This window comes from Sciurus carolinensis, chromosome 3 (assembly GCF_902686445.1).
Source record: "Sciurus carolinensis chromosome 3, mSciCar1.2, whole genome shotgun sequence".
Classification (NCBI taxonomy): domain Eukaryota; kingdom Metazoa; phylum Chordata; class Mammalia; order Rodentia; family Sciuridae; genus Sciurus; species Sciurus carolinensis.
Window position 1 is genome coordinate 26,415,649 of NC_062215.1, and position 71,548 is coordinate 26,487,196.

Consider the following 71,548-nt stretch of genomic DNA (forward strand, 5'->3'; position numbering starts at 1 on the left):
AGGCAGGGTCTCTAACATAAAGCCTGCTTACAGAAACAGATAAGAAGAAATGGCTTTTTTCACAGGCATCTGTTAAATCTCCAGCCTTGAAAGCCTGCCGCAGGGGTGTTTGCATTTCAAGAGGAGATAGTCAGACTCCTAGGACTGACTACCAGGCATTTACAAGCAAAAGGCAGGGACCCGCGGTTAATTAGGCTTGCTGAAGCTGAAGAAAAGCTGAGAGAGGGCAGGGGAACTGACCCTTACTCCAGGCATTGGTTTCTTACCATAATGTTTTTATAATTTCATTTCACAACCACATCTGGTTTTGCCATCACAATAGAACATTACCTAGTATGTGTGAGGCCGAGTTCAATCCCCGGGACTGCAAGAAAATAAGATTAATAGTGACTACACCCCAAAATCTATGAGTGCTTTCTTTCTGGGGAGGGGGGTCCTGGGAATTGAACCCAGGGGCACTCTACCACTGAGCTGCAGCCCCTATTCTTATTTATTTATTTATTTATTTGATATCAAAGATTGAACCCAAGGGCGCTCATCCACTGAGTCACATCCCCAGCCCTTTTTATTATTATTTTTTTTATTTTGAAACAGGGTCTCACTAGATTGCTTACAGCCTCCACTAAATTGCTGAGGTTAGCTTCAAATCTGCAATCCTCCTGCCTCAGCCTCCTGAGCTGCTAGGATTACAGGTGTGCACTACCACACTTGGTCTAACCCTGCTTACTTTGAAACAGAGTCTCCCTAAATTGCTGAGGTTCTAAGCTCCTGACACTGATCTTGATTTTGTGATCTTCCTGACCCAGTCTCCTATGTCTCTAGGCTTACAGGCATGGGCCACTGTGCCCAGCCTATGAGTTCTTTTGTAAGTTTCATATCCCCAAGTCCCCAGTCTTTTTTATTCTTTATTTTGAAACAGGGTCTTGCTAAATTGCTGAGGATCTTGTTAAATTGCTAAGGCTGAGCTGGGTGCAGTGGTACACACCTGTAATACCAGTGGCTAGGGGAGGCTGAGGCAGGAGGATTGCAAATTCAAGGCCTCAGCAATTTAGTGAGGCCCTAAGCAATTTAGTGAGACCCTGTCTCAAAATAAAAAATGAAAAAGGACTGGGGATGTGGCTCAGTGTAAATTACCCCCAGGTTAAATCCCCCGTACTCCCCAAAATAAAAAAATTTAAAAATTTGCTAAGGCTGGCTTTGAATTTATGATCCTTCTGTCTCAGCTTCCCAAACTGCTGGGATTACAGGTGTGTACCACCTGACCTGGCTTATTAAATTTTCTTTCCTTAAAAGGATAATAGCATAGGCCCAGTGCAGTGGCACACACCTATTGTCCCAAGTTGAGGCTGGAGAATTCCAAGTTTGAGGCCAGCCTCAGCAATTTAGAGAGACCCTGTCTCAAAATTAAAAATAAAAGGGGCTGGGGATGTTACTCAGTGGTTGAGTGCCTCTGGATTTGATCCACACTACGAAAATAAAAATAAAGGATAATAGCATGGGATTACAGGCATGCATCATCAATGAGTCTGGTCAGACTATCAGTTTTTTAAACTGCTTTAAAAAAAAAAAAGAAAAGAGGCTCCTAGCTCTTCCCATGTCACTCAAGTTGTGTTAAAGAATAAAGGACCTAATTCCATTGCCATAGTATGAGTCAGTAAAAACTTTAATATTCTTTCTTTTTTCAGTTATAGAGGACCAGAGGGCTCGTACATGCTAGGTAAGTGCTCTTCCACTGAACTATGCCTCAAGCTCATCAATACCTCCTTTTTTGTTGTTACCAGGGATTGAAACCAGGGGGCACTTAACCACTGAGCTACATCCCCAGCCCTTTTGATGTTTTATTTTGAGACAGAGCCTCCCTAAGTTGCTTAGGGTTTTGCTAAATTGCTGAGGTTGGCTTTGAATTTGCGATCTTCCTGCCTCAGCCTCCTAAAGTGCTGGGATTACAGGTTGTGCCACTGTACCCAGCAGTACCTCCTTAAACTCAACCTCAATTGAATCCAGAGGCGCTTTACCACTGAGTTACATCTCTGGTCCTTTTATAAAATTTTTATTTTTATTTTTTTAATACAGGATCTTGCTAAATTGTTGAGGGCCTTACTAAATTGCTGAGGCTGGCCTCAAAGTACCATCCTCCTGCCTCAGCCTCCCTAATCCCTGGGAATATAGGTGTGCACCCCACCCCAACTCTCACTTCAATTTTCTGTTTGTTAATCCTCAGACCAAAAATAAATAAATAAATAAATAAAACAAACTTTTGACCTGGCCTGTTGCCTACACCTGTAATACTAGCAACTTGGTAGGCTGAGGCAGAAGGATTGCAAGTTGGAGGTCAGCCTCAGCAATTTAGCGGATACCCTATCTCAAAATAAAAAATAAAAAAAGTACTGGAGATGTAGCTCACTGGTAAAGCACCCCTGGGTTAAATCCTCAGTAAAAAAGAAAACCCAAACAAAACAACTTTCAGTGCTGGGGATATAACTCAGTTGCAGAGTACTTGCCTAGCATGTGTTAGGCCCTGAGCTTGATCCTAGTACCACAAAAAGAATACCAAAACAAAAACAAACCGGTAAATCATAGCTATAAGTGAATGTAACTGGTGTCTGTTTCTTCCATATATCTATATTTTTGTGTTGTCTCTTGATGCTTACCTAATTCATTGGGTGTATCACTCTGCACTGTTCTAGTTACTGAGGATGCTACTGTGAACAAATCAGAGTTCCTGATTTCAAAGAACATACAGCCTTGTGGTGGGAGAGGGGACAAGGAAAACAAGAATGCGATAGCACTTACTATAGAAGCGGCACGGCAGAGGCATGGTGGTCATGAGTATGGACACTCACGTGTCACGTGTCACTGGTACTACATTCAGAAAAGAGATCTGCCTGGTGATTTGAATTTGGTAGTCATCAGCAAAAGGTGGCAGCAGAGGTCATGGGAACAGAAGAGACAGCTTCAAGAGAGTCAGTGAGTGCTGCGAGAAGGTAACCAGACAGAACCCTGGAGAACACTCAACATTTTAATGATTAACAGAAGGAAAATTCTCAAATGAGCTTAAAGAGGAATAACTTGAATCACAGGAGGAAAAGCAGAAGGAGAGGAGGTATTGGCAACAATGGAGCAACTCTCACAGGGTCAAATGCTGCAAAAAAAAAAAAAAAGAAAGGGACTGAAGAATGTAGAAGGGTTTGACCTTCAGGAGATTGCTGGTGAACTTGGAGAGGAAAGTTGCAGTGGAGTGTTGTGGGTGGCAGTCAGACTACCTTAGTCCACTTAGGTCATATAGCAAAATGTCATAACCCGTGTGACTTATAAACAGCAGAGCCAGGCATGGGGCTGCATACCTGTAATCCCAGTGGCTTGGGAGGCTGAGGCAAGAGGATCACAAGTTCAAGGCCAGCCTCAGCAGCTAAAGCAAGATCCGGTCTCAAAATAAAATATGAAAAGGCTGGGGATGTTACTTGGTGGTAGAGCACCTCTGGGCTCACTCCTTAGTACATTAAAAAAAAGAAATAGCAAGGATGTTTAAGGTAAAATGGTGGCATAAAGAAGAATGTGATCCTCCTCAGTTTACACCCAAAGGACCTAAAATCAGCATACTACAGTGATGCAGCTATATCAATGTTTATAGCAGCTCAACTCACAATAGCTGCTAAACTATGGAATCAACCTAGGTGCCCTTCAACAGATGAATGGATAAAGAAAATGTGGTACGTATACACAATGGAATATTACTCAACCTTAAAGAAGAATGAAACTATGGCATTTGTAGGCAAATGGATGGAACTAGAAAATATCATGCTAAGAGAAATAGCCAGTCCCAAACAACCAAAGGCCGAATATTTTCTCTGATAAGCGAATGCTCATCCATAGTGGGGGCAAGTAGGGAAGAATGAAGGAATTTTGGATTGTGTAGAGGGGAGCGAGGGGAGGGATGGGGCAGTGGGGATGGGAAGGATGGTAGAATGAGATAGACATATTACCCTGTATACATGTATGATTACAGTACGGGTGTGACTCAGCACCATGTATAGCCAGAGGGATGAGAAGTTATGCTCCATTTGTGTACAATGTGGCAAATTGCATTCTACTGTCCTGCATAATCAAATAAGATAGATAGATAGATAGATAGATAGATAGATAGATAGATAGAAGGATAGATAGAAGGATGTGATGCATTCTGTGTGGCACATCGAGGATTCAGGTCCAGGTTGGCATCCTGGAGCTAATGGAGGTAGGGTGGTGAGCTGGAAGACAGGTAGGAGATGAATTGCTGGGGGTGGGGAAACAGCCCTGGGAGACTGGAACCAATAAATGGTGTAACATGGAAAACGAAAGTGTTTGGGGTGAAGGAGCCAGAGCAAATGAGGCTGGAGAAGCAGGTCAGATCCAGGGCTACCTTGTGGTGTTTGAACCTTAGAGAAGATGGGGAACCATTGAAGGGTTCTGAGCAAGGAAAAGGTGTGACCAGACTTATATGTAGAAGGATGGCTGCGGCAGCAAGACAGATGGACGAGGGGCATGGGGCATGCCAGAGCCTGGGAAGCGGTCAGAAGACCTGCAGTAGTAACTGTGCCTCCTTTAATAAGCGCTCACTAGGGTTTGGGGATGTGGCTCAGTGGCAGGGCGCTCGCTTGCAGAGCACGCACAGGATCTGGGTTTCATCCCCAGCACTGCCTAAAAAAGAAAAAAGGTCCCTGGACCTTCCATAAGAAGATACCACAGGCTGCGTGACTTCAACAGAGATATATTTTCTCAAGTTCTGGAGGCCACCTTCTTCATCCTCGCTTGGCCTTTCCCCTGGTGTGTCCTTGTGTATCTAAATTTCCTGTTCTTATAAGGATACTAGTCAGGTTGGATTACAGCTCACTCTGATGGTCTCATTTTAATGGGATCAACTCTTCAAAGGCCCTATCTCCAAACACAGCCACATTCTGAAGTGCCGGAGGAGGTCTGCAAAGTATGAACTCGGGTGGGAGACACAACTCAAGCCCTTAATGTTTCCTTTTTCTTTTTCTTCTTTTTTCCTTCTTCTGTTTTGTGGTCCTGGAGACTGAGTCCTAGAACACTCTATCACTGAGCTACATCTCCAGGCCTTTTTATTTATTTATTTTTTATGACACCTTTTAATGACCCACAGACTGATCCTAGCTCAGGAAGCCTCTCTTCCTTCTTCTTTTTTTTTTTTTTTACCTTTATTTTATTTATTTATTTTTATGTGGTGCTCAGGATCGAACCCAGTGCCTCACACGTGCTAGAGACGGGGGTCTCACTAAGCTGCTTAGGGCCTCGCTAATTTGCTGAGGCTGGCTTTGAACTCATGATCTTCCTGCCTCAGCCTCCCCAGTTGCTGGGATTACAGGCATGCACCAGTACACCTGGCATTTTATTTTTTCTTATGAGTTAGGCTCCCCCTAAATTGCCTAGACTGGCTTTGAACTTGCAATCTTTCTGCCTCAGCCTCCCTAGTCACTGGGATTACAGGCATGCACCAGTACGCCTGGCATTTTATTTTTTCTTATGAGTTAGGCTCCCCCTAAATTGCCTAGACTGGCTTTGAACTTGCAATCTTTCTGCCTCAGCCTCCCTAGTCACTGGGATTACAAATGTGTGCCCCTGGGTGGGTACGGTGCGCATGCCTATAATCACGGCCACTGGGGAGGCTGAAGCAGGAAGATCGTGAGTTCAAAGCAGCCTCAGCAATTTAGTGAGGCCCTAAGCAACTTAGTGAGATGCTATGTCAAAATAAAAATAAAAAAGGGCTAGGGATGTGGTTCACTGGTAAAACTCCCTGGGTTGGAAGGAAGGAAGGAAGGAAGGAAAGAAGGAAGAAAGGAACCCAAGTGTTGCCATCACACATGGCAGCATTTTCTGTTAACAACAGTAACAGGTATGGAATGGGATCTGGAGACCACTGGTTAATAAGATTAAATTGCCCATTTCATCATTAGGAAACAATTAACTGATATAACCCATAAAAATTATAGTCTGGATATTGTGATATATTAATAATGATTACATTTACCTTTGGATCCTTGAGGCTCAGCAGAGTCTGATACAAGTAATGCTGGAGCTGGATGAATTAATAAAGGATTAAAGAAGGAATTTGCTCTCTATAGTGGTAACACACACTGGACTGTGGCTGCCTTAGACTAGCAAAAGACTTGTAAAATAAGACTTGTCTAGTGTGTGACTGTGTAAGGAGTTCCTGCCTCTATGATCCAAATGCACTGGTATTCTGGGTTCAAGACTGAATTGTCATTGTTGTGACAATTTTGTCTCCTACAGGTCAGGTCAGGTCAGGAACTCCCTGAAAACCAGGAATTATTATTTGGGGTTGAGGGGTACTGGAGATTGAACCCAGGGATGCTTAACCACTGAGCCACATCCGCAGTCCCTTTTAATATTTTATTTAGAGATGAGGTCTCCATAAGTTGCTTAGAGACTTGTTAAATTGCTAAGGCTGGCTTTAAACTCATGATCCTCCTGCCTCAGCCTCCTGAGTCACTGAGATTAAAGGTGAGTGCCATCAGGCCCAGTGAGAACCGGGTTTTAAACACCTATTTGTAATCCCAGCTAGTAGTCTAGTTCCCAGCACAGAGCACATGCACCATTTAACTTTGTGGACTAAATGAGAGCATTAGATTAAATTTTTTTTTAGCTGGGCTTGGCAGCACCTACCTCTAATCCCAGCTACTCAGGAGGTTGAGGTAGGATTGCAAGTTCAAGAACAACCTTGGCAATTTAGCAAGAACCTGTCCCAAAATACAAAATGAAAAGGGTCCAAATGCATACAAATAAAAAGCAAGTGAAAATAAAATCAGTTCAACCAAAGATAAACCATTTAAAGATGTCAGTAAATGGGGGAAATGATGTGGGACATATGGCAACTCTGTCTTCAAAATTTTACTGCAAATCTTAAACTATTGTTAAAAAAATAAAATATCTTTAAAACATTAGTGAAACAAGAAAAATGAAAGACTATAATATGATGCACAGCATACATTAAATATAGTACAATGAACTTTATGAAGATAAAAGTGGGGCAGACATGGCGGCACACATCTATAATCCCAGAAACTCAGGAGGCTGAGGCAGAAGGACGGCAAGTTCTAGGCCAGACTCAGCAACTCAGCGAGATCCTCTCTCAATAAATAAATAGGACTGGGAATGTAGTTCAATGGTAAAGTGCCCAGGTTCAACCCCCACTACCCCAAAAAAGATAAAAAAAAAAACCCTGAAGGATGATAAGGAGTCAGTTGAGCAAAGTGGGCAGAAAGGAACGCAGGGGAGAGATATTGCATGAACTAAGGCCATCTCATTTTATGAAGTAATGTTCATCATTATTGAAAATATACCTAAAGCTGATGCTCTGATTATAAGGACTCATTAAGTGAACCAAGGGTGCCAGACATTTGAGAGGTGCAGATGTAGACTTGGGTAGAGAAGGAACTTGTAAAGAATCCTGTGATGTAGCTACAGAGGTAAAAAGAAAATCTGAAGAGTCTAAGAGACTAGGAAGTAGAAAAAGGAAGTGTTTCAAGAAGGTGAAAGCAATTAACATTGTGGAAAACTGCGACAGGTCTGGGAGAAGCCTGAAGAGTGTCCATTGGACCTTGTGGTGGGGAGCCACTGGAATAGGTTGAGGAAGAGGGGAAATGAAAAAGTGAAATGGCATTGGCAATACCATTGGAAAACAGGGTGTGAAGCAAGGGCACATACCTGTAATCCCAGCTACTTGGGAGGCTAAGGCAGGAGGATGCCAAGTTCAAGGCCGGTCCGAGAATTTAATAAGATTTTTTAGTTTGGGGTCAAAATAAGAAAATAAAAAGTGGGAGGATGTGTCAGTGGTAGAGTGCCTCCAGGTTCAATTCCAGTACCAAAAAAAAAAAAAAGAAAAAAGTAAGCAAAATGGTGTTATTTCCTCTTCGCTTAAAAGGCTTTTTTTTTTTTTTTCTTCCTCCCAGACCTGGGGATCTACCCAGGGCAATCTACCACTGAGCTACACTAAGCTACAACACTGGTCCTTTTTTATTTCTTATTTTGAGACAGGGTCACACTAAGTTGCCCAGGCCATCCTCAAATTTGTGATCCTCCTGCCTAAACCTCCTGAATAGCAAGTAACTGGGATTAGAGGTATGTGCCACCATAACCCCCCCTTTTTTTGATGCCAGGGATTGAACCCGGGGGACTTAACCACTGGGCCACATCCCCAGTCCCTTGTATTTTATTAGAGACAGGGTCTCGCTGAGTTGCTTAGGGCCTGCCTAAATTGTTGAGGCTGTCTTTGAACTCGAGATCCTCCTGCCTCACCCTCCTGAACTGCTGTGATTTTAATTTTAGTTTTTTTATTTTGAATTTTGATACAGGGTCTTGCTAAATTGCTTAGGGCCTGGCCAAGTACTGAGGATGGTCTTGAAGTTGTGATCCTGGGTCAGATGACACAAACCTGTGACTCCCTGAGGCAGGGGATCACAAATCTGAGGTCAGCCTGGGTAATTCAGTGAGACCTTGTCTCAAAATAAATAAAAAGGGTTTGGGATGTAGCTCAGTGGTAGAGGGCTACCTCCCTGCCTTAAAGAAACAAACCAACCCCCCCCCCAAATCATCTGTTAGGCCTGTTTTATCAATGTGGGGGGTCTTACATTGTATCAATTCATTTCATTTTCACAGTAACACTGTGAGTGGGGGACAGTATCATCTGCATTTACAGATGAGGGTACTAGAACACAGAGGAATGAAACTGGGATTATATTCCCAGATAATTTGGCTTTAAGAGTCCATACCCTTAACTGTACTGGAGTACTGGCATATATATATATATATATATATATATATATACACACATATATATATATGTATGATATATATATGTATATATAAAATATATATAATATATATTATATAATATATAAAACGTGTATTATACAATATATAAAATATATTATATATAAAATATCATATATCATATAATATATAATATATTATATGTATATCATATAATATATAAAATATATTATATATAATATATAATATATATATTATATATATTAATTTTTTTTCCCCTTTGCAGTGCTAGGATCAAACCCAGGGCCTCAGGAGTGCTAAGCAAGTGCTCTAACACTGAGCTACACCGCCAGCCCCTACTATCCCAATTTGTATTGCTATCTTTGTGTCTTAGGGAATCTCTCCCACACTGATATACAAGGTCCACTGAAGCAAGGATTGTGTCTGAAAGATTCCGAGTATAGCTTCAAGCACAGTGCCTGATACATGATAAATACTCAGCTATTTGTTGAACAAATGAATCACCAAAATAATTTTTTATGTGTGTTTTGGACAGTACAGGTGATTGAACCCAGCGCCTCGCACTTGCTAGGCAAGTGCGCTACCACTGAACTACACTGCCAGCACTTTAAAATTTTGAGACAGGGTCTCCTTAGGTTTCCCAAAGAAGCCTCGAAATTGAAGCTGGCCTTGAGCTTGCGATCCTCCTGCTTCAGCCCCCCGGACAGCTGGGTTTACAGGCCTGCGCCACCCAGCTGAATCAATAATATTAAAGAAATTCCAGACAGGTGTCAGGACTGAACGCCCATACTCCCTGTCCCATGATTTCCCACCCTATCAATCAGGGGAAATCGGGACAAGCCTGACAGAGGAGGCGGGTAGCACTGCCACTAGGCGAATGGAGTAGGAACAAGAAATCCGAGTGCAGATTTTGTTTCCCTGGCTGAAAAGATGGCACCGTGGGCACCACGTGGACAAAGGAAAACACTCCCTCTTTTCCATTTCGGGGGCGGTGTCCAAGTTTCAAGACGCAGGCCCGAGTTTCTCACCGTGAAAAATCCCGGGAAGTCCCGGCGCGCCGGCAGGCAGCGCCCAGGCGCAGCCGGGGGCAGGGGCGGGGTCCGGGCCGAGACGGCGTCTCGGCGGGCCCCGCCCCCGCGCCGCGGAAGTCGCGCCGCCCTGGCCGCCAGGCTTGGGCGTGTCCGCGGGCGCACGGCATGCTGGGAAGGCGCCCGCGCGGCGGCCATTTTGTGTTATCGGCTCCTCTGTGGAGGAGGCTGTTCGGCCTGAGAGCGGGCCGAGGGGGTTGGCGACCGTGTCGCCGGTGTTTTCGTTGGCGGGTGCCAGGGCTGGTGGGAGCAGCCGCCCGAAGGAAGCACCATGATTTCGGCCGCGCAATTGTTGGATGAGTTAATGGGCCGGGACCGAAACCTCGCCCCGGACGAGAAGCGCAGCAACGTGCGGTGGGACCACGAGAGCGTAAGTCCCGCGGGTCTTGGGCCTGTGCCCGGGCGCCGTGGGGGAGGGGAGCGGCGCGGGCCCCGGCTGGGGCTGCGGCGCGATTTGGGACCAGGGCCGCTGGTGGTCGCGCATCCGACTCGATGGCCCATGGGCGCCGAGAGGGTGTCCCCGGAGGGAAGATTGCGCCCGTCCCCCAGGATGGGGGTGATTTGTTGTTGTTTTACTCTCGAGGAAGTCCGGTACAGCCATTGGCAAGGTTGAAAAGCACCTTGATGAGGCGGGGAAACGCGGGAAAGGAAGGATGGGCGCATCTTATTCCGTCTGAAGGGTTCGAATTTCCACCTCATGAAATCGGGAGAAGGGCACATTCTTCCGTTATGTGGGTTGAGCGTTATATTTGGCTGAGATTTCTGACCAAGAGTAGCGGTAAAAAAAAAAAAAAAAAAAAAAAAAAAAAAATCCTGGCAGTGTCTTGTTTATGAATGGTTCAATTTCGAAGCAGCTTTGGGAAAGTAGAAATTTAAAGGTGGTAATAACTTGGTAGGTGACAGCCGTGATGATTTACAAATATTGTGTGATAGCAGTTCTTGTGAGTCCCTCAGATAGGCGGTTGTCAAGGCTTTTTCTTCCACACAAAGCTCATTCGATCCTCTTATCCCTGTGAGTAAGTGTAGACTTTCTAACCCTAGGTTCACGGGTGAGACTTGAGTCTCTCCCCAGTCTCTTGGCAGGTGTTTGGCGAAACTGAACCTAATCGTTGTAGTTCTGTTCACTTTCCACAATTCTATGAAACTGGCTCCCTGCAAGTACTGTCCTGTGCTTTAATCTAGTTTTGAACATGCAGTGTAGCTTTTATTTTAGGTACGTGAAGAATACAGGTAGAACTTAATTTTTCTTTGCGATTATAATAAACCATGGTAATTTTAAAGCAGTTTGTTATCAAACCCGGCGCGGTGGCGCACGCCTGTAATCCCAGCGACTCCTGAGGCTGAGGCAGGAATATCGCAGGTTCGAGGCCAACCTCAGCAATTTAGCGAGACACTGGAGATGTGGCTCAGTAGTTCCTCTTACCCCTGTCTCCCCCATGCAGTGGCTATCAGACTATAAGGAATAGTTAAAGAAATGGACTTCTTTGTTGCTGTTGTTATTATTATCATATTTCTAAATAGAGTTTTATAGTTACACATACTAATTGGGTTCATCCCTGCAAACTCATACATGCATGCATAGAAATCGATTTTGGTTCATGATCTCCCCACTTCCCCTCTCCCTTACAGACTTTTTAAGAAAATTGGTTGCTTGCTTTTTTTTTTAGTTGTAGATGGACCCAATACCTCTATTTATTTATTTTTATGGGTGCTAAGGATTGAACTCAGTGCTTCACACATGCTAGGTGAGTGCTCTACCACTGAGCCAAGATCCCAGCCCTATTGCTTGCTTTTTTGGAACAGGCTTTGGATAAAGTAAAATTTCTCTTTTGCAATGCAAGAAAACAGGTTGGTGTTGGATGAGTCCTTTAAATAACTTTTTAAAAAGTGTGTTTGTCTAAAGTTGTTCTTAATAGAATCCATCCAGTAAGATATTTGTCATTTATGCATTTGTCATTGTTCTAGATGGGACTGTGAATCCTGCAGATTTTTTTCTTTTTAAATATTATGGTCTCCTCCTCTCTTGTTACCATACCTGTATAAGGGTAACTGTTACTTATCTTGAGTCTCTTTACTCCTCTTTGTCACAGTGAAGTAACTTTAAAAAAATTTTTTTTTTTCTTAACCACCCAACTCCAAATGCTCCTCAGTCCCCCCAGAGCTGGGAAATGAATTCAGGGCCTTGAGTGTGCTAGGCAAGCACTCTACCATGGAGCTACATCCCCTTAAAAACTTCTATTTTTACTTTTTTGGTACCTGGGATTGAACCCAGGGGTGCTTAACCACTGAGCCAAGTCCTTGGCCCTTTTTATTTTGAGACAGGGTCTTGCTAGATTGCTTAGGGCCTGCTAAGTTGCTGAGACTGGCCTTGAACTTGGTGATCCTCCTGTCTCAGTCTCCCATGTCACTGGGATTACAGGTGTGGGCACTGCATCCAACTCAGAAAAAATTTTGACCACTTAACTGAACCTTTTTATTTGCTGTGCTGAGTATTGAATTCAGGACCTCCTGCCTTCAAGGCAAGCCCTTAACCACATACCCAGCCCCTAACTCAGCTTTTCACTCTAAACTTTACAAAGGGAAGCAAAAAAACTTTAATGATTCAAACTGGGGTATAAATAGGACATTTATATAGTTAAAGAAAATAAATATTTTTGACTAAATTACTCGTGAACTGGATCAACCTTATGTCTCTGCTCTCAGTTTTGAATGCATGTTGTGAAGAAATTTTTCAAATGGCAGGTTATGTGATGTTTATGACATTGCAATGAGGAGACTCTAAATAAGAATAGCAATTTAGGTTTTATGTCATCTTAGCAGTAATCTGTTTCTCAGTTTTAGTATCTTTCATTGATTTTAACTTCATGCCTTTAATGCCAGGTTGCACTTTATTCTAGGTTTAAGGACCCAAGTCAGTCACTTGCATTTCAGATTCATGTCTGTAGGGGAAAGAGTAGTGGTGAAAACCAAGCACAAAAGCTCATGGCCTTTTCTAGGGCTGAAGATATAACTCAGTTGGTAGAATGCTTGCCTTGCAGGCACAAGGCCCTGGGTTCAATCCCTAGCACTGCAAAAGGGGGGGCGGGGAAGCACATGGCGTTTTCTAAATAGTGGAATTACTGTAGGGTATGATCAAGCTAGGGAAGTGCTTGATTTCACTTCCGGGTCATTTGCTTATCCTTATGCTGCTGGTTGTTAATTTTAGTTCTGGAACAATGAACAGACTCATCATGTCCTGTAAAGGATTCACCATTACAGTAGCCTGATGTTTTAGAATATTTTTGCATTCCTATTCTGTCTGAAAAATCTTTCCACACTTGTATTAGATGGGAAAAATCACTTCAGTTGGGCAGGGTCCTTTTGTTTTGATTCTTTCTCAATAGTGATAGGTAAATACCAAAAGAAGGAAGCAGCCCTATATTAAAAGTCCCGTTGCTGCGGCAGCTATAGATTCTTAACAGTCAACATGAAAACTTTACTTTTAAAAATAGTCCCTGTAAGGGCCAGGGATATGTGTCAGCAGTAGAGGGATTGCCTACCATTCTCAAGGCACTGGGTTCCACCCTCAGCACTGCACAAAGAAAAAACAAAAACAAGTTGTCCCTAGAACCCCCACAGCTCAGAAGGCTGAGGCAGGCAGAAGAATTGCAGTTCCACGCCTACCTCAGTGACTGAGACCCTGTCTCTAAAATAAAAAAATAAAAAAAAAAAGAGGGCAGGTACTGAGGATGTAGCTCAATGGTTCAATTTCCAGTACAATAAAATAGATATATAATTGAGTCCATAGGTTGCTGTGTTTAACTGACCTGTGTAATTCATTTTAAATGCAGATTTCTGTCCCTCAGCTCCCAGGGTGTCTGATTGTGTAGTAGGTCTGAGGGGAAGATGTGTACAACTAGGTTTTATTCTATTTTATTTGTTTGGTACTGGGGATGAATGCAGTACCCCTGAGATAATGTCCCCAACCCTTTTTTTTTTTTTTTTTTTTTTTTTTTTTTTTTTTTTTTTTGAGATAAGGTCTCACTAAGTTGCTTAGAGTCTTGCTGAGTTACTGAGGCTGGCTTTGAACTTGTGATTCTCCTGCTTCAGTTTCCTGAGCCCCTGCAATTACAGGCATGCATCACTGCTTGCAGCATTTTACTTGTTATTTGAGATAGGGACAGGGTCTTTCTAAGCTACTGTGGCTGCCGTCCAACTTGCCATCTTCCTGCCTCAACCTCCCAAGTCACTGGGATTACAAGGGTGCACCACTGTGCCCAACTGATTATTGGTATTTTTGTGTTAAGCAGTTTGTGTCTGCTTTGATTGGTATTCCTAAATGACCACAGTAATGAAGAAAGCATATTATTGCAACTGTCTAGGATGAGCAGCTTTTAATTAGGTTCCATATGGGAAGATTTTCAGTGTTTGCCAGAGAAAGCATTTGGAGTCATATTAGAAACTTGTAGGGAATTGTAAAATCTGGTGTGGAAGCCAGGTGCATTGGTGCATACCTGTAATCCTGATGACTAGGAGACTGAGGCAGGAGGATAGAAAGTTTGAAACTAACATGGGCAATTTAGTGAGACTGTCTCAAAATCTAAAAAAAAAAGGTAGGGGGATCTAGGTCAGTGTGGAGTGCCCTGGGTTCAGTCCCCAGAACGGGGGAAAGGGACAGTTTGTAACTTTTAGTAGCTTGTATGTAATATAACAGGAATTTTATACTTCAGATTGAGTTTTTCACATTCTAAATCTTAACCTGAAAGTGAAATTACTTAACTATTGACTTAACTCTGATTCTAATAATACTTGAAGTGAAATTTCCTTTCTAATTTATCAAATTCAAGCATAATCTCTCTTCAGTGAAGGTTTAATAATTTATGAAGGTAATTGAACTAAATGTTCTTTTCTAAAATCTCTCACTGGGTATAGTGGTACATGCCTGTATTCTTGCTACTTGGGAGGCTGAGGCAGGAAAATGGTAAGTTCTAGGCTAGTCTGGGCAATTTATTTAGTAAGACACGGACTCAAAATTAAAAATAAAACTAAAAGGACTGAGGGTCCTTTTAACCTAGTAGTAGAGCTCTCCTGGGTTCAACCCCCAGTTATTTGCCACCCGCCAAAATTTTTGGAATGTAAGCAGATACTGTCATTGACACTGACACTGAAGAGCTTAGAAAACTTTAAGCTAAGCCTTCTATCCATATTTTTACTTGGGAATATTTTTTCCTTAATTCATCTTAAAAAGGAATTCAGAATTTGGGAGGGATAATTGGAGATACAAAATTAGTAATTACAGTGTATGACATCTACCATAAGCATTTTACTAGATAATTTTGATTCAGAGGATTACCAGAATGTTCTGTCAGAAACTTAGGTAATTTCTGCCTTATCCTATAGTACATGGTAGGTTGTGGCTTCTCCAAGCTTGCTAGCAGTTCATGTGTTACATAACTGCTGATTACTTTCCTCTCCCTAAAATAATGCAGAATTAGAGTGAATATTATGAATTCTCCATGTATTTTGAGCCAGTTTGACAATATCAACACATGACTAAGTTATTTTCTCTATATATTCGACCCTCTCCATTATTTTGAAGCAATTCTGTCATTTTAGTCTTTAAGATGTCATTATTTCTAAAACATAAAGACTTTTATTTGTTTCATTTGTTTGTTGTTCCCGCAATCCCACAGTGCTGGGGATTCGAACCCGGATGCAAGGCAAGCACTTTACGTGACGGGCTATATCGTCAGCACATAAAGACTTTTAAAAGTATTAAAATCTTTGAAGAAACAACCATAATACTGTTAATGAAAGTATTAAAATATTAAAATATTTCCTAAGTATTTGTTTTGTGGCTTTAGGAAGAATGTGTGTTTTTATATATAGTTCATTATTTGTCTTGATTTCCTTACGAAAGGGGAAGGCAACTTGAGTTGTGGAAATTTCTGTACTTGTTTATTCAACAAAAAATGTATGACTCTTAGGGCAGATAATAGAATAGTATAAATACAGCACTTCACCCTAGGAAGCCATCACTATTGCCATAGATATGAAGGAGTGCATAAATTCCTGTCAGTACCACAATGGGGCTAGGGTGTAGCTAATTAGTAGAGCATTTGCTCTACTGTGAGTGAGGCCCTGGTTTTGATTCCCTATGTGGCAAAATAATGATAGTAATAAGTACCACACTAGGGAAAAGAAAGCCCACTGTAAAGGGCATGAAACCAGATTCCTATGAATACTCAGGAGGGGCCTCTACATGTAGTGACCCTTGCTTACTGGGACCAAAAGGATTAGTGGGAATTAGCCTGAGCTAGAGAGAAGGCAGATGTTATTAGCCTTAAGAAAGGGTTGAGGAAGTTCAGTGAATTTGGGTGATTACAGATAATGTAGGTAACTGGAACCTCTGTTTTGTTTTTTATTTTGTTTTTGGTACCATGATTTGAACTTAGAGGCCCTCAACCACTGAGCCACATCCCCAGCCCTATTTTGTATTTTATTTAGAGACAGAGTCTCACTGAGGTGCTTATTAGTGCCTCACTGTTGCTGAGGCTGTCTTGGAACTCTGAATCCTCCTGATTCAACTTCCAGAGCTGCTGGGATATAGGCCTGCGCCACTGCACCTGTTTTTGTTGGCTGGGGAAGTATGGATACAGATGGGAATCTGTAATGGTTGTTTTGTTTTGTTTTGTTTTTGTACCAAAGGTTGATCCCTGGAGTCCTTAACCACTGAGCGGTATTCCAGCCCTTTTTATTTTTTTGATACAGGGTCTCACTAACTTGCTTAGGGCCTCTCTTTAAGTTGCTGAGGCTGGTCTTGAACTTGTGATCCTCTTGTCTCTGCCTCTGGAGTTACTACTATTATATGCAGATTACATGCTTGCATGCATATTACAGGCTTGTGCTGCTATGCACAGCAGAAATCTCGTTTTGAATGATTTTTTAAAATATAAGGCTTGTTAAAAGTTTGAACTTTTACTTTGGGAAACAATTGAATGCCTCTAAGCAGTCAGAGATGTTTACTATCTAAAATTGAAATTTTAACCAAAAATTTCTTGGGCAATAAAGAGAGTGAACCATAACTGCCAAGGAATATGTAATAAAATACCTGAAAATGAACAACTAGAAAGCTTGATCATGGTGTAGCAGAAACGGAAACATAAAAGTTCGTGCCATTGGGGACTTTGTTACAGATTCATTTATTAAAAACTTCGTTGGTGGTTTGTTTGTTTTAGAAGTTTTAGAAAAACTTGAATTCAACTCCTTTAGCTGTAAAGAAAATATCTACTTCTAGAGTGTTGTAGTCAGAATTAAATCATTAATGGTAGATGAAAGGCAGTGGCTAGAAGGTGTTCATTTTTATTTCACCAGTAAAATTTCCAGTTATTTTAAGTTAAGCACATGGCAATTGACGTATTACAGTAATACTTTGTAACTGTCTTAAAATATATAGTAATTGAGATTGGTTACTTAGAATTTGTTTAGTTCTTTATTTTGGGTACTGGAGATTAAACCCAGGTGCATATTACCACTGAGCTACAACCCCAACCCTTATTTTTTATTTTGAGGCAAGGTCTCTTAGTTGCTGAGACTGACCTTGAACTTGAGGCACTCTTGCCTCAACCTCTCGAGTCTCTGGGACTATCAGTATCACCATGCCCATTATCTAAAATTTTTTTTTTTTTTTTTTTTTATCAAGGTTCCTGTCATTAGATATTAGATTGATTGTTGCCAACATGAATTGTTTTGCCAGTATTTAGATTATCAGAAATAAATGTTGAATAAATTCATTATCTTTATTATTTTCAAGATGGAACTTTAGGGAGGGTATAGTCCATTCTGGGGAGAGTGGGGTGGAACTTGATATTTGATGGATTCCTACCTATCCAAGGTCAGTAGTAACTTAAAATACCAAAAGAAGTTCCTTGAAGCTTCCCATAGAATTTTAGTTAGAAATCTAAATTTGAAGATGTCTGTAAGGAAATTTACATATGATTTAATTATTTGAAGCACTTATTATTAGTACATAACTTAGATGACCTGACCATTAGGGTTAGAAAAGCACTGAGGTCTACTGATTCTGGTGTGGACATGCTGGGGTTTGAGCACAGAGACGCTTTATCACTGAGCCATATTTCCAGCTCATTTTATTTTTTATTTTGAGACAAGGCCTTGCTAAGTTGCACAGGCTATCCTCAAACTGGTGATTCTCCTGCCTTATCCTCTGAGGTTACTGAGATTACAGGCATCCACACCCAGCAGCTGATTTTGGGAAAGCAGTGTAACAAGAATAATGCCAGTAGTGTTAAATATTTGATTAGCACAAGGGAGAATTTATGTTGCTTACTGTTGAATTCAAGTAGATATAGAGAGAGACAAAAATCATTAAAATGCTCTTAGTATACTTTTGTGATTGGAAGAAATTGAAGTGGAAACAATTAATGATACCTTTGTTTGAAGTAAATACTGAGAGGGGAGTGAAAAGTACTGTTTTGTTAAAGTATATGACTTAGCCAGTATTTCCCCGGTTTATATTTATACTTAAATTTCCCTCAAACATTCTTACATTAAATGATTTTTTTTTTTTTTTCATTTAAATATTGATTCCATGGCCAGGTGCACATGCCTTTGATCCCATATGTTTAGAAGACTGTGGTAGGAGGGTTGCAAGTTCAAGTTCAGCCTGGGCAACTTACAAGACCCTGTCTCAAAATTATAAAAAAAGGGTGGTGATTTAACTTAGTATTAGAGTGTCTCTGAGTTTGATCCCCAGTACTGGGCGCAGTGTGGAACAGTGGCAACTAATTTATTAGATTGATTCCATGAATGTAATAGGGAATTGTTTTCACCTTTTTTTTTTTTTTTTGGTATTGTAATTGAACCTGGGGTGCACTGTACCACTGAGCTATACCCCTAGTTCTTAAGTTCTTATTTTTTAGAGACAGAGTCTGGCTAAGCTGCTTAGACTGGCCTGGAATTTGGGATTCTTTTGCTTCAGTCTCCTGAGTTGCTGGGTGTCTGTAGCACCCAACTTATTTAACTGTTTTTATGTTTTCCTTGAATTTTTACAAAAATATACATGCTTGCTGTAAAGTATGCAAACATAACAAAGAAAATAGCAAATAGTGCCCAACTATTTGGCACATTCCTGCAATCCTAGTTGCTACAGAGGCTAACTTGAGAGGATTACAAGTTAGAGGCCAGTCTAATCAACTTAGCCCGACCCTGTCTCAAAATCAAAAAATAAAAAGGGCTGGAGATGTGGGAATGTAGCTCAGTGGTAGAGTGCCCTTGGGTTCATTCCCTATTACTGCCAGAAAAAGTTTAGTGAAGTATATCTTTGTTCCTGTCCCCATTGCCAAATTCTCCCCCATAATAATTTAAAAATTGGTATGTATGTTTCCAGACTTCCCCTAATTATTTGGACAGTGTTGTTGGTACTTGTGAATCTAACTTAATTCAACTATTTGTTTCCTGTTGGACAGATAATCTGATCTTTTGCCAATACCAGTCAAGCTGCAATGAACATTGTAGTATATGTTATTGTGTGTGTGTGTGTGTGTGCGCGCACGCGCGCTCTTGCACTACAGTAGGATAATTTTCTAGAAAGAGAATGACTAAGTTAGAAATGTACATTTTATATTTTAGTGGATGCCAACAAATTGCCCCTCAGCTCTCTACTATTGTTTGGACTCTTTCACATTTTATTTTGAGGCAGGGTCTCTCCAAGTTCCTTAGCGCCTTGCTAAATTGCTGAGACTGGCAGTCTTCCTACTTCAGCCTTCTGAGTTACTGGGATTACAGCTGTGCATCTTCACACCTGACTGGACTCTCATTTTCTCATCTTTGTAATGCCAGAAAATCTTTTATCTGGATTTGCATTACTAGAGATTGAACCCAGAAGTGCTCTATCACTGAGCTATACATCCTCAGACCGTTTTATATTTTATTTAGAGACAGTCTAACTAAGATGCTGAGACTGGCCTTGAATTTGCAATCCTGCCTCATGCTCCCAAGAAACTAATATTACAAATTGTGTGCTGCTGCAACCTGCTCAGATACTGTTTTAGTTTTTTCAAAAACATTTTGACTTTAAGTGACAAAATCTTGCCATTAAAATGTCTCCAAGATTAGTTGGATTTCTGCCTTCTCTTAGCTGCTAGTTAAAACTGTTGATGAGATTGAACTCTTCGGGTCACTGGTGTTGCCTTATATGTATTGAGAGGATCAATCGAAATTTATGTTAAAAAGCCAGGCATGGTGGTGCATGCCTTTAATTCAGTAGGCTGGGTCAGGAGGATCACAAGTTCAAGGCCAGCCTCAGCCCTAGCAAGGACCTAAACAGGTTAGTGAAACCAAAATAAATTTTTTTAAAAAGAGACTGTGGATGTGACTCTGCTTAAATGCCCCTGGGTTCAATCCCTGGTACCAAAAAATTTGTATTGAGAGTTCTTTATGTGTGTGTTATGTATATCCCATCCATGGTCTGTCCTTTTGCTTCCCACCTTTGGTTATCAGGTTGCTAGGTCCATGATAAACATTTAATAGAGTTATTGGATGAAAGATTTGGTGATCTTTGCCACTCACACTTCAGATAGAGCACTAATTTCCAGAATATATAAAGAACTCAAAAAACTCTACGCGAAGAATACAAATAACCCAGTCAACAAATGGGCTAAGGATATGAACAGACACTTCACAGAAGAAGATCTACAAGCAATCAACAAACATATGAAAAAATGTTCACCATCTTTAGTAATAAGAGAAATGCAAATCAAAACTACACTAAGATTCCATCTCACCCAATTAGAATGGCGATTATCAAGAATACAAGCAACAATAGGTGTTGGAGAGGATGTGGGGAAAAGGTACACTCATACGTTGCTGGTGGGGCTGCAAATTAGTGCAGCCACTCTGGAAAGCAGTGTGGAGATTCCTTAGAAAACTTGGAATGGACCTACCATTTGACCCAGCTATCCCACTCCTCGGCCTATACCCAGAGGACTTAAAATCAGCATAATACAGAGATACAGCTACATCAATGTTCATAGCTGCTCAATTCACAATAGCCAGAGTGTGGAACCAACCTAGATGCCCTTCAATTGATGAATGGATAAAGAAACTGTGGTATATATATATATATATATATACAATGGAATATTACTCAGCTATAAAGAATAATAAAATTATGGCATTTGCAGGCAAATGGATGAAATTGGAGAATATCATGTTAAGTGAGATAAGCCAATCTCAAAAATCCAAAAGACAAATGATCTCACTGATAAGCGGATGATGACACATAATGGGGGGTGGGAGGGGGGCAAGAATGGAGGAAGGAGGGACTGTGTAGAGGGAATAGAGAGGTGGGAGGGGTGGGGGGAAGGAAAAATAACAGAATGAATCAAACATCATTACCCTATGTAAATGTATGATTATGCAAATGGTATGCTGTTAATCCATGTACAAACAGAAACAACATGTATCCCATTTGTTTACAATAAAAATAAATTTTAAAAATATGAAAAAAAAAGATGAGGTGAATTAGTAGGTATTTAAAGAGCTTGCACGGATATTAATTGTAAAATATTTTTAGTTAAAATATCTCATCTCCCAGTTCCTGGGGAGATTTTATTGGATAGAATAATGAATAATATTGATGTACCATTAAATGGTAAAGCACTATCTTAAAGAGTTGAAGAATGGAAAGAGCATGTGGAACTGGACTGGGAAAATGGAATCTAGTCAGGATTTTCTAAGTAGCTGGATACTTTCAGGGCAGGTCGTGTGGTTGATCTCTACTTCTTCAAAATGAAATAATTGGACTCTAAAATTAGGTAGCTCCTGGTTGACTGACAGTCATGTCTTATTTGGTCTACATAGCGATTAAAAACGCTTTAAAAATTAACCAGTAGTAGTTTTCAAATCAGGTGAATATATGCCCCTTTATCTCAGTGTAACAAACACACTAATTTCTTAAAAATTTTCTGTCTAGCTACCTATTCATTTATTATAATACTGGGATTATACATACAGCACCTTGCACATGCTAGGCAAATGTTCCACCTGTTTTTTGTTTGTTTGGTTGGTTTTCTGCTTTGTTTTTTAGGACTGGAGATTGAACCCAGGAAATACCAAGGAAATGAGCTACCTCACCAAGTTACCCCAGGCTGGTCTTAAATTTGAAATTTTCCTGCCTCAGGCTCCTAAGTAGCTGGGATTGCATGTTGCTACCACCCCTGGTATTGATAGTTGTACACAGATATTGAGACATGAGGCTAAGGCTGGGTGTGTGGCTCAGTGGTGAAGCGCTTGCCTAACTTGCATTAGGCCCTGGGTTCAGTCCTTAGAAACACACACACAGTCGATACCAAGATAATGTTCACATAAAACTAAACCGTTGTTTAAACATGACATGAATATTTTGATGTGTTTTATGACTTTGATTCTTCTGAACATAGATTATGGAACTACACTACTGTGAATGGATGTAAAGCCTTTGAGGCAGAAAATCTATTTCAGATGTAGCATACAATCCTAAGTGTTAGAAATAACTCACTCAAGTTTGCTTTTGTGGTGCGGGGAATTGGGGGCCTTGTGCATGCCAGACAAGTGCTCCATCACTAACTATGTCCCATTCTCACTTAAGCACTCAAGTTTAAATTTTCCTCTAATTGCTGCCTTGCCGCTCCACAGCCAAGAACTGAACTTAGGGCTTTTTTTTTTTTTTTTTGCGGTCCTGGGGATTGAACCCGGGGCCTTGTGCTTACAAGGCAAGCACTCTACCAACTGAGCTATCTCCCCAGCCCGAACTCAGGACTTTGTGTGTGCTAGGCAAGCACTCTACTCCTGAGCTAAATCCCCAACCTCTCAAGTTTAAATATAATACTACCTTTTCTTTCACATGTCATAGTTCATCACAAGTTTTATATGGATGAATGGTGATAATTTTGGAATTTTGATTACTATGGTTTGTTTTGCAAGGTTATTTAAGTTGGTTTCATGTTAATAGTTTTCCCCATAATTTAAGAATCCACCAAGAGTAATTCATTGGGTGTTGACATGTGAAAATGTCTAGTACCTTTTTTTTTGATATTGTTGTTACTAGGGATTGAACCCAGGGGTGCTTTACCACTGAGCCACATCCCCAGACCTTTTTATTATTTCGAGACAGGGTCTCACTAAATTGCTTAGGGCCTCACTAAGTTGCTAAGGCTGCCCTAACACTGTTATCCTTCTGCCTCAACCTTCCTAGTCACTGTGATTACAGGTATGTGCCACCACCATGCCCAGCTGCTAATATATTATGGACAGTTGGAGGATCTTCTGAGCAAAAAAGATGAAGCCAGATTGCTTTAAATGAGAGTTACTTCTCATTTAGACATAATTCCCAGTTCCTAATTGATTAAGTAGCCAGGCATGGACATGTATGCCTGTAATTTCAGTGAATTGGGAGGCTGAGGCAGGAGGATTTCAAGTTCCCGCCTCAGCAATTTAGCAAGGCCCTGTCTCAAAATTTAAAAGAAGTCTGGGGATGTCACTTAGTGGTAAAGCATCCTGGGTTCCATCTCTAGTATGGGGAAAAAAAAAAAAAAGTGAGATTATTACATATTATATATGTGTATTGAAATGTCACACTGTACTTCCAATAAATATGTACAATTACCAAAAAAGTTAGAATGATTAAAAGCAGTAGGGTTTTTTATTTATTAAAAAAAAATTATCTTTATTCTAGCCTGTCTTTCGTGTATTTGTTATTGGGGGGCCTGGAATCAGAGTACTTTTTTTTTTTTTTTTTTGTGCTGGGGATTGAACCCAGGGCCTTGTGCTTGGAAGGCAAGCACTCTACCAGTTGAGCTATGTCCCCAGCCCGGAGGGCCTGGAATCAGTGATTCAAACGGAAAATACTGATAATTCTGTCATTCCTGCACATTTTTCTTTCATTGAAATTTAGAAGTAAGAAAGTAATTACTTTAATAGTTTAACAAATGAAATTATTCTTAAAAGATGAATGACACATTCAGAAATGAGAATATTGTTTGGTACCCTTCTATAATATAATTTTAAAACTAAGCAATTTTAAATAGTTAAGTACCTTTGATTTTTTTTTTTCCCCCACTAGGTTTGTAAATACTATCTCTGTGGTTTTTGTCCTGCGGAGTTATTCACAAATACTCGTTCTGATCTTGGTAAGTTAATTATCTGTGTAATGTCTATCAAATGTATGATTTTATAAAAACTTTCTTTGTAATTCTTGAGAATTGCTGATAAGTAATTTCTTACTTGGCTAAATATGTGAATATGTTAATAAATGCCTGTGTGATTAAATATGGCTTAGCTGGATACAGTGTTACAAGCCTATAAATCCCAGTTACTGAGGAGACTAAGGCAGGACGATATCAATTTTGAGGCCAACCCAGGCAATTAGTGAGACCCTGTCTCAAAATTTTAGAAAAGGGTTGGGAGTGTGTCTCTGTGTTAGAGCACTCTGGGTTCAATCCCCACTACAGGGGAAGGGAGATGACTTAATTAAACATACATGTCTATTTCTATTCTGTCCTAAAATCCCACTAAAATGAAAAATTTTTAAAGAAAAACAAAACAACAGTGAAAAGAGATAACATTAGAGATGTCAGCACGTTCATAGAAGACAACAGATATCAACAGAGCAGAGAAACTTCTACTCCTAAAAGCCTACAGAAGAGAATCCTAAGTAGAAGTGAGTAAGTGATCAGCAGAACCCTGGGCAGGCTCAGGAAATGGTTACCACAGAAGACAGGACTGAGTCACGGGACTAAAATTGAAAGATTAGTGTAAGTTAGGGAGTTTTCAACTGCGACACTGTTAATTTTTTAGTCAGTTTTGGGGGGTTGTCTCATGCATTGTAGGATGTTTAGCAGCATACCTATCCTATACCCATTTATATGTCGGTAGCACCCTCCAGTTGTGACAGCCAGAATTGTCTTCAGACATTGCCAAATGTTCCCTGAGGGGCCAAATTACTCTTGGTGGAGAGCCATTAGTTTAGGTGGTCTTGTGCATCTGTTGATTATTACCTCTCTCACCCCAGTGCCCCAGGAGGATAAAGGGCTTACATTCTGCACTGAACTAGAGAGATTAGTTCATCTGAACTACAAAATACAAAAATTTTTGTCAGTTGACAAAAGTCAATTATTTCAAGTGTGGTACATAATTAATATTCTAGGTCCTTAAAAGAAAAGTTAATTATTCAACATTTTGCTTATGTGTGTTAAGAACATATTAGGGCTGGAGGAATCTAGCTCTTGAAATTCTAGACAGAACTGAACAATGGTGAGTGAAAAATGAGACTGTACAATAGATTAAATGAGTCTGTATTCTTTTTTGGTACTGGGGATGGAACCTGGGGTGCTTAACCACTGAACCACATATCCAGCCCTTTTATTTTATTTAATACTGGGGATTAAACCACTGAACCACATCCCCAGCCCTTTTTATTTTTTATTTTGAGAAAGAGTCTCATTAGGTTGTTTAGGGCCTTGCTAAGTTGCTGAGGCTAGCCTCAAACTTGTGATTCTCCTGCCTCGGCCTCCTGAATTAAATGAGTCTATAGTCTTAATAGTGGGGTCTTACTCTTCCTTGTTTGCAGAAGAATAAAGCTAAATTTTTTCCCTAGATGAAAAGAAGAGACTCCTTCTCCAGAGAAAGTAGTTTCAGAGATGAGATCTCTTTGAATACTGACCCTTTGGGAATCTCCTAAAAGAAAATCTCAATACCTGATTTTCCTTTGGCAAAGCCCTTAGTGACAAACTGCCTATCCATTACCAGCTTCTAGGCAGATTTTGAAAATATCTTTTAAAAATCAGTTGTTTGTCAAGTAACACCAACTTGGTACTTGAAGAAAATCTTCAACTTGAGAGTCTGACAGAACCAATAGTGGGGTGGGAGTGTCAGTGGAATTAGGTAATGGGAAAACTGTTTCAAATTAGGAGGAAATTATTTTAAAAGATAGGTAGATTGATATATACTGAGGAATTGAACCCAGGGTCTCATTGCATGCTAGGCAAGCACTCTACCTCTACCACTGAGATATATCTCCCCAACACTTTTTTTTAATTTTTTTTTTTTTTTTTTTTTTTTTTTTTTTGAGACAGGGTCTTGCTATGTTGCTCAGGCTGGCTTTGAACTTGGGATCCTCCTGCCTCAGCCTCCTGATTAGTTGGGATTACAGGTGTGTGCCATCATGCTCAGCAAAAACTTTAGTATCATCAGAGAAAAAAGATGTGCACTCATCAGAAAGAATAGGATGGTGTACGCCAGAACTTTTGAAAAATTAAGAGCTGTTAGAAATTAGGACAAAGGAAATCTGAAGTAAAAATCACTAGATAGATCTGAAAAAAAATTAAGTGGTTGGAATATTGGGCAATAGGACAGAAAAAGATTAACATTTTTAAAAAATGTTAATTAGTAGTTTCATACCAAAAATATTTGCAGTATGTAGTGATATCAGTCTTTATAGATTGAGTGGGTAATTCAAGTGATCTGCACAATGAATGGAAAGATTTTCATTTGAGGCATATCAGATTTCAGAACATCAAGGATGAGGTTGTGTAGGTCATAGAGTTATGAATCATCATGGCCTAAGACTTGTCATTAACAACACAGGAATCTTGAAGAATGTAACAGAAACACCCTCAGGGTTCTGAGTGAACATTCATTTTTATCAAGTTTGTAATACAGTTGAACATCAAAGTAGGAAGGTGAAGAAAGATATTCTTAGACATGCAAGGGTTTTGTTTGTATATTTTTGGTTTTTGTTTGTTTGTTTGGGAATTGAACCCAGAGGGTTTATCCCTAGACCTTTTTATTTTTTTAATTTGAGACAGGGTCTCCCTAAATTGCTGAAACTGGTTTTGAACTTGTGATCCTCCAGTCTCAACTTCCCAAGTGCTGGGATTACAGGCATGTTCCTTGTGCCGGACTAGACATCCAGGGTTTTAACCTAAATCTCTCTTAGATCTTTCCTTAGCAAAGTTCACCAAAACAATCTGTATAAATTATGAAAAACCAGATCTGTTAAACTGTATCCAATATAGAACAGAAAGGGAATTTCTCAGGGTGACAGCCCACTAGTAAGCTTAGAAAATAAGCACCCCAGATTGAAGCAAGACAGAAGACTCATGGAAGAAAGCCAAACTGATAATCTGATGTATTTTGAGTCCTGAAGGGAAATTAGTATTGAGACAGTTTCTGTTGCTGAGTTCACATGTTTGAGAAGGATCTGGAAATTGGTGCAGAGAAAACAAATGAAAAAAATTCCAAGAAAAGTACATCAGACTGGCTGGGGTTGTGGCTCAGTGGTAGAACGCTTGCCTGGCATGTGTGAGGCCCTGGGTTCAATCCTCAGCACTGTATATAAATAAATAAAATAAACATCCATTGACAATTGAAAAAATATTTTTAAAAAGAAAAAAGTACATCAGAAGTTTCATCATAATGCACCTTTTGTTTAACTCAATAGGGATTATTTGTGTGGTCAAAATATAAACACTAAATGTTTGTTTACCCTAAAATTTTGGTGTTTCAATACAAGATCAATACACCAAGAAAAAGCAAAAGAAGAATAACATTTAGAAATATGGAGGTAAATTCTAGAAGAAATAACTAAAAATGTTGCAATTGGTAGCTCTTTAGAGATTGGAAGGATTGTGACTGACTAGAGTGCTAGTTTGGTGGTAATAAGGAACAACCCCCCTGCATTTTCTTCCCATATAGTTGCTTTTCATTATGTTCTTGAGGAATGAAGAGACCAGTTTCCGTGTGCTATTTGGGCATAATGCATCATGGTTCATTAAGATCAATTTAGATGTCTTCAGTGGTTAAATGGATTTATTGGTTATTATTTTTGTTGTTGTTTGTTTGCAGTACCAGGATTTGAACACAGGGCTTCACACATGCTAAGCAAGTGCTCCACCACTGAGCTACATTCCCAGCCCTTTTTATTTCATTTTGTGATAAAATATCACTTAGTGGCCCAGGCTGGTCTCCCATTTCTTTTTTTAATTTGTTCTTTTTAGATGTACATGACAGTAGAGTGTATTTTGACGTATTATACAAATATGGAGTATAACTTTCCATTCTTGTGGTTATACATGATGTGCAGTTACCTTTGTCATGTATTTATATATGAACATAGGAAAGTTATGTCCAGTTCATTCTGCGCTCTTTCCTATTCCCATTCACTGTCCCTTCCCTTCATTCCCCTTTGTCTAATCCTTCTGTCGTCCTCACCTTCCCCCCACCCCCTTACTGTGTGTTAGCATCTGCATATCAGAGAACATTCAACTTTTGGTTTTTTGGGATAGGCTTATTACACTTAGCATGATAGTTTCCATTTCCATCCATTTACTTGCAAATGCCATAATATCATTCTTCCTTATGGCTGAGTAATGTTCCATTGTGATCTTCCAACTTTTGGTCAGCCTGCCTCAGCTTTCTGAGCAGCTGGATTATAGGTATGGTCTACCAAGCCCAGCTTCTTTTTTCTCTTTTAAGAGGGGAAAAAATTGGTAAGAGGAAAGGTTGTTAAGTGTTATAATTTATACATTCCTATTTCTCTTTTTTTCCCTTTCAGGTCCATGTGAAAAAATTCATGATGAAAACCTACGAAAACAGTAAGTTGGACTTTTTGTCTTTTTTCTCCTGGGTTAAAGGTACAAACATTGAAGAAATAATTGGAATTACTCTAAAATAACTAACTGAGAGATCTGTTCACTGGCTGGGGGTATATATATAGCTTTAGTAATAATATTGTTAGCCGCCACCAGTACGTGTAACATTCCAGGCTTTTGTATATCACTTTTTAATGGCCCCAGTTTTTGTTTGTTTTGTTTTGTGGTAGTAGTGATTGAATCTAATCTTTACCAACTGAGCTACATCCCCAGCCTTCAAGTAATTTTTTTTTTTTTTTAAGTTTTAAGGTGGGGTCTTGCTAAGTTGCCAGAGCTGACCTCCAACTTGCAATCCTCCTGCCTCAGCCTCCTAAGTCACTAGGATTATGTGTATGTGCCACTACACCTTTCCAGCCCCATTTTTATAGATGAGACTTGTTCTGGGTCTAGAGACACTGACAGATTCTAGTATAGTGGTAGAACTGGTGTGAGTTAAATCCCTCTGTTAACCTGTGCTCTTAACGAAGGCCTATTGCCTTCTCTTCAGGATGAGGAACAACAAGAAACTCAATTCATATACTCCCAGTTTATTTACTCTTCAGCTTAAGTGCCACAGTCCTTGAGACTAGTTAATATAGAATATGTGAATTGAAATGGATAAAGGTGTGTTTATTTTCACTTTACCAGGTATGAAAAGAGTTCTCGTTTTATGAAAGTTGGCTATGAGAGAGATTTTTTACGATACTTGCAGAGCTTACTTGCAGAAGTAGAACGTAGAATCAGACGAGGCCATGCTCGACTGGCATTATCTCAAAACCAACAGTCTTCTGGGGTAAGTGTGAAGTGGATTTACAGCCTATTTTTCCTTTTTCTTTTTCTTTTCCTTTTTTTGGGGGGCAGGGTGGGGGGTGTTTGCAGTTCCACGCATCAAACCCAGGGCCATACTAGGCAAGGGCTCTTCCACTGAGTTATATCCATAGTCAAATTATAGCCTGAATAGAGGTTCCTTATTTCTGGAGATTCCTAATATTTTTGAAACTTGTCTTCAATTCCCTACTTTGTACTTTCAGAATGACTTAAAACATTTTTTTTTCAGTCTTAAATATAACATTGTTTGGTTAATCATAAGATTTTTCTAAGTGTCCTTAACTGACAGAATTTGTATTTACTAACAAATTGAAGATAATTGTTATTCTTGTGATTAAGCATTTTAATATTAAATAAAAATAATATGTGAGAGTTTGAATGTTTTCTTTTTACTTGTTGATGACACATTTTGTTTTCAACAGGCAGCTGGCCCAACAGGTAAAAATGAAGAAAAAATTCAGGTTCTAACAGACAAAATTGATGTACTGCTACAGCAGGTGAGAATTATATCCATTACTATCAGGAAATATTTACGTCAAACACTTAACTAATGCAAGGATGACAAATATGAAAAGATATTCAGCATTTATTAGTCCTTTAGGAAAATACACAATTGAAACCATAATGAGATTACTTTTGTTTTAACACCTATTTAAATAGTCCACATTAAAAAGACTTACCTACCAAGTGTCAGAATTTGGACCAACTAGAAATATCAAACATTGATGGTGGGGATGTAAAGTGGTGTAGCCACTCAGAAAAGAGTTTATGTGTTTCTTAAAAAGTTAAAAATAGGGCTGGGGAGATAGCTCAGTTGGTAGAATGCTTGCCTTACAAGCACAAGGCCCTGGGTTCAATCCCCAGCACGGCAAAAAAAAAAAAAAAAAAAAAAAGGAAAAAAAAATTTAAAAATACACCATGAGCAAATTCTCTTCTAAGTATTTACCCCAGAGAATTGAAAACATGTCTACACAATGGCTTGTACAACAGTATTCTTAAGAGATGTGTTCGAAATGGGCAAAAAAATAAAAACCCTAAACTAGCAATAATTCAAATGTTCATCAACAGGTGAATGGATAATGAATTGTAATCTAACCATACAGTGGAAATTGAATATCAGATAACAAAAAGGAATTAACTACTTATAAAGTTTGAATGAATCCTAAAGTAATTAGAGTGAGAGAAGCCAGACCATTAAAGGAATACAAACTGTATTTGATTTGCATAAAATTTAGAAAATGCAAAATAATCTTAGTGGCAGTGAGATCATTGTTTGCCTCAGCATATGATGGGATTGAGATTGGAAGAAGTACTAAATAGAGGGAGGAAACATTATGGGGTGGTGAATATATTCATTATCTAGATAGTGGTAATGATTTCATGGGTTTATCAATACATCAAGTTTTGCACCTTAAAAATACTCATTTTATTTCCTGTCATTAAGGTTGTTGAAAAAAAAAAAAAATCAAAAGGATCTGAGCGCAGCAGTGCACACCTATCATCCCAGTGGCTTGGGAGGCTGAGGCAGGAGGATCTTGAGTTCAAATCCAGCCTCAGCAAAAGTGAGGTGCTAAGCAACTCAGTGAGACCCTGTCTCTAAATAAAATACAAAATAGAACTGGGGATGTGACTCAGTGGTCAGGTGCCCCTGAGTTAAATCTCCAGTACCCCCCCAAAAATCAAAATGATAAATTAAACCTGAAGAGTCTTCAATAAACAAAACAAAAAACCCACAATACTACTAGATGCTAATGAAGCATGGAAGTAAAATAAAAATATTTAGTTTGATTAGAAAGGATTTTGATTTTTTTTTTTTTTTCCACTATTCTTTTTAGATTGAAGAATTAGGATCTGAAGGAAAGGTAGAAGAAGCCCAGGGAATGATGAAATTAGTTGAACAGCTAAAAGAAGAGAGAGAATTGCTTAGATCCACAACCTCGGTGAGTAAACCTACTTTCTTTTAAATTACCTAACCTGTTAAAATTTCTATGAATTTCTATAAATTTCTTGGGATCTGTTTCTATTTGAGAACCTTTGAAAACATTTTTACTAATATCCTAAATAATGAGTCATTAAACATTTTCTTCAACATATTTTAGGTCACAGGTCCCTGGAAGCTTCTAAGCTCTGCCTCATATAGTGAAAGTAGCCTTAGACAACCTGAAAATACAGAAAGAAAAGAAAAATACCACCTCCAACTCATTTTCTTTTACAATATACCGACAACCAGATAATTTTTTTTCTTTTTGGGTTTGTGGTTCAATGCTGGGGATTAAGGCAAGGACCTCTTGCATGTCAGGCAAGTAGTCTGCCACTTAGCTATACCTCTAGCACACAGATCATTTCTGTGATCCCTAGATGGGTGGGAATTTCACCGCACCAGCAAGTAAGTGGTCAGTTATATAGCAGCAGGCACCAACAGGATGTCTAGTAATTTAATTCAGTTCTAACATGGAGATAGTGTTAGATAGATCTCATAGATTGAGGACTCAGTCCCTAAGATTGCTTCCACATGGACACACCAAGTGCCAGTCACATGCCCCAGCTTTTGTTTTGTTTTGTTTTTAACCTGTGCTTCTTATATACTGACTATAAATTCATAGTTCCCATAAATCTTCATCTCAGGTTCATTTAATTTGGTTGAGCAACAGACAACTCAGAAATACAGAACTGAGGGTATAGTTCAGTGGGAGCATTTTCCTAGCATGTTCAAGGTCCTGGATTCCATCCCCAGCTTCACAAGAAATAAAAAAATGAAAAAAAAAAAAAATGAAGGCTATTACACAAGAATCAAATGAAGAGATGCATAAGTGAGGTATGAGAAAAGGAGTACAGAACATCATGCCCTGTCTGCACCACTTTCCAGGAATTTCCAGGTGTTCAGCTATCTGGAAGCTTTCCAAATCTTTTTCTTTTGGGGTTTTATGGAGACTTTGTGGCATGGACAATCATGTAGAAATTTGATTAGACAAAAAGTAGGATGTAATGCAAATAGACCTAGAATGGAATCCTAGCAGTCCTGTCTGCACAGCGTTCTGTCCTCCTGGGTGTTGGGCAGAATCCCTTCTGGAATAGGGGTCTGTGACCTACTATTTGGTAAGTTAGGTCAGAGGATTTCTTTATGGCTAGCTTCAAGATATAAAGATGGGAAAATGTTCGTTTCTGTGACCCACCTTGGTAAAGAGAAATTTTAATTTGTGTGCCCTGCCACAGGGAGGGAGTTAAGAGCCAGGAACCATGAATGAAAAAAAAATAAAAAATACATGTTTCTCACCACAGATGATGTATGAACAATTGGATGTGGCTGTGTTCCATTCATAAAACCATTAGTTACAAAAACAGTTCTTTGGCTGCTGGCTTGCTGACTTCTGCCTTAAATCATGAATACCCATTTGCACCTGGGTTTTATTTTCATTTTTGTAGCAATAAATTACTCAGTGCATGTTTCTCTTAATTAAAAATTGGCAAAATCTTTAAATATCTCCTATTTCTTAACTTTTTTTGGTACTGGAGATTGAATCCAGGGGCACTTTACCACTGAATCACGTCCCCAGCCTTTTTTTCTTTTGGTAATTTTAAGACAGGGTCTCACTAAGTTGCTGAGGATCACTTTAAACTTGTGATACTCCTCTTTCAGCCTCCCAAGTAACTGGAATTACAGACATGTGCCACCACCCTTTTTTATTTTGAGACAGTTTCACTATGTTTTTCAGGGTAGTCTTGAACACGGGATCCTCTTGCCTCAGGTTACCTCAGCCTCCAGAGTAGCTGGGATTACAGGTGTGTGCCATGACACCCAGCTTCTTAATGCTTTTTGAATATAGACAGGACGCCTATCGAACCTACAGAAAAAAATGAATTCAGACTAAAATAAATAACTTTCTGAAAGGTAGTTTAAATTTCTCAGGGTGATGGTGGATATTAAACTGTTAAAATTGAGCAGTCATCTCAGCACCTTTCTTGGATGATAGGCAAGTTGGTTAATTTTGCCACGTGACCAGCTATTTTATTTTATTTATTTTTTTTTGGGTGCTGGGGATTGAACCCAGGGCCTTGTGCTTACAAGGCAAGCACTCTACCGACTAAGCTATCTCCCCAGCCCCTCCAGCTATTTTAAAAGTTGATCAGTTGTTGTTCAAAATGGAAAATAGTAATTCATATATATTAGAAATCTGTTTTAAATGGTTAAGTCCTTTTTTGAGATTTGTTATTGGTTCTTCAGCTATTCCTTTTATTTTTGTTTCTCTTCCTCCTTCTTCCTCCTCCTCTTCTCCTCCCCCCTCCCTTTTTTTGGTTATCAGGGATTGAACCCAGGGGGGCACTTAACCACTGAATCACATTCCCAGCTCTTTCATGTTTTATTTTGAGACAGGGTCTCATTAAGTTTCTTAGGGCCTTACTAAATTGCTGAGGCTGATTTGAGACTTGCAAACCTCCTGTCTCAGCCTCCCCAGTTACTGGGATTGCAGGCATGTGCCACTCTGCTCAGCCCCCATTTCTTTTTTATTTTGAGGCAGGTCTTGCAAGAGACCTGTCTTGAATTTGGGATTCTCCTGCCTCAGCTTTCTGAGTTGCAGGGATTACAGGCCTGCGACATTGTGCCTGGCTCAGATATTCACTGTAACAACTGATTTATCATTTCAGACGATTGAAAGTTTTGCTGCTCAAGAAAAACAAATGGAAGTTTGTGAAGTGTGTGGAGCCTTTTTGATAGTAGGAGATGCCCAGTCCCGGGTAGATGATCATTTGATGGGAAAACAGCATATGGGCTATGCCAAAATTAAAGCTACAGTAGAAGAATTAAAAGTAAGTTTCTTGTAAGCTTGTGTTTTTAGCTTTAGTTAACGCTGTAATGTAACTTTTGGCCATAACTAGCTGTCACTGAAAATAACTATTTTAGTACATAGTAAAGTAATGATATCTTGTATACATATGTAGTGTTGGGATATCTACATTTCCCTTGAGGGCATCAAATTCTATAAATTGGCCTACAGATTTCTTTGTATTAGGTGTCCTTATTTTTACAGTTTTCAAGATTTCGGTTGTGTAAAAATTCAACCTGAGGGGCTGAGGGTTCAACTCAGTGGTAGAGTGCTTGCATAGCATTTGCGAACCCCTTGATTAGATATTTAGCTTAAAAAAAAGAAATCCAACTTGATTTCCCTAGGAAAAGTTAAGAAAAAGAACTGAAGAACCTGATCGGGATGAGCGTCTAAAAAAAGAGAAACAAGAAAGAGAAGAAAGAGAAAAAGAGCGGGAGAGAGAAAGGGAAGAAAGGGAAAGGAAAAGACGAAGAGAAGAGGAAGAAAGAGAAAAAGAAAGAGCTCGTGATAGAGAAAGAAGAAAGAGAAGCCGTTCTCGAAGTAGACACTCAAGCCGAACTTCTGACCGAAGATGCAGCAGGTCTCGGGACCACAAAAGATCACGAAGTAGGGAAAGAAGGCGAAGCAGGTATACAAAACTGTTACCAATAGTGCCTTGCTCATAATGATCCCATAATAAACAGTAATAATTACTAGTGTTATTCATTGGGATGATAATTGGGAAGTTTGGATACTCTTCAACTTAACAGTTGAGTTACCAGTTAAACTTGTCATAAGTTGAAAATACTGTAAGTTGAAAATGCATTTCATACATCTGTAGAACATCATAGCAACAGCTTACAATATAGAATATTAGTTACCCTTATGATTGTGTGTAGGTCACTGCTTGTGTCCAACATCAAAAAAGAGATATATCAAGATATTATATTACGTGTTACTGAGGTATATCAAAATTCTAAATTTTGTACTGGGTTTCAGTGTTATATGTATTACTTTTGCAATGTCCTAAAGTTGAAAAATTATAAGTTGAGGATCGGCTATAATGTTAAGTACTGTGATAGATAATGTGTGTTCAGTTAGAATGGCTCCATCTTTAAGGCAACTTCTTCACTATTTCCCATTTGTCTAGGAGATTTGTTGTAATCTTTTTAGAAAGTTAGCATACCAGATGATTTGTCTCTTACATGCCTTCTCTTTTCACCAATTCTAGAAAGAAACAAAATGTGAAATCAACTTTGCTGTTTTTTTTTTTTTCATTCATTTTAGAAAATAGTTTTATTGAGATATAATTTATCCATTATAATTCATCCAACTACAATTACATAGGTTTTGGTACATTCGTAAAATTCATACAACCATCATCACAATAAATGAGAACATTTTCATCACCCCAAAAGAAACCTCATGCTCCCCTCAACCCCTTCCCATCCCTAGACAACAACTAATCAACTTTCTTTATAGATTTTACTATTCTGGACACTTCATACAAATAAAACTATACAGTATATGCCAGATTGTATCTAAATTGGCTATAGTATTTTCTATCTCCATTAGCAGTATGTGAAACTTCTGATTTTTCCATATTCCACCCAACACTTAGCTACTGTCTCTCTTTGACTATAGCTGTCCTAATAGTTATAAATGGTATTTTACTGGGGTTGTTTTGCATTTTCTCCATTTCTAATATAAAACATCTTTTCATATGCTTATTGATTACACATCTTCTTTGGAGAAATGCCTATTCAAGTCCTTTGACCAATTCTTTAATTGGTTTGTCCACCTTCTTGAGATTTTTTTTGTCTTATTTAGTTGTAGAAATGTTTAATGTTTTCTAGATATTTTTTTTTTTTTATTGTAAACAAATGGGATACATGTTGTTTCTCTGTACATGGCGCAGAGGCATACCATTTGTGTAATCATAAATTTACATAGGGTAATGTTGTTTGATTCATTCTGCCATTTTTTCCCTCCCCCCCTCCCCTCCCACCCTTCCCCTCAACTTTGCTGTTTTAATTAGAATTATAATCAAAGACAAGTCTTAAAAGAGCAGTGATAACTGTCTAGGACAAATTTATCACTATTTGTGATAAACTGAGTTTAGAGAGTTTTTTTGGTTATTTTTAATTCTTAAGATTTCCAATGTAAAATGTTTTAGTAATAAGATTATTAATTTTCTTTTTAAGGGAAAGTTTTGTTTAATCATGTTAATTATTCAACAGTATGTATTTCAAGGCCTTTTCTTATTGTAATACTCGTTGAAGTTGGTTTTCCTTTCTGTTTTAAATTATTAAGAAGTAGAGAGCGACGAAGAAGCAGAAGCCATGACAGATCAGAAAGAAAACACAGATCTCGCAGTCGAGATAGAAGAAGGTCAAAAAGCCGAGATCGAAAGTCATATAAGCATAGGAGCAAAAGTCGGGACAGAGAACAAGACAGAAAATCCAAGGAAAAAGGTTAGTTTATATGAGAATTCAGTTCATTGAGAAACTTACCACACCTTTATCTTTCCATTACTTCAGAAACAGTTCATTTTCAAGGTGTATTTATTTACTTCAGGAACACTCTTCAATAGATGACAGATGTTCTTCCCCTTCCTTTCCTGCTCAGACAGCAGGAAAGAGACCGTTGACCTGAATTTTCTTCCTATCATATTAACACTACACCCCTCAGTATCTGAAGGTTTTTTATCTAGATTCTTCTAAGTGTTGTATTACTTTTCAGGGTTATTTAGGGCTATTAGGCTGTAGAATTTGTTATCTTGGTTATTGGCTACTTTTTTTTTTTTTTTTTAATTCACTACAAGACAGTATTCCATAACGTCTTACAACGTAAATGTACATTGTCATATTGATTCTCATCTATAGTATTCATAATTCAGTTAATTTGGTAATTAAGTTCACAGAAGTTGAATACCTTATGTATGTGTTAGTCTTGTTTTATATTGAATTATGCTCTTTCCCTTCTGTGTTCTATAACTTCCCAATATCTGAATTACTGTGCACCATTAATGGATTTTTAAATTTTGTTATGGGTGTGGTAACACATGCCTTCAATCGCTGCTACTCTGCAGGCTGAGGCAGGAGGGTCCCATGTTTGAGGCAGATTGGGCAACTTTTTGAGACCCTTTCTGGGATTGTAGCTCAGTGGTGGAGTGTCATGCCTTCCCCAACACCCAAATTGTCTTTGGCATGTTTTCAGAAAAATAGTCTCTTGCCTGGCATGGTGGTGCATGAGTAATCCCATGACTCTGGAAGCTGAGGCAAAAGGGTCACAAGTTCAAGACCAGACTCAGCAACTTAGTGAGACCCTATCTCAAAATAAAAAATAAAGTGGGTCAGGTTTGTGACTCAGTGGTTAAGTACCCTGGGTTCAATCCCCAGTAACAATAACAACAAAAAAGTTCATCATTTAACTTAGCCTTTATGAAAAGATAATTCTCTTAATCATCAAGTGCTCCTTTCTACGTTTTAGTTTATTTTCACATTATTTGAGCATCTTCCATTTTGTTTTGATAGGGCTGTTTTTGCTTTACGTGATTTTAGGAATGAGTGAAAGGGCCTGTTTATAATTTTCTCAGCTGACTAGTTTCCTCCTGTTCTAAATGTCTTTTGTCCATGTTTGATTACCAGCATAATTATTTGCTGCTTTTTGAGTTTATTATACTCATCTTTATGTGGTGCTCATGTTATGTTCTTTTATAGAACGTATCTTATTTTGTCTGACTTAAATTTTTTTGCTGAATTGAGTTAGAAATTTATCAGCACAAACAGTTTGAGGGGGGGCTGGTTTTGTTTTTCTACTAAGTGTACCCTAGTATCTTATATATGCTAACCTTTTCTGTAACATGGAATAAATACTGAAAAGAACTAGGATTTTTTTTTCCTTCAATTTTATACTGTAAAGAGCTTTAGTATTTATTTGCCAGTTAAATTCAGAAGTTACCTCTGTCCTTAAAGACAGTCGCTATAAAGGGTCACTGATATCTGTTTTGAGTAAATTTCAGCCAACCTTTTTGAAAGACACTGAATGTAATTTTGGGGTGAGGGGTCCACTGTCAAGAGTCACATGTGGATGTAAGAGGTCAAATTAATCACTTTTTTTTCTTTTAGCAGTTTTTTAATCCTGTATACCTGTTGTCACTTTAGTTTATTTCGTTTGTACTACTTAAAGTAAATTGGGTCAGTTCATATGGACAAATAGCTAGCATTTACAACTGAAATCAGGGTTGAACTGTAAGTGGCACTGGTCTGACTAAATAAAAATAAGCCAGGCATATTTATCATTTCTAGATAGAGCAAAAAGATGTCCTAAATTGCTTATTTATAATCCTAATTATAGTGATGGCATGGATGGAATTTAGTAAAATTCTTATATAAACCAAATAAGCAGAGTTGTGTTAAGATTGTGAACAGACAAGGATATTCCTAGTGAGACTTGGAGGAAGGATAAGAGACTGGATACTGAAAAAATATAAATATGTTAGGCCTGTTTGAATTAGCTGGGCATGCCAGTATAGAGTCATCTTAAATTTTTGGATCACTTTTAGAAATATGAGTTCTTTGGCTTTCAAAAATGTCATGTAGCTGTTTAGACACCTGAACAAATCCATGACTAAAGGTATGAACTTTGGGGCCAAGTACGAGTAGTTAGCAAGCAGTTGATAATGGCAGATGAGTTAAAAGTAAGTTCACTATTCCAGATGCTGTAATGGAGGCAGTTTAACCCCTCAGATGAGATGAGAAGGGATTTCTCACATAAAACTCTTATGATCCGTCAGTTTAGGGTGCTCTCTTTATCAAGAGATCTTCCTTCTAATCCATAGCTCTAAAATCCACACACTTTGTGGATGTCCTTAGGACTATTAAGATCTACCATATTTACATAGGGCAGAAGATAAGATTATTGGACTGACTACTAGTCCTCTTCGGGGCAACAAGACGACTCTTCCTCATTGAAGCTACCTGTGCACCGGAGACGCCCCTAAGGCACAAAGGGAGGACTTTCCCACCAGGTCAGTTAGAGCACAGTTCCCACAAGTGGACAGACAGACATGAAGCAAGTCTTGCCGTTAACAAGATGGACATTGCTTTGTGTATTTTGCAAGTGTTGGACTGAATGTGCTCCTTTGAATAGGTGTCCTTCCCATACCATATTTTATTTTTATTTCCATCCCTCTCCCAGTTACATGGTGTTGTGTTTAGTAACTTTGTTCAGAATCAGTAGAGAGTTCTGCATCTCTTTAAACATCTTTCTTATGACTTGTGCTAGACCACCTTTTAGTTTTAAGGGGAAAAATATTTTTCTAGAAAGTTTGTAGCTTGCTCTAGCATTTTCTGTAGAAATCTTTTGTTGGGTGGGGTACTTAGAAGTGAAAAAAGCTAGAGTATACTTGCTTTGTGTATTGCTTTTGCCTCTAACCTGAAATTTCACCCTTCCAAAGAAAATAGAGGAAAAAGTTGAAATTTACTTTTTTTTCATTCTGTTTTTGTGTCTGGAAAAAAGTTTAAATTTTTCCTTTTGTTAAAACAACTCTTAGATGGTGTGTATTTTCTTATTAGCAAAGCACAGAAGTTGAGTTGACTTGGATTGGGATTTGAGATCAATTTTCTTATTAGACTTGTCCCTCTGGAATATTTAAATATAATCTTTTGCATTTAAAAATACTAGACAGGTAACATGCCAATTAAACATGGAATTTGTGCCTTTTGTGATTACTATTTTTACCTTTTTAATGTAATAATTTAACCTCATTATGAACACAGTTTTGTATGCTTTCATACCCTTCCAGTTGCTTTTTGATGTTTCTTATCCAAAATCTGCAGTATTTTGAATTCCCCTTCTTACCCCCTCCTTATTCCATAAATAAAAATGGTATCCCTTTGGTTAATTCTGTTACTTGCAGTCTGTGGGAAATGATTGTCTTTCATATCTCTGTTGTTTCACTTTTTAAAGAGTAATGTATTCAATGCACTTTAAAATCCATGGTCAATGTCTTCTTTTATGGCAGAAAAGAGGGGATCTGATGATAAAAAAAGTAGTGTGAAGTCCAGTAGTCGAGAAAAACAGAGTGAAGATCCAAACACTGAATCGAAGGAAAGTGATACTAAGAATGAGGTCAATGGGACCAGTGAAGACATTAAATCTGAAGGTGACACTCAGTCCAATTAAAACTGATCTGATAAGACCTCAGATCAGACAGAGGTAAGTGTATTGTTTCTCACTTTGATTAGGGCTTTTTGTTACTGTTTGACAGTGCAGCGTAAGTATGCACAGATGAAGATGGAACTAAGCCGAGTAAGAAGACATACAAAAGCATCTTCTGAAGGAAAAGACAGTGTAGTCCTGCAAAACATTTTGAGGTACATTGTTTTGTCTCAGCTATTTTGTAGCAGACTCGTGTCCCCATTAGTGTGCCTCTTTGGAAATTATTGCCCACGTTTGTAATATAGTCGCCATTAAAAAGTTAATTATCCTTTTTTTTTTAGGGATTTTGCTGTCATTTCTTTTTTTTTTTTTTTTTTTTTTAAATAAAAAGGTTGAACTGTTTTTTTATTATTATTATTATTTTTTGGTATTAAGTCCATCTTGTGTTGGTACATTGGCAGAAACATATGCTTTAAAAACTTAAATATTTCTGAGGCACATGTTGGACTACTTTGTTTTAATTAAACTGCTAGTATTTCTTTGTCAAGGATGTTTCTAGTTTTTTTTGCTTTATTGCCTTGCATTCTAATGCAGTTTGTTCTGTAACTCGAGAGCCAGTAGCATTGGATTGATGGAAGTGTAGGGTTTATGAATTATTGCAGCTGACTACCATACCTCACACAGCGTTGGTGTTGTGAGCGGCCCATGAAAAGCCAAATTAAAAATCAAGGATTCAGTCAAACTAAGCAGGTACTCATGCCAGGTACTCCTTTCTCTACCCACATCCATGTTTGAATGCTATTGCCTGTGATCTTTACGCTTAACTGTTGTGTATCTTTTTTGTTCTTTATAAGAAGCACAGAGGGGTTTTTGTGTATCGCGTGAAAAGTTTTAAATCAAATGTTAACAGAATGGAATTTTTTTTCAACTGTGTGTAGGGATGCAGTGGTGCCCAGAATTAGATATCTTTAAAGAAATTTAAATACAATAAACACTTCATATTATTCGCCTTGTTACATTCAATGCAATTCTCAAGTCTTTAAGAGGTATGTGCTTAATATTTCCTACTTTGTAGGAGAATTTGCAGTCGGCCGTAGGTGTATAGGAGTAGTTACTGGCTGATATATTTAAAGCAGCAGTGTATAGGAAGGACAGACACCTTCAATCTGTGACATGCAAAGAACTGATGAACTGTATAGAATGAATTTGGGTTTTTAAAGAACTATTAAGTTAGGTTTTATAAGTGTTCTTAAAACCTCTATAACTGTTCATTCTTCGGGCTAGTGGCGTGGGATGAAATATTCCTAATGAAAGGAAGTACCATTTAGTTGATTGGTTGATGGCATTCCTTTTCTAGGAAAGCAGACTAGAGTTAATCTGTGTGAGCTATGCACACATAGGCACGCATACACAGGCACATGGCTTTAAGAACCACACCGATGCCTTAACTGTTAAAAAGATTACAAACATTTCATATACACATTTATTATAATTAGCAGTTAGTAACTGGGCCAACACTTAGTCATAAAAATTTGCCTTTTATATGTGGTCTAATTATCATTTTTCCCCAAATTTTGCATTGTAGGACTACTGTTCGAAGATTTTTTGAAGAATACTGAAAACGGCATAAAGTGAAGATCGGCATTAAAATGAGGTGAAAGAAAGCTATAGTGGCATAGAAAAAGTATAAAAAGCTCAGTTAGTTTTTTTTTATTTTAATTAAAAATTAATTCAGGACTGATGTGACCTTCCAGATTTCAGAACATGTGTTAATAGCATATATGCCACTGAAAATTTAGGTCCTGTATCATAATTTTTCTTTAAGACTTTTTAAGATATTACCTAAACATGTGGCTTGCTCAGTGTTTAATTGCAAGTTTTCATTCTTGGACTTTGAAAACAGGATTAAACGTTAGTATTCGTGTGAATCAGACTAAGTGGGATTCCATTTTTACAACTCTGCTATACTTAGCCTTTGGATTTAGAAGTAAAAATAAAGTATCTCTGACTTTCTGTTACAAAGTTGATTGTCTGTGTCATTGAAGTTTTAGTATTAATCTTTTTCTAATAAAGTTATTGACTCTGAACTAGTCCCTTGTTTTAAATATGAGGTATACTATTACTAATGGTATTGGTGTACAGTTTTATCTCATTTTGTTCTGTTTAAGACTTTCATAGAACTTCCAGTTTGTTTTAAATAATGGTGCTTCAATTTGGGGTGGTTATTAATGAATTTGAATTTTGCTTTTAATAGCGAAGATGTATAGTAAACTAGAATATATTTTTACATCCCTGAGAGACTTCTTTTAGAAGACAATTCAAGATATCCTGACAAATAGTATCTTCCTCTCTCTAGCTGTGATATGATGTAGAAGAGCATTTGAGAACTTCTAACTAATTTTTGGTCTTGTTTTAAATCCTGTACCAAGAGTTATTTTAACCTAGTTCTATCAGTTTATAAATATATTTATTTCTATGTATGGGGGGTGTATAGTATACATAATAAGAATTCTTTTTTAAAAGGTGGTTTTATGTAACAAACAGGAGAATTGGCATGTTTCTATCTTTAGCTAGCTTTATGAACTGTATAGAAGTATTTCCAGCTACACACATATATTGCATATATGATAGCAATTTCTTGTGACTTAAATGTTTTTAAATATTGCCAGGAGTTTAATAGGTAAAGAAACTGAGTGGGTTAGACAACTTATCCAAGAGCTTCATGTTGATGAAATGTTAGGACATGGAGTGTAGGCCTCTGCATCTTGGTTCAGTGTCTAACTAATGTGCTGTTGTGTTCCTTCTGATGGGCATAATGAAACATTATAGAATTTACCAAATAAAATACTCTCCATCCGCCTTTTCTCCCCCCTGCCCCCACCTGTTTTGTGCAGTACTGGGGAATAAACCCAGGGCGACTCTGCCACTGAGCTATAGACCCAGGCTGGCCTGGAACTTGCCATCTTTCTGCTTCAGCCTCCTGAGTCTCTGGGATTACAGGCATTCACTACCACACCTGGCTCCACAAAACTTTTAAAAACAATGAAGCATCATTTTTAGAGACTTTGTATGAAAAAAAGTTTTGGGGACAAAGCCCTCTGGGCAACTCCAGCTGATTTGGAGATGCAGTGATAGATGAGGTTATCTCTGAATTTTTAAGATCTGATTCATATGAGGATTAAGATAAGGTGTGAAATAGTGTAACAAAATGCGTCCTCTGCTAAGCACTGTTTGGTGTTAAGATTGTAGCATTAAGAAAGAGATATTATAATAAATATAGTAAGGTATTAAAGTGTAAGATTTTTCTTTCTCATCTAGAGTCAACAGCTAACTTTAAAAGAAGTGAAAAAAACAGTCCTGTGAAAAGGCTTACTCTGTGGACACTTAGATCTATTGAAGCTCTACGATTTTAGGGAGAGACCTGACCACTTAAGGTGTCCATGACTTACCAAGATAGAAAAGTTGACTTTTATACTTTATATCCCAAATTGATCTGACTACAGAGGAGCTGATTCTTGCTAACCAAAATCATAAGAATCCAGTGTACATGCCAAATGCTAATTTACTATACTACATTTCTGCCTTGCAGATCAAAAAGGTTATCAGTTGGCTAATGGTTCTGTGTCTGTTCTCTTTGGAGAACTGGTTTTATTCAATCAGAAGATGACTTAATAAGAACTGAAATCAAAACAGTGGTTGATATTTTAAAAATCTTTTTGTTTTGGAAATTTAAAAACACAAGTTGAACAGTATAATTAACCTGTCAGCCGATCACTATTGAGACTTAATTGGTCAGTCTTGGTGTGTGCACTGTCCTCTCATTTTCAAGAAAATGAAAATTTTCATTTTCATTATTCAGTTATTCCATTAATCTGTAAATAATTCAGCATGTATGTATAAAAGACAAAAACTCCTTAAATATAAAATATTAATATAAAATTGGATGAGTTTTTATTAACTGAAGCTATCAAATGATAGTAATGGTCCAGTAGAGTAATTTGTTTTGCTCCCCTCAAGAGGGTCAGGTAATGGAGTCTGCTGCTCAAGCCTTCCTTTTCTGTAAAATATAGAGAGTATTCATGAAGACCATTTTTGTTAGAATGGTTTTTTTGTTTTGTTTTTCAAACAGATGAAGATCCATTTATTTCTCAATTTGGTCTAAAACACCTTCCTTGCCTTCTTGATTTAAGCTGTTAATAACCTGGTTGAGTTATTCAGTTTAGATATTTATCTCCTAGCCATAGAGTATTACTAACTTGGAGGCATTCTGGTTCCTTAAATAGGTTTAGTGTCACCGAGGATAACCAGCTTCTTTCTCCAAGGTCTAAGAACACTGATTCATGTATAGTTTGCACTCAGCACCGTGTGATTAAAGATTTTAGAAATGTAAAAACTAAAATCATGGAGGAAGTTGGGTTCCCCCCTTCTTTTGGTACAGGGATGAACCCCAGGGGGTTCTTAACCATTGAGTCATATGCATTTTTTATTTTAAGTTGCTGAGGCTGGTATCGAATTTGTGATCCTCCTGCCTCAACAACCCAAGTCACTGGGATTCTGGGCTTGAACTCATGGTCTAATGCATATTAGAAAAGCACTCTACTGCTGAGCTATATCCCTAGCTCCACTGCTGTGTATGTTTTCTATTATGTACATGAAACAAAACACTTGAAGTTGTATATGCATTCTATGGGATGGGACTTCTTTCAGAATTGGTTTTCAAAGTTTGAATTTCTGATTGATTTTTATTTGTTAGTGAAAAGACCCCAAATGACAACTTTTTTTTTTTTCTTTTTGAAATTTTGTTTACAATTGTAATGCTTGCAAGTGATTTAAAAACAACAGAATTGTTTGGTGATCTGTGTCTTCCTTCTGTCCCTCTGTTCTCCCTCTAGGATCACTTTTGTTATCAATAATTCTTTTGTTATCACCAATTCATATATTTTTTCCTTTTGGATTGGAGGTGAGGGATTTGAGCAAAATACGTTTAGATGTCTTTTTATATATGTTTACCCATATGTTATGAATCTGTCTTCACTAGCCTATTTAGATTTATTTTGAGACATAGAAGACAGCTCTTTTAAGTTGAACATTTGGCTTTTGAAAATATATTTCAAGTAAGCCAAAGCAGAGAATTAAATGTATTTTTCATTGTATCAGAATTTTTAATTTTGTTTTAAAAATGCATTTTGAGAGTTTCATGGATGATGTGTTTCTTAACCTCAACCCTCCCAAGTAGATCAGTTGTCAGTAGATGTAAGAACATTTAGGAACAACAACTTCAGAAGTGGTTTGTCGTAACTGGGTGTGCCATAACTCACCCCTAGGTTCATACCCTTGAGAAACTCTTAAACCTGTGCCAGGCGATGGATAAAAAATTGTCATAATGGCAGCATTTGTAACTGGAAGAAAAGGAAAAAAAAAGCCTGAGAAGACCCCAAATCAACAGCCTTTTTGGATATATAGTGTGATAAATTCCTACCATGGAGTCTCATAGAAGTGAAACTGAACAGCTCCACACGTCAACCTGGATGACTCCACAATATAATAATGGTCCAAAGAGCAAGTTACAGAAGGATGTACCCACTGTGGTTCCATTACTGTGCTGGTTAAAAACAGGCTGTTATATTTACATGGTAAATGAAAGAAAATTAAGGAAATGATTGACACAATTCACTGTCAGCTGGTGCTTTGGAAGTTTGGAAGGAAATATGATCATGGAAGGCAAAGGGGTCTTCAGAGCAATTGGTGATGGCTCTTTTTGAAGCTGGATGGGCATTTTCTTTTTAAAATATGTATATGTGCTTTTGTATGTATGATATTTCTTAATAAAATTTAATAAAATTTAAATTTAAAAAGTGGGAAAGGTCTTGGTGTAGGTAGTGACTGATAACATGTAAACATAATGTACTTCATGGAATCAATCCTTCTTAAATGCCTGGCAGAGTTAAAAGGTACTGTTTCTGGGGTGCCAAATTTAGAGACTTAGTCATAGTTCCAAAAGCTAGAAACAAGACCTAGTTATGTTTTCTTTGTGGTATCTTCCCTCCATCCCCCTCTTAATCTTTGCACAGTTTTAATGTAGGTGCCAGTCCAAGAGTGGATCTTTTCTGTTTATGCAACTTCCAAGGGAAGCTTTTTCTCTCAGATATACACCAGTCCAGAAGGGGAACTGCTGAGCCAAGCCCCACTCCTTCACCTTTCTGGAGTTAGATTGTCACGTCAGAGCTTGCTGCTTTGGTTCTTGCTCTAATTTTAGTAGGGGTACAAGAAAGTGTTAACAACTTTCTCTTTAAAAGGAAGTGATTGAAACGTGAAGAGCACCTGCAAATGCATAAGGTTCACATAGCTAAGGCCTCTGTCATCAGTTACTAGTAGCCCTCTTCCCCTCAGTCCTGCTCAGTTGAGACCCCTGCCCCCTCTTTTTTTAATACTGGGATTGAACCCTAGAAGTATTTAACCACTGAGTCATCTCCAGCCCCTTTTTATATTTTATTTAGAGACACGGTCTTGCTGAGTTAAGTTGCTGGGGCCATCTTTGAACTTGGAATCCTACCTCAGCCTGCCGAGCCACTGGATTACAGGCATGCCTCAGGTGCCTGGCCCTAGGTGAGACCTGGATGTGAGGTCTTTCAACATCCAAGTGCTGCTGTGTGCCATTTGTTATAAAACGTGGCTCCCTACCCTAGTAAAACAGTTTGAAGTCATTCAGGGGAATTGTACCTTACGTAGAAATTAGTTTTTATGATCAATGCCTAAGGTAAAAACATCAAATTTAGACTTGAAATTTCATATTTTAGTATAACTATGGTTCCCCCTCCCTATTGGGGGTGTGGACTGTTTATTAGAATGGACTTTGAGTTTGCTCAGAACCTGTGATTAAGTGGATTCCCTCATGGATCATAGGTAAAAACTGTCTAACTTCTGCATATGAGTACTATAAGCTTTCGTCCCAATTTTTTTCATGTTAAATTTAAGTCTATCAGACGCATTTAAAAACAACCTAAATCTGGTTTCTACACAAATGGTGTTTTCAAGCTGTATATCCTAGGCCCTGCCTAAATTTTCCTAAAAGTAAAATTGAGAATAATTTAGGGAGGTGTCACCTGGGGATTGTCCTGTGTCACCATCACAGGCTCCTGGCATTGGAACACTGGGCACTCAGGTTGGTTTGTGTTATAGTCATGCTTTTGTTTTTGGCACCAGGGATTGACCACTGAGTCATATCCCCTGCCCTTTTTTTGTTTTATTTTTATACAGGGTCTTGATAATTTCCTGAGGCTTGAATCAAACTGGCAATCCTGCCTCAGCTTCCCAAGTTGCTGGGATTGTGTGTGTCACTTATGTAGAAGTGTTCACATAAAGCCTATCTGTCCTTTGCCCACTCTTGATCAAAACTGAGCTTTTGAGAATTTGAAAAAGATGATGGAACAGTGACCTGTTTTGTGTGCTGGAAATAGAATTAAATCATTGTATTTGCCCAGAAAGAGCTTTGGTATTTTATGTATACCTCTTCCATAATGATCAGAGATGATGTCATAGTCTGTAGAGGTTATGGATATGCCTAGAAGTGGCAGTGTAGTGTGTGGGGGTGGGTAAGTAAGCTGCTAAAGAGTGCTTACAAAATACAAGTAGTTATACTAGAACTTAGCAAGAGTTGACTCAGATTCTAGGTAGTGTAGGGAGGAACTTAGCATGTGTTTGATGACAGCTGACCTTGGAGTTAGATGCTAGTCAGGTCAACTGTCCTCTCCCTCTCACTTTTAGATTTGAGTTCAGTAGGTTGGACTATGCTTGACTGTTCAAGTTTTCTTTAAAAAAAAATCCTTGAAGGTAGTTACTTGGGTTATATAAATCATGCCAAATTATAGGTAAATTTAGAAGTATGCAAATAAGCCAGGTGTGGTGGCACATGCTTATAATTCCAATGGCTTGGGAGGTTGAGCCAGGAGGATCAGGAGTTCAAAGCCAGCCTCAGCAACTTAGTGAGGCCCTAAGCAACTCAGTGAGACCCTATCTAAAATACAAAACAGGACTGGGGATGTGGCTCAGTGGTTGAGTGTCCAAGTTCAATCCCTGGTATCCCCTCCCCCACACAAAAAATATGCAAATAGGACTAGGGTTGTAGCTCAGTGGTAGAACTCCTGCCTAGCATACATAAGGCCTTGAGTTGGATCCATAGCATCACCCAAAAAAGAAAGTGTGAAATGTTTTTAAAAATAGGGATTGCACCTCGCGTGCACAAGGCCCTGGGTGCAATCCCCAGCACCCCACAAAAAAGGGATAGCTCCTCTGACCTTAATGGGATTCACATGAAGGAGATCCCTGTCATCTGCCCTGGCTGAATCTCACCAATGCCTGATCACTATTGGGATGCTTTGGTGTGGATGTGATAGCTGTGTTTGTCAGAGGGCTACATCTATAGCCCTATTTATTTTGAGACAGGATGTATTTAAGTTGCCCCACTTGGCTTCAAACTTGTTCCTCTTGCCTTACCTTACTTTAGTCTCCCAAAAAGCTAGGATTACAGTCAAAGCCCTCTTGAATTTACCATTCTCCCAGCTCAGAATTCGAAACTAAGGAAATATATTTTCCAAAGTTCAAACATAAGGTTAGCCAAACTTTGTGTGTATCCAGACTTCATTATTTGTAAAATAATGATTCCTGTTTAATTTCTGGGGTTAATAAGTCATTTTTGCAGCATTACTATTGTAGCAGGACTTTTCAGCTAGAGATGGTGTGTACTGTATCCATTCAGAGCTTCCATTTTTCATTAAAAGGAGTTCTATTTCCTCAAAATCCTGTAGTCTTCGAATATCTTTGTCCTAAATGTGGAAAAGAGATTATGTAATGGTTTATAAATATTTATGAAGCTATGTCATCTTGCCTGTACTCTCATTTCTCTCTCTCTCTCTCTCTCTCTCTCTCTCTCTCTCTCTCTCTCTCTCTCTTTGTCTCTCTCCTTTATCCATTGTAAACCATTAGCACTTGAGAGTCGTGAGGGTTTTTTGTTTTGTTTTTTCCTTTACTGGGGGTTGAACCTGGGAGTGTTCAGCTACATCACTCATCCCCAGCCCTTTATTTTCTATATTTTGAGACAAGGTCTTGCTAAGTTGCTCAGACTGGCCTTGAACTTGGAAAACCTTCTGCCTCAACCTCCTGAGTAGTTGGATTACAGGTGTGCACCACTGCACTGGCTTCTGTTGGAGGTTTCTAAAGGGATGATGGTCCCACTTGATGCTGCTGAAAGAGACAACGGCCAGGGCAAAGCTTTTTTTTCTCTCTCTTTTTCTTTTTTAAGCTATCTGTGACAATTTAGATTGCCAAGAATATGCCATAACTGAGACACCAGTAAAAATTGCCAAAGGCACTTTGAAAAAAAATAACATCCAAAGAAATTAAATTTTATGACCTGAGGATATGATAACACTTGCCTAGCATGCGTGTGGCCCTGGATTCTACCCCAGCACTGCCAGAAAAGAGAAGATTTTCCTTCTGAAATTAAAATTTGAGATCTATTTTCAGTCTGGAAAATAAACAAAAAATGAATCTTGTTTCCTGCAATTGCAGAGGCAGACCTTTGTAATCAAATAAGGATGGACCTGTTTTCTGTCCTGAGGACTATGCCACCTTTTGTTAACCAAGCAGTTTTGCCGAGGTTGATAGTGCTAAAAATACTGAACTGTGAGTCCTAAGTCGGGAAATCACTTGTCATTCAGAGGTTTTTAAAGGGGTTATGGACTAGTTATTCAAAGTTACCTAGCTACCTTACTTGACCATTCTGTAGCCAGAATTTCTAGTATCTTCAATCTTGTTTTCATAGTAGAAATGCAAAAAGCTAATAATTGACTCCACAGAACATTTCCACCCAAATTCCTCATTTAGAAACTTGTAAGCCTTACCTTCCTGAGCAGAGTGTTTGGTAGCTTTCTTATCTTCTCCACTTGCTCTGGATTAATCCCCAGTTCACAGCAACTCACTTTTAGTAGGTTTTGATAACTCAGCTCTTGTTTGTGCAGCTCAATTTCAATGAAGTCATTTTCTTTGGGACTCTGAATTCTTACTTTAAGCACCAACTCTAGATCATAAATTAAAAGTTAGTTAAATACCTACTTTAGAGATTTTGGACATTATCAGTTATTGTAGCATAAATGATCCTAAGAACCGATAAGTAGCTTGGAGCTTCTGTAGACATACAAACTCTTCATTTACTACCTGAATTTCCACCACCACCCGCCCTTGGCATGCTGGGCAGACTCCAGAATGTATTGCAAACAAAGCTTTGCAGTTTGAAGCAGCCAATGATTTAGATGTCCATTTTGTTTCAGGCCTGGTAATCAAACTGAGGGCCTTACATATGCAGGCACTGTACCATTGAGCTATACTCCCAGCGCACAGCCAAGGATTTAAAATACGCAGTGGGTATTTGAATGCCTCACCAGTGGGCAATGCATAGCAGTTTTTACCCTTGTTATTTGGAAAAACTTCATGGACATGTGTCTCACTGGGCAAAGTGCAAACTTTGCGATTTCCTACCCCGCGCCCCCCAGGGGAGGAGTCTGCCTCTTGAGATAGTGGCATTGAGTGTGCACCTTCAATCTACTATCCCAAGAAGGAGCAGTATGGACTAATGCAGTGCATCATAAGCCACCTGGTGAACTTGGCTTTGCAACATGGCAGAGCGATTGAGTCCTCACCTAGGCAGGTGTTGTCAGCTTTGGCGTTTACACTTGGGGCATTTGGCAAGTGTGGACTTGCACCTTCTTGTTTATGTTCACCTGAAAGAGAATTAAAAGGGACGAGTTGAGAAGTGGCAGCGACTCAGCACGTGGCTGGTAGCCAGATCTGCGGGTCAGATTAGGGACGATGATGCCCTCCACTTCTGTCCTGCAGCCTGTCCTCTCCTCCTCAGGCAGAAAGACATCAGGAAAAGGGCAGTAATTACTTTCAATCTTGAACAGTAATTTCCTTTAATCACCACCCAAATCGTGAAAAGGAGCTGAGATGGTGTTTTTAAATGGTGTATAATGTGGGGAAGAAATATTTATAATGTGTGTGCTTAGGATTCCACTTAAATATTTTCGGCACCGAGTGTTTTGTGTCTAGATCGCCAGCAGAGTTACACAGCTAAAAAAGGTCGCTTTATAAGGAGAAATGTTCTCACCCAGTGGGAAGGGAAAGAAGTATTTACAGTGTTTTGCATGAGTCAGTTCTTTTACATACTTCTTTGTTCCATATCCACTGGATACACAGCCAGACCTTCACCAGACACCAGGCCAAGCCCTTTGGGAAATGACTAAGAACCCCAAAGAGCTCTCTTCACCTAGAGTTTACAGACCGGCTGCAGAAACTCGTTAGTAAAGAGGAAACCACCATGGAGCCTGATGTGGTGTACTGAAGGCGAGCCCCAGTACTGTGGAAGTATGTAAGGGGTCAAGAAAGATTTCCCTGAATGTGGGGCCTCTGACCTGAATCTAGAGGCTGAATAGGTCTAACCAGTTCCTGGGGGTGGGGGTGGGAGGAGTTTCCCAGCCCAAACTTGGCGGCAGGGCAGAGTGCGAGGCCCCTATCAGCCAGATTATGGGATTAGGCCTTGTCCAGTTAAGGAGCCGCTTGTCACAAGAAATGAGGTACACACTGAATTTGGAGACTGAGTAAGGAAAATTTTTTAAAATTAGTTTTTACTACTGATTACATATTGAAATGATAGTGGTGTGGATATACTGTATGAAATTAAGCATATTATTAAAATTACTTCCACTTGTTTTTACTTTATAAAATGTGGCTGGAATTATAGTTCTGTTGCCCAGCACTAGTCTGTATGAAAGGTTTTGGTCTTTTATCAGTTTTCAGCAGAAGCTGTTACAATCAGTGTTGCATTTAGGTGGTGGCAGAGGGGAGGGGGAACCTCACCGCTCTCAAAGGACTCCTGTGGGGTTGAGACATTATTTCCATTTTCAGACAAGAAAATCGAGGCTAAAATTTAGGTGAAGTAGCTTGCTCCAAGTTAGTAAATGGCAGAACCTGTGTGCAACTGGGCCTGGCTATGTGATTTGCGGAGTCAGTTACAAAAGAAAAGTGAAGAAGCCAGCCTCCCCTTTCCACCAGCTGCAGCCCTATCCCGGGCAGATGGACGACCTGCAAGGGATGGCAGCCTCACCACCCGGACACTGGCTACCGGGTGGGGAGTTGAGAGGCCAGCTCTTCCCTGCAGCCACCCTTGGAACATGTCCTGGTACTGCCTGCCCTTCCTCAACTCCTGATCCTCCTTATGCTTGAGCCCCACTGAGGGTGAAGATGACAGCAGAATGAGGGACTCTGGCAGACGGCCTGGGTGTGGGGGCCCTGCATGCTCCAGTTTTCCATCTGATTCCACTTAAAAAAAAAAAAAACAAAAACAAATTCAAAGATAAAACTAGGAAAAATTCCAAATCAATGACCAGAGCATTAAGTTCCAAGCCTGCAGGCTTTCTGAGTGCTGACCCTTATGCCACAGTGCCAAACGCCTCTCCAGAATTGAGATACTCCTGCCTGGCTTATCAGCCTTTCCCAGCCCAGCACTAATGTCCTTTTCCCCAGTACACAGGGATCTGCACGGTCTTGTCTTTGCCCTTCTGCTCTGGGCCATGGAGGTGGCTCAGCTCACATAGCTCAGGAGGATGAGACCCCTTTCCCAGGTAGTGACTCAGGCACCAGTCCCTGACAGGAAATGATGCCCTTCCACTTCACCAACTTACCCAGCACATGATGCGAGCACTTTCCAGTCTAGTCCACCATGCTTAAAAATGTTTACTGGGGCTGGGTTTATGGCTCAGTAGTAGAGCACTTGCCTAGCATGTGTGAGGCACTAGGTTTGATCTCCAGCACCACATAAAATTAAATAAAGATATTGTGTCCACATACAACTAAAAAAAAATTTTTTTTAATGTTTTTATTGACTGCTGGATGCAATGATGCACGCCTGTCATCCCAGCGACAAGAGGCTGAGGCAGGACGAACACAAGTTCAAGGCCAGCCTCAGCAATTTAGCAAGGCCCTAAGCAACTTAGTGAGAACCTGTTTCACAAAAAATTAAAAGGGGGCTGAGGATGTAGCTCAATGGTAAAGTGCCCTGGGTTCAATCCCCTGTGCCCAAAATTAAAGTGTTTTATTGGTCCAATTAGCATGTGAGATCATCTGTGGATGGGTAGGATCTCATAGAGGCCTGAGAGCACTTTATGAAGTCAGGGAGATTTAGGTCTGAATTCTTCCTCAGCTACTTAGTAGCAGTGACACCTTGGACAAGTTTATATGACCTCTCAGATCTCAGTTTTCTGATCTGAAAATGGGGTTCATCATCTCTGGCTCACAGTAAGAAGGCAAGGAGGAAGCCCACAGAAGGTGGGCACCGCAGGGACCAGTGAGCGCCAGGAACTGCTGGCTGCTACTCGTGTTTCTTAGAGCTATTGATGCCTACTTCCCCCAGAAAGGACCCTTGGGCGAACTGCTCTACTCTGACACGATTGTCAGAGTGGGAGAGGTCGTGGGCCCTGCTGGGCCCGGCATTCCCCTGGACCAGACTTCCCCACCCCCCTCCACCATCTTCCTTGAAGGCCATGATGGAAGCAGGACTCCAGACTCACCCGCCGACTTCTCTCTGATGTCCACTTCAGCTTCAGCCATGGGTCACCTCTGTCGCCCACAGATCAGCAGCCCTTCTCACCTTTTTGCACAAACTTTCAACCAAATAAAAGTGCTTTCTAAAGCCTCAACACATCTGCCTGCAATAAAACGGTATGTTCCTGTCAGCAGCCTCATAAGATGAGGCAAGGTCTTTTTTTTTTTTTTTATGGCTAAGCAAACTGAGACTTAGGTGTGTCGTATGACTTGTGCTAGATGATGCAAGTGAAAGAAGAGACTGAAGTTCAAGGCTCCCCACTCCTTCCCCAGAGTGTGTCCACTGGGCAACAGTGCAGGCCAAAGGAAAGGCACCCTTCAGAGGACAGACCTGAGGGACTCAGCCAGGCACCCAGCCACACTGTAGCCTGGGGTCAAGCCCTCCTTCGAAAAAGTTAGCAGCTACTACATTAAGGGTAAGAAAAGCCAAATACTTAGTTTCTGGAGTGAACAGATTCTGCCTTCTCCCCTGTTCTCTCTCCCTTTTCTTCCAGCCCCTTCCTCAGCTGCTGTGCATGACAAGAAAGAAGCAGGAAGCCCCCAACCCATACCTGAGCAGACAGCCTTTTGGATGATCCTGGACCCCTTGATTCTAAGCATCCAAGTGGAAGAGGCAGGCTGGAGCAGGAGGTTCAGTGAAGGGTGGGTGGGGCTGTGCAAAGTCCCCTGTCTCAAAGGCCAGCCGAAGACAGAAGGAACTGTAGCAATGGGAACCTACATGTTTGGGTGACCCACTTCATTTAACCCTCCTGAGACAGAACATGGGCAAATCCATGCGACAGCCAGGTGGGCCTCAGCATCAAAAAGCTGGAGGGAGTCGGGCCTGGTGGTTCACGACTGTAATTCCAGGGACTGATTTGGGAGGCTGAGGCAGGAGGATCATAGGTTCAAAGTCAGCCTCAGCAATTTAGCCCTAAGCAATTTAGTGAGACCCCTGTCTCAGAATAAAAAAATAAATAAATAAATAAAAAGGGCTGGAGATGTGGCTCAGTGGTTAAGCACCCTGGGTTCAAAAAAAAAAAAAAATCCAGCTGTGACTCCAAGGGGCCCACTCTGCCACTCTACAGGTTTATTTTTAAAGCTCCCAGCTGATGGTAATGTGCCACTAAGGCTGAGAACCACTGATTCGGCTCACCTGCTGAAGAAGCAAATGGGGAAACTGTGGCCTAAGGAAGTGAAATGCTGGGAGTCACGCGGCCAGCCAAGCACAGGCTGACCTCCCCAGCATGGCCCTGGGTCTTCCTGCCAGGAATGGCGGAGGATGGGGGTGGGGGAGAGGATCAGGGATCTGCCTGGCCTGACCTCCTAAGAATGGGGAAGAAAATGAACTTTGGCCAACCCAGCGGCCAGGGTGTGGTGAGCCATAAAAAGGGCACCTGAGTGGGCGGGACCAGAGGTGCAGAGGACTGCAGATGGAAAGGCAGGGGAGCTGTCTCCCTCCCTCCTCCCTCACCTGCGGGTCTGTTCTTTCTCCCTTCACATTCATTCATTCCTTCACACAGTCGCTCAACAACACTCATTTTTTTTTTTTTTTCTTATTTAGGGGACACTCTTTTTAAATTTTTAGTTTTTAAAATCTAAGTGTCACATGTTCTAGTTTTTAAAAATCTAACAAAACTAAAAATCAGAGCCCAGTAGCAAAGAAGGCGGCCAAGTGTTGGGGAGGTGATCAACTGCCACACGAGCCTTATGTGGGTTTTTTCATTTATTTAGCTGGGTACTTAGTGGTTCCTTTTATCTGTGTGTCAGCCACCATCTGTGTGCCTGTGGGAGGTGGTGTTGTATGTTGATATACAATGTTTCAAACTTCCAGAAAAGTTGTAAGAACATGCCTTTTCCTGATGATTATCATTATGCTATATTTGCTTTAATGGTCTCTCTAGTTTGGTGCATGCCTGGAATCCCAGCAACTTGGGAGGCTGAGGCAGGAGGATGGCAAGTTCAAGGCCAACTTCAGCAACTTAGCAAGATCCTGTCTCACAATCAAAAATAAAAAGACCTGGGGATGTAGCTTGGTAGCAAAGTGCCCTGGGGTTCAATCCCCAGTACACAAAAACAAACAAAAAAATCTCTTGTCTGTTGGGTACATTTATGTGCATGTGTATGTATAACACACACCCATACCCACACATTTTTAACTCCTAAACCGTGTAACTAAATTATACACAACATACTCCTTTACCCCTAAAGATTGCAGACTGTATTTTTTAATATCAAGTTTTTTTTTTTTTTTTTTTTTAAGATTTCTAAGACATAATGATCCAAATCAGGAAAGCTGACATTGATTCACACTGTCATGAGATTAACCACAGTTCCCACTCAAATTTCATCATTTATCCTACCTATATCTTTTTCAGCTTGTTTTTCCTCCCTGGTCCAGGATCCAATTCGGGATCACGCCTTGCATTTTATTTTCATTTCTCTTAAATTTCTTTAATCTAGAACAGATCTTCAGCCTGGCTTTTTGTTTTTGTTTTGCTTTGTTTGTTTGTTTGTTTGTTTTCTCCCTCATGACCTTGACTTCCTCGGGTTTGTCTGATATTGCCTCATGTTTAGACTGGATTATGTGTTTGGGCAGGAATACCCCACAGTGATCTCATCCTTTCTTAGTGCATCATTTCAGGATACTCGCACTGGTTTGTCTGTTTAGGATGGTGACTTTAGTCTCTTGTGGAAGGAGGTGTCTGCCAAGCTTTCTCACTGTGAAGTGACGCTTTATATATAAAAGCTGTAAACATAATTAATGGAGAGAGACTGTGAGACCAATTAGATATCCTGTGCTTCAAAACCTCACCCGTTAGTTTTTAGCAAGTATTTCAACCTGAATCAGTTGCTATTGACATGATCACAAAAAGAAAACTCTTCAACTCCATTTTTCTTTCTACGTTAATTATTTGAGATTCTACTGTAAGAAAACACTTTCCTTCTCATTCATTCATTCATTATGGAAAGCTAGGGGTGTAGATCAGTGGGGTGCTTGCCTAGCATGCATAAGGCCCTGGATTTGATTCCCAGCATCAGGAAAAAGAGGGGGAAAAAAAGAGTGTGCATCAGTTAGCTCTGGGACTATCACAAAAATCAGTTAACCTTGTCATCAGTCTGGATTCTTATTTTATTCCATGGGTCATAATCCATCACTGTCATTATTTAGTTTAATGCATAAATTATGCCAACTTATATGAGCCCCATAACCTTTGATAAAGCCCCACTATTTTACGAGGACTTCTTAGTTTCTAGCACATCAAGATGAAAGGGGACAGACAGACATGAGCTGTGGGAACATGAGGTAAGCGGATGATTCTATCACCTGGGCCCAGGGTGCTCACCCCACATGCTTTCACTTTTAAAAAAGCGATTTACCTGCAGCTCGGCCTGACTCAAGTTCACAGGACGTTACATTCCTCAGCAAACTACCTGTTATTGGCAGGGGAAACAGGCCTGAATGCTGATAAGAACACAGGTTACCCCGAAGAAGGGAATTTATGTGACTCTTACACCAGACCAGATCCTAGGATTCAGGGAGATAAGGATAATCCCCACTAACCCTAAAATTTGTAAGAACAGGTTCCAATTAGAACTGCTCAGCATGGGCTAAAGTGACCTAGGGTTGTCATGGCAGTGGGGCCTTGAACGTCTGATGTCAAACTGCTGTCAGTCAAAAGTCAGGAGGTAGACCTGGGTGGGACTTTCTGGAAACTTCTTGGGACCCCTAATAAAGCTGAAGAGCAGGCGTGGTACTCTGTCCCTCTGCTCTCTGAGAGGACTCACTCTCTCTTGAGAGGGTCTCTTTTCTCCCTTTTCTGTCCCTTCTAATAAACTCATGCCTATAACTCTAAACAACTTGTCTGAACTCTTTCTGACTTGATCACAAAAGCCAGGGTTTGAAAGGGATTCTCTGAGCTGCCTTAGTTTCCCAGAAGGTCCCAGCCCTGTAGCAAAGATGTTCTGGGTTCCACTTCTACTTTCCCTGCCTTAGTGCTGGAATCAGACATATCCCCAAGGGGCCAGGTTCCTTTTAGTGAGGAATAGTTGTGACCATTCCTATGGAAATATCATTTCTTTCAGTGTACAGATCTAGGAACACACACACACACACACACAGAGGCACATATACACATACCACTTTACCACTGAGCCCCATCCCCAGCCCTTTTCATTTTATTATTTTTTTAATTTTGAGACAGGATCTCACTACGTTGTTTAGAGCCTCTATAAGTTGCTGAGGTTGGCCTTGAATTTGCAATCCTCCTGCCTCAGCCTCCCGAGTTGCTGGGATTACAGGCATGTGTGTATATAAGTAGATATGTATATTTAAATCTATCTTTTTTATTTTTCCTGTGTGTGTGTGTCTAGGACCATGAGTTCCTGCTTCTCTCTCCCTTACCTACCTGCTCACCTTCCTCACCACCTCCCCTTCTTCCCCTCCCTCATCCTTCCTTCCCTTCCTCCCTTTCTTCCTTAACAGAAATGGATTGTCTTACGGTTCTAGAGGTCAGAATCCAAATCCACGGTGTCAGCAGCACTGGTTCCTTCCGGCAGTTCTGGAGGGAGGCTGACCATGCCGTCCTACGGGGTTGGTTGCCAAAGTCCTTGGTTTTCCTCGTCTAGCTTTCTTCAATTCCATATTGGAACTCTCTTCTCCAACAGTGGGAAATGTGGCTTCTGACATCTTTACTCTGTTGACCCTTTCGCTCAATCCCCTACACACAGAAAGTAGTTTCAGAATTGCTCCTTGAAATGCAGTCGGGAGGGCCAGGGTGCTTCTCGGCGGTGCGACGCCCTGGCTTCCATCTCCAGTGTCGCCAAAATAAAGGAAGAAACAAAACAAAACAAGAAAGAAATGAAATTCGATTAGGTTCCTTGTTTGCATTTTAGGATTTTTCTCAATCCTTGTTGATTTATTAATTTTTGAGCCCTTAAAATATTAACATGCCAGGCACTGTGTGGTACACGCCTATAATCCCAGCGACTCAGGAGGCTGAGGCAGGAGGATTGCAAGTTCAAGGCCAGCCTGGGCAACTTAGCCAGACCCTGTCTCAAAATTTAAAAAAAAGGGCTGGGGAGATAGCTCAGTTGGTAGAGTGCTTGCCTCTCAAGCACAAGGCCCTGAGTTCGATCCCCAGCACCGCAAAAAAAAAAAAAAAAAAAAAAAGGATTGGGGATGTAGCTCAGTGGTAAAGCACCTCTGAGTTCAGTCTCCAGTACTGCAAACAAATAAACAAATACTATGTTTATTATTAAATGAATAAATACTAAAATATTAACATGGTTCCAAGAGTCAAAACTACCCCGAAATTTAAAGAAATGTCAACCCTTCCACATTCTTCCATTTCATTCTCCTCCCACCCCTGTAGGAAACCTATCTTCATTTTGGACTTATCCTTCCTATACTTCTTTTTGCAGAATTAAACAGGTGCATATATTTTTATTACTCCTTTTTTACACAAATGATAGTATACATATTCTTTTCTTTCTTTTTCTTCTTCCTTTTTTTTTTTTTCTTTCCTTTTTTTTTTTTCTTTTTGGACCAGGGATTGAACCCAGGGACACTTAACCACATTCCCCAGCCCTTTTTATTTTTATTTTGAGACAGGGTCCTACTAAGTTGCTTAGAACTTTGCTAAATTGCTGAGGTTGGCCATCCTCCTGCCTCAGTCTCAAGAGCTACTGGGATTACAGTCATGCACCAGCTCTTATCTACTTTTTTTTTTTTTTTTTCACTAAACAATATATCCTGGAAGACATTCTTTATCAGTTCATAGAGATCTTTCTCACTCTCCTCCCCTCCTCCCCCAATAGCAACAGTAAACTCGATAGTTCACTCAACAAATAGCCTGTGTACAGACATTTTGTGGGTTTCCAGTATTTTGCAATCACAAACTAGGCTGTGATTAATAATCTTGTGCCTACACATTTTTGTATTGTTTGGTGGCATTTTTTTCTGGGTAAGATCCTAAAAGCGGGAGTGGTGAGTCAAAAGAGAAAGACACTTGGTTTTACTAGATATTACCAAATTTCCCTCCATTAACCTTTTCCATGTTGCATTCCCATGTCTGAGAATGTCTGTTTCCTGTTTGTCTCACCGATAGTATGTTGTCAATCTGTGTACTTTTTGCCAATCAGATCATAAGAGATGATGTGTCAAATGGAGGCTTTATTTTTATTCAAGTGTGGTGAGACCAGCAGACCACTAGACTGATATTGAAGGGTTTGTGACTCACAGTTCCCTAGAGGAGAGCTATGCAGGGCCATGTGGGGAGGCACCAGTGTTGGTGAGAAGGCAGAGGAAGAGAAGGGGAAATGAGCAAGGGCCTTTATTTCATGGGAAAGAATGGACGAGGCTGGGTAACCAGGCTAAACAGTTTAAGGCTGGTTTGAGCAAATGCCATAGGCTTTAGATATGGGGTTGGCATAGTTGTCTGGTACCTGACCCTGGGGTGATTAGGGAAGGTGAATAGTAAGTGGTCCAGAGGTAATAGCCCTGTGGGAGCCAGGTCAAGGAGGTGGTTTGGGGTACGTGCTTTGGATTCGTTTCTACACGAAAGAAAGCCATGCTCAGAGCTGAGTCATTTGCTACCTCTAGGAATTTGCTAGGCCTGGGAGGGGCAGGAAGCCTTTAGAAGTCAAAACATCAGAATAACAAGATATGCCTTAATACAAATGGTATCCCAGTTCAGTCTGGGATTTCTTTTGGGGGTGGGTGGAATCCAGGGGAGCTTTACCACTGAGCAACATCCTCAGCTCCTTTTCTTTGGAGATGGTCTCTCTACTTTACTTAGGTCCTTGCTAATTTGCAGAGGTTGTCGTTTGTACTTTGACTTTGTCATGGTGTTTTTTGTTTAGTTGTCGTTGTTGCTTTGGTACTGGGGATAGAACCAGAGACACTCGACCACTGAGCTATATCCTCACCCCTTTTTATGTTTTATTTTGAGACAGGGTCTTGCTAAGTTGCCAGGTTGGCCTTGAACTTCTGATCCTCCTGCCTCAGCCTACTCAATCTCTGGGATAAGTGTGCGTCAATGTACCCAGCAAGGCTACTGATTTTGATTTGCAGGCTTTATATATAATGCTTATGTGAACTCTTGTATTGTCTGAGTTTAGGTTCATCATTTAGTAGGGCTTTTTAGTTGCTGGGAGACAACTCTTTATGGATCTTTGAGTGCAATTCAGTGGAGTAGAGATACTGACTACATTTTTCCTGGACTATTTTTTTTTTTGAGGATGTTTGTACTTCACAATCAATAGAAATAATGTCTCCTTCCAGAGAAAATGGTAGGTTCATTTATTGTCTATTATGATAAAGATAATACCTTCTTCTAGGGAAAAGGGTTTATTGCCCCTTATAAAACATCCTGGTAACCTACCCTCTGGGTTCCTCCTCTGTAAACTTTTTATGGACACATATATAACTTTGGGGAAAAATATTTTCAGTGGTTGGGGAACATGTGGAGGTAAGTAGTTCAGAAGGCAGCCTCGCAGAGCCTCCCACACACCCTTGTGGTGGGGAGTAGATAGCTGATAGCTTTGGGTGCCCCAGAAGGCCCAGAGGTGTGAGGTCTGAGCCTGAATAGTCTCTTCAGAGACCAACACATTTTCCTGCTTCTGTGACAAATGATAGAGGGACCCAGCAAAAATAACTTGGCTGCTTGTTCTAGAAAATACTTGCTCCTGGAGAAAAGACTGAATGTATTCAATCGTATTTGGCTCCTAATTAGCCCTCACAAGAATTTATTAAATCTGTTGGGTGTGGTGGTGCACTCCTGTAATCCCAGTGACTTGGGAGGCTGAGGTAGGAGGATCATAAGTTCAAGGCCAACCTCAGCAATTTAAGGCCCTAAGCAACTTAGTGAGAGCCTGTCTCAAAATAAAAGAAAAATAAAGAGGACTGGAGATGTGGCTCAGTGGTCAAGTGCCTCTGGGTCCAGTTCCTGGTACAAAAAAAAAAAAAAAAGAATTTATTAAATCAATGAAGAAAAAAATCTGCAATGGTTTATCAAATGCCTTGGTGGGAATGAGGCAACATCGCTCTCGGTAGAGAACCGTAGCATTGTGTAGCTCTACCTCTTTTAGGTGCTGCATCAGAGCATTCCAGAGTGTAGCTAGGACATTTTCTAGCTAATTTCTCCTGGGTGCACAGTAGTCTCCAGGTCCTTGCCTACCTAGACACTTGTGCAAGTGTTTCTACGGAAACTTCTGAGAAGTTAGATTACTGGGTTGAAGGAAGGACCTGTCTGTGTCCCTCCTGCCTGCTTGATGGCAGTGAGAGCTGTCACTCCTTCAGTCTCTGCAATGTGATACTGTTCCTGCACAATGGCACTTTTTCCTTTTTTAGTACCGGGGATTGAACCCCGGGGCACTTGACCCCTGAGCCACATCCCCAGCCCCTTTAAAAAAATTTTTTTTTTTTTTTTAATTTTGAGGCAGCGTCTTGCTAAACTAAGTCACTTAGGACCTTGCTAAATTGCTGAGGTTAGTTTTGAACTTGCAATCCTCCTGCCTCAGCCTCCCCAGCCTCTGGGGTTACCGGCGTGCACCACCACACCCAGCTCATTGCTATCTCCTTCCAGAACATTTTCATCACTCCAAAATGAGATCCTTTCCTTTTTGCTGTCATTCATTCTTCCTTCCCCAGTCCCTGGAAACCACTAATCTACTTCCTGTCTCGGTGGATTTGTCTATTCTGGACATTTCATATAACTGGAGCGTACAATATTTAGTCTTTTGAGTTTGACTTCTTTCACTTAGCACAATGTAATTAAGTGTTATCCATATGAGTAAGTCAGCTTTTTATTGCTGTGATCAAAATACCTGAGAAAAACAATTTAAAGGAGGAAAGATTTATTTTTAACTTATGGTTTCAGTCCATGGTCAGCTGGCTTTATTGCTCTGGGCCTGAAGTCAGGTGGAATGTCATTATGGAAGGACATGTTGGAGGAAAGCTGCTCAGCTCATGCCAGCCAGAAAGCAGAGAGAGCAAGAGAGAGGAAGTAGCAAAGGACAAGAAATACCCTTCAAGGGCACGCACCCGGTGAACTACTTCCTCTAACCATGCCCCACCATATGCAGTTTATACCCCTCCCAGTAGTTCATTCAACTATTCCTGGATTAATCCACTGATAAGGTCAAAGCCCTCATGATCCAACCACTTCCCAAGAGCCCCACCTCTGAATATTGCTGCACTGGGGACCACACCTTCAACACATGAGACATTGGAGGCTATTCTAGTTCCAAATCATAGCACCATGTAGTAGCATGTATCAGTATTTAATTTCCTTTTCATTGCTAAATAATATTCTATTGCATGTATGGGTCACATTTTATTTCTGTTCACCAGTTGAAGGACATAGTTTCCATTTTTTGGTTACTGTGAATAATGCTGCCATGAACATTCTTGTTCAAGAATATGTAGGCTTACGTCTTTTACTCCTTTGGATATGTAGAATTTGGTTGCTGGGTACAGAATCACCTTACGTTTAACATTTTTAGAAATTTCCAAACTTTTTCAAAGTAACTGCATCATTTTACAATATTACTAAGAGTGAAAGAGGGCTTCAGTTCATCCACATCCTCGCCAATACTTGTTACTATCTGTCTTAAATTTAGCCAACCAAGTGAGGGTGACGTAGCATCTCATTTTGGTTTTGATCTGTATTTCCCTAATAACTAACAATATTAAATAACATTAAATGTCAATACACACATCTTTTCATGTGTTCATTGACTGCTTGCCTATCTTCTTTGAAGATATGTCTACTCAAATCCTTTGCCCATTTTTATTTTATTTTTTAGTTGGAATCTTGCTATTTTGCCCAGACTGGCCTCAAATCCCTGGTCTTAAGTGATTCTCCTGCCCCAGCCTCCTGAGTAGCTGGGACTTCAGGCACATGCTAATATGTCTGACCTTCTTCGCCCATTTTAAAATTGGGTTGTCTTTTTCCTAAGTTTAAAAGCTTCTTCTTTTCTCTCTCTCTCTCTCTCTCTCTCTCTCTCTCTCTCTCTCTCTCCAGTGCTGGTGATTGAATGATTAAACCCAGGAACACTTTACCACTGAGCTATATCCCAGCCTCAGCCCTTTTAAAATATTTATTGTGAGACAGGGCCTCCCTAAATTGCCCAGACTGATCTTGAACTTATGATCTTCCTCCTCAGCCTCACTAGTCACTGGGATTACAGGTATGTGCCACCATACCTGACTTGTAAGAAGTTGGTTGTTTTTCTGTTTGTTTGTTGGTTGGTTTTTACTGAGGATTGAACTCAAGGGCATTCTACCACTGAACTACTGAGCTGTGTTCCCAAGTTGCTTTTATTTATTTATTTTTAAAATTTTTGAGATAAGGTCTCACTTAGTTGCTGAGGTCTTAACAAGTTGCTGAGGCTGGACTTGAATTTGCAACCCTTCTGCCTTAGCTTCCTGAGTCACTAGGATTACCAATCTGTACCACTGAGCTGGCTTATAATTTTTTTTTTTTTTTACATATTCTAGATATGTCCTTTATCGGGCATATGCTTTGCAAATATTTTCTCACATTCTGTCTGTTGTCTTTTCACTTTTTTGATGTCCATGTGTTTTTATGATATGTTACTAGGTGCAGTTTATCTTCTGGGATATTGGTCCCCCTGGGCATTATTAAAGAGATCCACTTTGTCCCATGTAATCTTTTCCTGAGTTAAATTCGACTTTGATCTTCATGTCATAACCTCGGTTTTCTTTTGGTTTGTAAGTAGATGCATATCTTGGTTCATTTTTAATGTTCATACTGCTTTTTTCCATGTGTCTCTTTTAAGCAAGTAGTCAATACTTCTTGAAAATCCATTTCCTGCCTCTCGGTCCTCCTGGAATGCCCCTCTCCAGACTGGGACCCCACTGGAGTACTCATGGCTGTCACGTGGGAAGCTCCTGAGTTTCAACTCCACACAGCATGCCTGACCCTCTCAGCACCGGGTCCTTTCCTGGCCTCTTGGCACCCTCCCGCTTCTGAGCGATGCCGCTGAGCTGTCATTCGCCTCACATCCACCAGGGGGCGCTCCACTCCCACTCCTGCCCGAGTTCCTGGGCCCTCCCATCTTTCCCAATATCACCTTCAGGTTAAAGCTCCAGAGCAGTATTCTCAGTATTACCAAAGGGAGCCCGTCTTTGTAACAGACGAGAAACAAACTCTTCTGTGGGAAATCAGTCCGCGCATCCTGGCTCCCTCATTCAATACCTCTGCACTGCAGTTTCCTCATCTGCAAGCTGGGAATCATCATTTTCCCCAGGCTGAACTCTATGCAGAGTACCTAAAACAGAGTAGGTACCTAATGAAAGCCAATCACGTCGCCGGTCTCTCCACAACTCTCCCTGAAGCTCATGGTCCGCCTGGCCTCTTTTGTTATCATATCATCCTCTTCTGGCCCCAAACCCTCTCTTAGCACCTTCTGTGGGAAACTTTGGGGAGCTGGCTGCCTCAGTCCCTCTCCGCCAGGACAAACCACACCACCACATCTGCTTTACGTGTAGGTACAGGTAGAGTGTTCTGGGAGGTTGGCACCTCCATGCCTTCACCTAGAAAGTGAGCCCCTCTCCCCCTGAGCTCTGGGGTACCTCGGAGAGTGGGCCCAGAATGGGGTCAGGAGACTGCCTTTGCATGGACGAGTATTTTTACCAAGGCAATGATCTCAACCTTGATGTTCAAAATTCAAGACCTATCTTTTTTGCTTTTCTCTTCATTTCTTCTGGAACATCCCTACCCTGAGGACACCCTTGCTGCCGTCTGCAATGGGGCAGGGTGGTATGACACACTAGAGAAAAAAGCCCAGTTAATATTTCCAAATATCAGCCTGCCACACCTTTCGCCCTGCTTTCTGGGTACTCTGAGTACAGACTGACTCACACCCCACGGCACCCCAGGGACATTTTGTGCTCCTGGTAAAGTGTAGGGTGGAACCAAAGGTGACGGAAGAAGTTTTCTGAGGTTTGGTGGTCAGCGCCTGCTGGGAGGGTAGTCAGTCTGCACGCAACAGAGAGCAACTCTGGCTGACTACCACCTGAAGAGAATTTTCTGGAAGGATGATGGGCAGTCCATAGAATCACAGGGCGAACTGGAGAACCAGCCTTATAAATTGGGCAGGAACCCAGAAAAACTGAGAAGCAGAGCCGTAGGGAGGGACTAGCAAGGACATTCCTGCTCAGGGTCATCGCTGCCCCCTGATGCCGTCTGGTGGGCTCCCAACAACAGAGGGATGACATTTCAGTGGACCTCGGTTTTCTGTGACTTTTTTTTTTTTTTTGCGGTGCTGGGGATTGAACCCAGGGCCTAGTGCTTGCAAGGCAAGCACTCGTACCAACTGAGCTATCTCCCCAGCCCTTCTGCAACTCTTGATCAGAGTGAAAGTCCTAGGTGGGACGAGCTCAGGTTGAGTGCCCACACACTCTCTACAGGGATCTGGGGGATCTTTAGCAACCCTGAGCTTCTGTAGGGGGAATCCTGCCTCCAGGACATCTTGGGATTGTCCTCTCTGTCACTATGGATGTTTTGGCTGCTAAGCAACCAAAAACAACAAATGCCACAGTCTCTCTAATTTCCCTAAATTTGCAGTTGCCAAGAGGCAATTTCAAACCTGCCTGATGTAGGCCATCCATACCTAGAGTGCTGCTTGTCGATGCTACTCAGAGCCCGCCAAGTCCAGTGAAGTCATCCAAACAGACCGAGGCTTCTGGATGATTCCTATGCCAGTCTTCCTCCCAAGGCTAGCATCATGGCTCACATTGGCGGACAGACGCTAGGCTAAGTGTTTCACGTGGATGATCACATCAGGTCCCGTACCCGTCTTCCCCAAGGCCAGGGGTTTTATAGCTTTCCTGAGTGCACACGGGTCTAAAGGAGAAGAACATGGAGAACAAGGAGAACTATGACTCCTGTCAGGTCCTGCTCTCCTGTGATCCAGCTGACACCGACATTAAGTCAATAAAGAGAATTATGTGTTGGGCATGGCAGCACATGCCTGTGATCCCAGGGATTTGGGAGGGTGAGGCAAGAGGATCACATGTTCAAGGCCAGCCTTGGCAATTTAGCCAGACCCTGCCTCAAAGTTAAAAAAAAAAAAAATTACAAAGGGCTGGGGATGTAACTCCCTGGTACCCTGCCACCAAAAAAACCCCCAGAATCCTGTCTGGGCCCCCACCTCCATTGGCCTCCCTGCTTCTCCCTGGCCCTGTGTGATTCTCCACCAGCACCGAAGCCTCTTGAAGCCTCTTATCCTGTCGATCAGACCTTGCCACCCCTCAGCTGCTCCTTGGGCTTCTGGTGAAAGCTGAAGTCTCACATGGTCTCCAAGCCCTCCAGGTTCTGCTCCTGGAACCTTCCTGACTGCGGCTCCTACAACCCTTCCCTCCCTCACTTGGCTGCAGTCACACTGATGCTTTGCTCCTTCTGGGACCATTAGGGCCTCTGCATTGGCTGTCCCCTTGCCAGGAGGTCCGTCCCCCTCATTCCCACAGTCCTCTCATTTCCTGCTGGCCTGCCTGGGCACGCTCGTAGTGAAGCCGAGGGTCAGAGCAAAAGCCCTCTGCTTGTGTCTCATCTGTGAACATCCTACATGCTAAAGCAGGTACCTGAAGGGACCAGAGTCCAGCAGGTGGCAGATGGCGCATGGCGAAGGGCACTGCCACCCCTGCGAACCCCACAGCTCCCGTACCTGAGCTCCAAATTCCACCCTCCCTCCTGCTCAGGGAGCCACCTCCAGGCGTCCCTCTCCTCAGTCACTATGTCGTTTTCATTGGTTCTATGCTGTGGGTGTTCACAGAGGCTCTGTCCTAGACCCCTGCGCACAGGGTGGTAGGTCTCCGCCCTTTTAGTACATAGGTTTTAGACACAACGACATGTGATAAAAAGAAAACCAACCCTGGGAGGTGCTATGAAGAAAAAGAGGCCGGTGGGGCTGCATCGTGGGTGGAGTGCAAGACCTTGACCATGAGAATCAGCCTAAGGGATGTATGTGGGGAAGGAAGTTCCAGGTCAGGGCAACAGCCAATCCGAAGTCCCTGGGACTGGAATGTGCTTGGTGTGCTTGAGGAACAGCAGGAAGCCCAGGTGGCTGGGGCTGACTGAAGCAGGAGGAAGGAACTAGCTTATGGACTCAGCTGTGTAGGCCTGGTGGGTCCAGCGAGGACTTTGGACTCTTCCCGGTGTGAGGAGAGCTGTCGGAGGGCGGTCAGTGTGGGGGGGGGAGAGGCAATCTGAGTTACATTTTCAAAAGGCCACCCCATCTGGTCGGGCGTGGTGGTACACGCCTGTAATACCAGCTGTTCGGGAGGCTGAGGTGGAGGATCACAAGTTTGAGGCCAGCCTCAGCAATTTAGGGAGTCCCTAAGCCACTTAGCAAGATCCTGTCTCAAAATAAAAAATGAAAAGGCTGGGGATGTGGCTCAGTGGTTAAGCACCCTGGGTTCAATCCCCAGCTCCAATCAATCAATCAATAAGTAAGTAGGTAAATAAATGCAAGCAAGCTACACCATCTGTAGAGGAAGAATGGATTAGTATGGATTAGAGGAGGGGAAAAGGGAAGGTTGGAGCCCCAGTTAGGAAGTTGTTGTCCCTAAAGTAAAGTTGGTGGGAATGGCAGTGGCCGAGTGAGGTAGTTAGATTCAGGAAATACCGTGAAGCTGCAGCCAACAGGATCTGCCCAGGCATTGGAGGAAAAGAAGGTCAGAGTCAAGGGTGACTGACATTTTGGACTTGAACAAATGGGCAAATGAATTGAGGCTTGCAGAGATGGGAGGCTCTGTTTTAGACAGGCAGGGTCCTCTGGGAGGAAAGGGTCTTTGGAACCTGGGCAGGGGGATTGGCTCTGGGGGAGAGTGGAGGCTTGGGAACCCTCACCTTTCACAGTGTGGGGGAAACAAGAGGCCACCAGAGTGTCACTTGCTACTTCATTCATTCATTCATTCACTCTTTTATTCAGCAAAAATTTACTGAGTACCAGAGTAAGCCAGAGGCTTTTCTGGGTTCTGGGAAAGCAGCTGGGAACAAGAGGGACAAAGTTGCCACTCAAATTTATTACCTTACTTTCTAGTGGGTGAGACAGGTAATGACAAGAAAATACCAGGAAGAGACAGTTCTTCAGTACTGGGAATCGAAGCCAGCAGCACTCTACCCCTGAGCTACACCTTGTTTTGAGACAAGGTCTCATAAGTTGCCCAGGCTGGCCTTAAACGTGTGATCCTCCTGCCTCAGCCTCCTGAGTTGCTGGGATTACAGGCATGCGCCACCTCACCCGGCCAAGAGAGATCATTTTACAAAAGAGAGATTATTATACAAAAGGATAAGTATCGTATGGAACAGCAGAGAGTGGTGGCAAGTGAATGGGGGAATCAGGATAGGGCAAGAGGTGCCAGGTGTGGTGGCACATGCCTTTAATCCCAGCAAGTCAGGAGGCTGATGCAGGAGAATTGCAAGTTTGAGGCCAGCCTGGGCAACTTAGCCAGACCCTGTCTCAAAATAAGAATAAAAAGGGCCAGGGATGTAAGTTAGTGGTAAAGTATACCTGGGTTTAATCTTTGGTAGAAAGAAAGAAACAAAGAAACAAAGAAAGAGAGAGAGAGAGAGAGAGAGAGAGAGAGAGAGAGAGAGAGAGAGAGAGGAAGGAAGGAAGGAAGGAAGAGGAAGGAAGGAAGGAAGGAAGGAAGGAAGGAAGGAAGGAAGGAAGGAAGGAAGGGAGGGAGGGAGGGAGGGAGGGAGGGAGGGAGGGAGGAAGGAAGGAAGGAAGGGAAAAGAGTGGGCAGGAGTGTTTCCCGACATGTCCAAGAACCATTCCCAGACTCCCCAGGAGGACTATGTCTTCTTTTGTCCCACAAAGTGGCTACTGTGTCTTTAGAGGGGGAAGAGAGAAGTGGACCCATGGTGACCTTAGGGGTCTTTGGGAAAGGCTTGGTCCAAGGGAAGACCCTCTTGAGGCAAGGCTGCCTCTGTGAACATGCCCTGCCTGCCAAGCTGTGGGGATTGGGAGTCCCGGACCCATGGAGGATGCATGTGGAGAGGCCAGGGCACAGAGAGCCTGGGAGAAGGGCCCGCTCGGCCCTGCAGAGCCAAGCTTCTGCCCACTGCACACTTCTGCGTGTGGGGTGCTAGCTCGCTACTATCTGAGGTTTTCTGCTGTGCAAAGAATTTTCTTTGTGCTTTTTGCTGCTTTATCCTGAAAAGAATGGCTGAGTGGAGCAAGGGTCTCTGAAGGCCCATAAACCCAAATCCCTCTCTCATTTCTACCATGGCTTAGATAGGTGACCTCAGGCAACGTGTATGTGTCCTTTGGGGGCAGCCAAGTTTATACAGGGGCGCAACTTAGAATAGGCTTTAAAGATGGCAGCTCAGGCAATTGTGGGCCAGCTTCGGGAGTGGTGGGGGGTCGCTGGAAAAAACCTGGGCAGCTCATACTACAGACTTAGCTGGACTGAGGGGACACACGGAGCAGCAGGGAAGGTTTGGGAGATGTATGTCAAGACACATGGAGAGTGAGCGTTGAGGGACTGGAAAGGCCATGGCATGCCTGAAGCTTCTAGCTTGGGCACTTGGGGGAGAGATGGACTGGACGCTGTATTAGAACCGCAGAAGAAGCAGTTTGGAGGGAAAGGGATCAAGTTCCGCTTGAGGACATGAAGTGCAAGATGTGTGACACTCTACTAGAAATGTGGATCTGAAGTTTAGGGAAGACAGAGGACTCACTTATGCTGAGTCAGAAGTCACTGGGGCCCAAGGGGTGTTTTTGGCAGAGAATGCCCAGATGGTGACTCTGCCTGTCTCCATTTCCTTCTGGGGACATACTCTGCCTCCCTCAGACAGGGGGATAGGAGCAGATGGCTGAGTTCTGATGCATGGAATGTGAGTGAGGTGAGAATCCTACTTCCAGGCCTGGCCCATAAAATGGACCCTTAGCCCACCAATCCTCTACTCCAAGGTCAGCTGGCTTTTCTGAAAAGAACCAGGTAGTAACCATCTTGGGTTGCGTGAACCAGGCATCGCTATTGCAATTTCTCAGCTCTGCCATGGTAACATGGGAATGGCCATAAGCCATGTGTCAATGAATGGGTATGACTGTGTTCCAATAAAACTTTATCTACAAAAAGAGGCCAGCCCTGCTCTACTCTATTTTATATCAACTGTGTGGGTTCTGATGTCCAGCTCTCCCTAGCAGTGCCCTGTGGGAGGGGCTGGGGTTGTGGCCCAGCGGCAGAACACTTGCCTAGCAGGTGTAAAGCACTGGGTTCAATTCTCAGCACTGCAAATAAATAAATGAATAAAATAAAAAGGTCCATCAGTAACTTTAAAAATATATACATAATATATATATATATAATATATATATATATATATATATATATTTATTTATTTATTTAAAGATCGCAAGCACAGACCCTGGGTTCAATCCCCAGCACCGCAAAAAAAAGGAAGTCCTGTGTGGGAAAACAGTACAGCCTCCCTCTGTCTGGGTCATTGAATGGCTATAGGGAACAGTGGTCCCAACTCCTCACCTCTACCTCTTTCCTTTTACAGAGTGAGAATAA

The 71,548-nt window shown here is 40.8% G+C and overlaps 2 protein-coding genes across 8 annotated transcripts; one reads left to right on the forward strand and one right to left on the reverse strand.

Moving 5' to 3' along the window:
• The first annotated feature begins 10,021 nt into the window (after nt 1-10,021).
• Nucleotides 10,022-42,446, forward strand: Luc7l3 (LUC7 like 3 pre-mRNA splicing factor). 7 transcript variants are annotated; one of them, XM_047544633.1, is made up of 13 exons: nt 10,023-10,266; nt 23,998-24,064; nt 28,489-28,528; nt 29,213-29,357; nt 29,815-29,889; nt 31,228-31,332; nt 34,037-34,198; nt 34,560-34,843; nt 36,508-36,668; nt 40,223-40,363; nt 40,469-40,574; nt 41,044-41,109; nt 41,945-42,446. In XM_047544633.1, the coding sequence occupies exons 1-12, from the start codon at nt 10,168-10,170 to the stop codon at nt 41,066-41,068; spliced, it is 1,410 nt and encodes a 469-aa protein (XP_047400589.1). In that variant the 5' UTR covers nt 10,023-10,167; the 3' UTR covers nt 41,069-41,109; nt 41,945-42,446. The 7 variants fall into 7 exon arrangements, 6 of the variants coding, with proteins under 6 accessions (XP_047400585.1, XP_047400589.1, XP_047400588.1 ...); XR_007107697.1 differs by having other exon boundaries at nt 10,022-10,266; nt 40,469-41,109; XM_047544632.1 differs by having other exon boundaries at nt 41,044-42,446.
• A 6,591-nt stretch (nt 42,447-49,037) lies between these two features.
• Nucleotides 49,038-54,018, reverse strand: Ankrd40cl (ANKRD40 C-terminal like). Its single transcript, XM_047543796.1, has 3 exons — nt 53,979-54,018; nt 50,259-50,434; nt 49,038-49,181 (listed from the first exon to the last, which is right to left on the reverse strand). The coding sequence occupies exons 1-3, from the start codon at nt 54,016-54,018 to the stop codon at nt 49,038-49,040; spliced, it is 360 nt and encodes a 119-aa protein (XP_047399752.1).
• Nucleotides 54,019-71,548: the final 17,530 nt, after the last annotated feature.

What these genes read in the sequence shown, in the direction of transcription:
- Luc7l3 (XM_047544629.1), top strand. Translation starts at nt 10,168, where the DNA reads ATGATTTCGGCCGCGCAATTGTTGGATGAGTTAATGGGCCGGGACCGA. An exon ending in TGCGGTGGGACCACGAGAGC is followed by an intron (nt 10,267 to 23,997) that starts GTAAGTCCCGCG and finishes TTCCCCCACTAG; the next exon opens with GTTTGTAAATACTATCTCTG. An exon ending in AGGGAAAGAAGGCGAAGCAG is followed by an intron (nt 34,844 to 36,507) that starts GTATACAAAACT and finishes TAAATTATTAAG; the next exon opens with AAGTAGAGAGCGACGAAGAA.
- Ankrd40cl (XM_047543796.1), bottom strand. Translation starts at nt 54,018, where the DNA reads ATGGCTGAAGCTGAAGTGGACATCAGAGAGAAGTCGGCGG. An exon ending in CATCAGAGAGAAGTCGGCGG is followed by an intron (nt 50,435 to 53,978) that starts GTGAGTCTGGAG and finishes TTTATGATCTAG; the next exon opens with AGTTGGTGCTTAAAGTAAGA. An exon ending in CAAACACTCTGCTCAGGAAG is followed by an intron (nt 49,182 to 50,258) that starts GTAAGGCTTACA and finishes TTCCACATTTAG; the next exon opens with GACAAAGATATTCGAAGACT.